Raw genomic sequence first — 72,089 nt, 5'->3', positions numbered from 1 at the left:
ACAAAAAGTTATTTTTTAAAAAAATATTGTACAGCAATGCAGTTTATGAGAATTTGCTCGTTTTCCCCTAATTGTCAAATCTGGATTTGGGGGTAATCAGATCTGTATTTATGTTTGTTGAATTTCAAAACTCTTAGTGCATAATTTCAGAGCAACTGCCTCAAGTGTTATTTTTAAGCTGCTTATTTGTGGCAGAAGAACTAACTTGTCTTTCTTTTGGCACTGCTGCATTAGAAAATATACTCTTAATTACCAAGTGAAGAAATGAGCAGAGCATTCGGATTGGCTCACAAATATCTTTAAATGAGCAAATTCATCAAGGTTTTTCCATCATAACTCTAAGGAGGAAGTTCTACAGTCATCACCAGTCTAAACTGTCAGCTCCATCTTCCTCCTGCATAAAAACAAACATTTTCCCCACAATAAAGTCTTTTAATAAAAGCAATAAAACAACTCAAGGGAGCATTGTTATCATGCGCTAATCAGCCCCTTAGGGAATTAAAGGCACTTAGCTGCATCTAGTGCCTCAACACCTGAGGGGCTGTGATAATTTTATGATAACCAACAAGGCATGACAGCCTGGGAGGTTAATTAGATAATATTCAAACTTGGTAATGTGGAGTTTGAAGATGTCTTTTGAAGTTGTGTAGGCAAAGCTCCCCTTATAAAACAGTGGTGGGATATCACGACACAATGGATAATTAACACTGCCTACAAGCAATTCAAGGTTTGGAATAACTAAAGGGAGGGGGGAAATAAGAAAGTTAAAGTAACAAACCCTGAGGCGCTTCTTTAACAATGCGTAATTTTGATGAGTTAGCCCCATGAAATCCTTGGGGGAAAATTGACTTAGATAATATAATTTCATTTAGCAGCTACCTATAAATGCAGAAACCCTTGAATCAGGCTTATTGTACCCTTTTAAATAGTTTTCACTAGACTGTAAACAGATAATAAATTATCTCCATTGCAGCCATTAATTTAAGGAACACTGTCATGATACTAACATAAGCAATGACGATTTCAAATGTTTAAAATAGGTCAATATTTTAAGATAATCATGATGGAATGGTACCTAAAAGAGTAATTTAAGTGCCATGCATTTTCCACATTGAACTAATACTTTAAAAATCTATTTCAAATTAACATCTGGACTGCTGCTGAACATTCCAAAACATAACTGGTGTCATTTCATATTTCAGTGAATTGCTTACTTCTTGCTTCATCACCTAGTGATTCAGCTACCACATATAAACCACAGTTGAGCTTACTCATGAGTGATGCCTGTGCTAGTTTTGAAAACTCAATAGCTCCCAAACTTGCAATACATTTCAATGGTACACTTCAATGGTGCAGCCTGCTGCATGAGTTTGAAATATCAATTCCTGTGGCTTTTTAGTACAGGAGATGCCACACTTCCAGGACAAAGATAGCGTGAGCATCCTCTTCTTACCTGCTAACAGCACCATTGGCTGCTGTGGCTCTAGCTGGGCAGCCCTGAAGTTTCAAGACTCTTGTTTGCATGCCACCTCCCTCCCTCCCACCCATCCTAGGAATAGGGTTAGAAATTATGTAGTAAATATGCTTCAAGCAGAGAGCCGGACATGTTCTCTGTCCTCTTCACCTAATTAAGGTGACTTCTTTTCTTCTGACTTGGCATGGCCACTGTAGTACACAATTGTACGGTAGACAGAAAGGCAACAGGTTTTAGCAGCACAGTGATGTGTTTGGGAAAGGTTTGATTTATTTGGTTATTGTGCAGCTGTTACAAGAGCCCTGGACGTGGAGCTGGGGAGGAAATCCTACAGTGACTTTGGCTGGCTCTTTACAACTCTCTTTTTCCTACACTGTGTTCCTTGAATAGGAGGAGGATTCTAGCCCTCCTGTTCTGGAACATATAAGCATTGGACAGCTTATAAAAAGTATAGGATATTCATCATCCTGATGGATCGTACAATCAAGAAGATTTCTTTGTATGGAGGTAGAGATTTTGTTTATTTAGACATTTATACCCTGCAATTCTCCCACGTCTAATGGCTCCAGGTAGCTTACAAACTGTTCAAAAATGCTGCCCCAGAGGACTGTTGGTGGACAGGGGAAAGAAAAACTGAACTCCCACAGTTCTACCTGTGTCTCATGGACAATTGGTTTGGACCATTCAATACCAACTGTTATTGGTGTCACCTCAGCAACAGCCTTCTCCCACACGGCTGTCAGTTTGTGGGAGGAGGCAGTGGGTAAGATGATCGCTATCATTGCCACTGCCAGTCTGTCCTGTGTAGCTCCTGTAGTGCTGACTTGCAGCACCACAAGAGCAGCTCACCATAGCATGCTCTTGGGCCATTTTACCTGCCCAGTCTGCCCCTGGGCTGTGGGCTGCATGATGTTATCTAGGAAAGACTGGTAGACTGGCAGCCCATTCCTGAAGGGGGGGCGAAGCTCCTTAGTAGCCGGTGTGACCCCGTCCCAGTGTAGGTACCACTTTATCATGAAATATGGTGGCATCTATGCCAGCGCAACAAGAGTCACTGGAAAAGACAGTCATGCTAGGAAAAGTTGAGGGCAGCAGGAAAAGAGGAAGACCCAACAAGAGATGGATTGACTCAATAAAGGAAGCCACAGCCTTCAATTTGAAAGATCTGAGCAAGGCTGTTAAAGATAGGACATTTTGGAGGAATTTCATTCATAGGGTCACCATGAGTCGGCACTTAACACACACACATGCCAGTGCGGGGGCAAACATGCCAGCATCCAGGAGCCACTGGCTTCTGCTGCCAGCGCAGCCATGCCAGCAGGGCTTTCCCAGAAGGGAAAGCCCACGCCGCTTTGGGGGGGGGGGCATTCCCAGGGCGGAGCTGCTTATGGGCAGCTTCCTAACCCTGTTTGCCCCAGGAATGCCCCCTTGAGCTTTGGCAGGGTACGCCACTTTTTTTGGTGGCACAGCCTCGCTTTGTTCAATGGGGCATTTCCCCCTTTTTATTATTTTTATTTTTTAAATCTCTATTGTCTCCATAGCGGCTGGGAAGCCTCTAAGGAGGCGGTGCGTCTCTGCCGCCCCCAGCTGCCGCAGATCTACCATCCCTCCTTCAGGATTGCACTCTCAGTCTTTTTTGGAACCTATAATTAGCCCTTTTCTGACATCCTCTGAGGGAAGAATAAACATATGTGGAGGAGTAGGACTGTGGTGGCAACATTTTCTCCCAACCTATGTGCATATAGCTCTCTCTGTATGGTCGCATGAAGAGAGTTATACTCACCAACATGTGTGCATGAGTAGGGTGTATTCAGATGTTTCAAGGAATGAGCATTAGATAAAGGCAGAGCTTGATGTGAATCTGTTCTCCCCCTCTAGGTTCCTTCATTCCTTCCACACAGACAATCTGAAATGGGCAAACAGAAAAATAGAGTTGGATATTCTAGATCTGTCAAAGATAGGACATTTTGGAGGACTTTCATTCATAGGGTCGCCATGAGTCTGAAGCGACTTGACGGCACTTAACACACACATTCTTGATCTACATTTATCCTTTGTCTAAGCTTCTCTCAGCAGAAGTGGTGGCAAGAGAGGAGGGGAGGGAGATCACATCAAGGTTTGAAAGCCTAATCCAAATTGCAGGGTCAAACTGTAAAATGCAATATAGTTGAAGGTTGTTCATTGTAAATACTTTTTTTCTATTGCTGACAATAAAATGGGGAATAGTTGCTCTGCAGAGATATGGCCAAAGAATAGTGAGGGTAAAGAAATTTTACCATGCTGCCTCCCTGACGTGCAGGCAAAAAAGATCTGCAGGTCATCCTATACATTTGCTGTCCAGGGGCCTTCATTGCTAATTTCCATTTATGATTCAAATGACCTATTCATTTATTTGAAACATGTATTAGCTACCTTTCTCACTTGCAGAACTCAAGGCAGTTTACAATATAAATAAAACATTATAAAAACTCAATAAGACAACTATTTTAAAGCCCATAGAAGTTACAGTTTAAAAACTCCAATTAGGATTGCCAATAATAAAAGCTATATCAATCAAAATGCAATCCTAAATCAAACTGTCTTCAGCTGCCTCCTGAAGATCGACAATGAGGGGCCCAGGTGGGGAAGTTGTTTCATAATTGTGGGGCTGCCATGGAAAAGGCCTGTTCTTGTACATCCAGCAACCAGGCCTCTTTATTGGTGAGAAAGTCAGGAGGGCCTCTCCCCACAATCTTAATTCCCAGCAGAAACATATAGGGAAGACTGTCTTTCAGATACCCCAGTCCCAAGCCATATAAAGCTTTAAAGGTCAAAACCAGCATCTTGAATTGGGCTCTGGAACAGATTGGTAGCCAGAAAAATTGCTGTAGTACTGGGGACATATAGGGCTGTGCATATCAGTTAACCCAAACTGAAAATAAACCAGAAATTAGCTGTTTCGGCAATATTCGGGTTTAGTTTCAGCCAAATACCAAAACCCGTGAATCTACTTGAAGCTGAATGGCTGAATAGGTTTCAGCTATTCGCCTTTGCTCAAATGCACGGCTCTGTGACTTTTCCCATTTTTCTATCTTTGGCTGGTTTTGTTAGGGGTCGTGTAATCAGAGCCAACTTGGTCAGACCAAACTGTCCATCACCCTTCAGTGGATTAATCTGGATAGCGGAAGGGTCATGTTTTTAGACGGGGCTCACCCAATCCCGTCTGGAGAGACATACCCTCAAACTAAAAAGCAACAGCTTCAACAGCTGCTGATTTGGCTTCAACAGCTGCTGATTTGAGGAGAAGAAGACTCCTCACCTGCATGGATGAGCAATCATCTTCAGAAGAGCTGCCTTGGTCGTGACTTTGGCTGGCTGTGATATCATCCCCCCCCCCCCGAAAACCTGGTCTGAAACTGAAGGTCGCCCAGAGTAGTGCCTTCATTTTCCTGTACTGTGACCATCTCTTGAAATCAGATTTTTGATGACTATAATAAAGTACTGTTCACAGGATGTCATTCGCCACCAAGAGAAATGTTTTCTGTGCCTTATTTTTTCTTGCATTTAAGCCATTTTCCTCAGTGTGGAAGCTAATTTGCATGGCCATAATGCTATGTGCCCCAGATACAAACAGAGCCAATCAGCTCTTTCTACCAGACCTTCTACCAGAACCTGAAAACCAAATACCTGGAGGATGGAGGTGACCCCTTTGTGGGCCCATGAAATTGAACCCCCTGACCTAAACTTCACCAGACTTTGGTGTCTCTCTAAGGAGAGTCCCTTGCAGCTACACTGTAAATTCCATAGACTATAATGGACCCAATTTTTTCAAGAAACCCAGAGATAAAGCCAAATATCCATTTATCAGTATGGGTATTCAGTTTATTCTGGGTTTACTGAAAAAAATCAGCCCCAATAAACCCAAAACCGAAATTCATCAAAAATCTGATTTCAATTTTTTTTTTTTTGCACACCCCTAGGGACATATGCTCCTGATAGCTGGCCCCAACCAGCAGTTTAGCTGCAGCATTCTGCACTAGTAGCAGTTGCCAAACACTCTTCAAGGATAGACCCAAGTAGAGTGCATTGCAATAGTCCAGATGTAACTAAGGCAGGGGTCACTGTGGCTAGATCTGACTGACCCAAGAATGGACGCAGTTGACACACCAACCAGAGCCACAAACGCTCTCTGAGTCCCAGCAGCTACTTGATTTTCTATGGTGACCACTGTGTCAAGAAGCATTCCCAATTGGCAAACCTTGCTTTTCAAAAGCAGTATAGCTACTTGCTAACAGCATCTCCATAGGCGTTCAATATTTTTTACCTATTTGTTCTAAGAGACTTGATTAAACCTATTAAAATAGGTTATATCACTTTGACAGGTGTAAGTCATTATCCCACCCAAAAGAAAACTTTATGTTCTACTTCTGAAAAGGATTACATGCTGAAGCTAAGGATAGTTAATTCTGACTATGTTTCTTAATCCTCCTCAGCAAAGATTTTAAAGTTAAGGTAGCCCAAGACAGCACTCCCCTCCTCACATAAAAAAAGGGTTCTGGCAAATATTTGAGTGAATTTTTAAATGATAGTATGATTTTTTTTTTTTTTTTGCTGTATTTGAGTGCCAGCTAAAGCCAGCTTATTAGTTTCTGGTTTTATAATAGTAAATTAATATGTATTTGTAAATGTTTCAAATACCGTAGAAAACGTTGGGCCACCTAAGCTCTCAGTGCAACTTGGAAAAAACGTTCTACTTGTATCCAAAATATTTCTGCATGTCAATCAACACAATCTACATGAAATGCTAAACAAAAACGGGTGTCATTTAATTTTACCAGGAAGGAAACCAAGCTGTTTAATACTGTTTCTGCCCTTACTGGATGGATAATCCTGTTTATGCTAAAAAAACACTCCATCCTAAATACCTGCCATGCATACGGCTGACATAAAACTGATAAGACCTTTCAAAATGTCACTACAAAGAGCTGTAGGAATTTCTGCAAAAATTAAAAAACTTGAGAGTTCCAGATGCTTTTAAGAGAACTCCCAAATAAATAATGCAGCCACCCTTTATATAAAGTTTTGAAGGCTCCATTAAATAACAGCATAGGCATGGGCTTCATCTTCCAGTGAGCCACTAGATGGCACCTGATCTTTGGTAACTATATCCGTTTGGAGGGTTACATTCTTGAGTTTATTATAGCAGCTGGTTGTCTCAGACTGATCAAAACTGACGTCACTTCATACTTGCTGTTTCCTCTGTCAGATACCTCTGCTTATCATTAGTGAGGCTTATTTCTTGTCATTTAATTCAATTTATAAGTCATGGTCATTATGTCCTATTGCCTGAGGACCTTGTTTTATCAGGAATATCAAAAGTACACAAATGTTTTTCTTCCCATTTCTAAGGACTGTCTCCCTCTGTTTTATTTTCCAAAGCATAACTTTTTGAGAAATGTAATCTTGGTCAGAACACCTAACTTTTCTATGGATCTTACCCAATGGTTGCAATCCCAAAAAACCTCACCACTAGCGCTGTATGCCCAGTGTTGATATTTTTAGGGGGAAAGCCATAGTCCCAAGAGCCACAGGACACTTTTGAGACATGCAGTGTGGACCCAAGTATATCACTCAGAACTTAGTACAATATTTCTTACTCCCCAGTAAATGTGATTCACACTGAGTGCAATGTTCTTTGTCCATCATCTTTAATTATGAATAACGTTAATGTGATACACAATGTGGAAAAGAATAATACATTAAAAGGGTAGCTATTACATTCAAAGAATTTTGGGGCTTTCCATTACCCTGCTTCTCAGATGTCATCTTAAGGATGTGCATCATCAGTTGCCAGCTGGGGCAAGCTTTCATCCTAGCAATATGACCTGCACACACAAAAACAGTGGCCGTGATATTTCTAAGAGTGGGAGAACATTTACATTTGAATCCACTTAATCCAGATTGGTTTGATATCTGTAGCAGCCCAACCTTGGCCTGACTCTGGGACTGACTGGCAGGGGCTTACCTGGATGGCTAGCACATCAAAGAAAGCAGCACAATGAGGACCAAGGAAGCAGCAGCAGCAGAGTTGGAGTGAGGGGCAGGCGCTAGGCCACCGAACAGCTGGCTGGTGGGAGCGGGAGTGTCACTTCTGGCTCCCAGACTAGCAGACAAGTGGCACATCATCGCCTAACAATGGGCCAGCCTGTAGCGAATGGCTGAGGCATGAGGACATCCCTGGGGGCATGGTTACGGGACTGATGGTGGGCTCCGACCGGACACAAGAAGCCACATGGAAGAAAATGGACTGGGTCCCAGAAAGAGGGCCAGGGATAAAAGGAAATGCCACAAGAAGGGTGGCATGGAAGGAAAGGCAAGAGAAGTCTGCTGCAGGTGGAGAGGGGAGTGGCAGAAGAGGTAGAAAAGAGACTGTTAGACAGTGGGAGGAGAGAGACAGCTGCCAGGGCAGCATGCCTGAACAACAAGGCCAGTGGTCAGGAGGGCAGCAGTATGGAGGCATCCTTGGGACTAGGGTTGTCAACCTCCAGGAGGTGACTGGAGATCTCCTGCTATTACAACAGATCTCCAGGAGACAGAGATCAGTTCACCTTGAGAAAATGGCGCCTTTGGAAGGTGGACTCTATGTAGGGTTGCCAGGTCCTTCTTCGCCACCAGCAGGAGGCTTTTTGGGCAAAGCCTGGGGAGGGCGGGGTTTGGGGAGGGGAGGCACTTCAATGCCATAGAGTCCAATTGCCAAAGCGGCCAATTTTTCCAGGTGAACTGATCTCTATTGGCAGGAGATCAGTTGTAATAGCAGGAAATCTCCAGCTAGTACCTGGAGGTTGGCAACCCTAACTCTATGGCATTGAAGTCCCTCCCCTCCCCAAACCCTGCCCTCCTCAGCCTCGACCCCCAAAATCTCCAGGTATTTCCCAACCTGGAGCTGGCAACCCTACCTAGGACAGAGAGATGATGGGAAATCCGGCAGGTCTAGGTTGCAGTTAACCATGGGACCTGTGTACAGTGGTTGTTATCAATAAAGGGAAAATGAAGTGTTAACTGCTACCCTATTTGTGAGAGGACGGAAGGGATGTCTGGCATGTTCCCTTCCCCCGAGCAAGGCAACAATATCACTGTGCAAACTCTCTCGCACGCACACACACACACACACACACACACAAACTAAGTATATCCTGTGAAAAGGTTTCTGTATAGTTAGAAGGATTTGGACGTAAAATCTTAAGTATTAAATTAGACTCACTGGTTAGTTATTGGAATGAGAATGAATACTATTCACTCTACCATCTTTTTTCATGCATTGAATAGTGTCACAAATTATAAGACTCTGCCTTTCAGGTAATAATGACAAAAAAGAAATGTTTTCAGTAAGTCATTTTAATAGGTTTAATTAAGTCTCTCAGCTCAAATAAGTAAACAATATTGAATTCCTATGGAGATGCTGTTAGCAAGTGAATTAGAAATCTAGTCATAGGACAATTAGCACAGCAACAATAGCAGGGAATGAAAACGTTGCTTGTGGCGATAGTTTGACAATAGTAGGAAAGAATAAATGGAAAGGGTTGCAATCTTCATTGGAGTGTGTGTAATACTGAAGAAGAGAAGATGAGCCTGCTTGTGTTATATGAAAAATCATAGAACTATTCATCGAATGCTCTGGTTATCCATTGTCATTCCTAGAGAATGGCAAAATCTCATGATTCTAATATAATTTAAAATCCGATTTCCTTGATAAATGAGGAGCTTCTCCCGTGAACATCTATGCTCCATTGTGCAATACTAATTATACCATTGCCAAACATAAGTCACACAAGTGTTATGTATTAGTCCCTCTTGTGAGGCTGTATATTATAGCAGTTGTATTCTAGTTTCATGCACTTGGATCAACTCATGTGGCTATGGATACAGAAGTCTTTAGAGACAATGGAGTTAACAGAAGAGGAAACAGCAGGTTTCCCTCTCTTTCTCACATGAGCATTTCACATGGACTGTAGCATCCCACATTAAATGAGAGAGACAGGAAACTAGGTAGGTGCTAGAAAAACAATTGGTTTATGTCCCTTAGTTATCCATAACTATCCACTGATAAGTTGGGTTATGCAACAGACATATTAATGAAGAAGTCTGAAAATTTTGCTGTGAGATAAGGTAGCTGTAGAAACTTTGCTGAGCCTAAGGGCCCAATTCAGAATAATGGCTTAATATTGCCTACTTCTACCTTTCTCCATCCTTTCTTCGGTTTTCTCATGGATCAGAGGACCTGGCACCAGGGAGAAGACAAACATAGGTTGTTCATGTCCTTTCACCAGCTGAGAAGTTTTGAGCCACTGTTCCAATAGCATTGGGATGGGCATATTCTACCTGATCCTTGAAGATGGCTGCATGTATTATCACCAGCATGACTTGTCAATGGAAAATATGCACATTTACAGGAATCACTGGGGAACAGCCATCCAAGTGAGACCAACTGTACCCCTCAAGATAATGGGCCTATAAATTTACTCCTTTTTTCTTCTCTGAATCAACTTCCTGATGGGAAGAGAAATAGTGCCATGTTGTTGGTATGGTGTGCCAAACCTTCTTGCAGACCAGTGCTTTGTAGATCCAGAAGACTCTAGTTCTAGGACAACTTGAAGAACATGTGGTTTGTTGTTCCTGCTATAAGGACAATGCACATGTATCTAATTCAGAATTGTTTGATGTATCTAATTCAAGATTCCCCCCCCAAAAAAAAATCATTCACTGTTCTAGAAGAAGAAGAAGAAGAAGAGTTGGTTTTTATATGCTGACTTTCTCTACCACTTAAGAGAGACTCAAACTGGCTTCCCTTCCCTTCTCCTCCCCACAACAGACACCCTGTGAGGTAGGTGGGGCTGAGAGAGCTCTAACAGAGCTGTAACTTGCCCAACAATTTTTATCTGTTGCTGTTGGCTCAGCATCATTTGTTTACTTGAAAGGCCTTCACACAGATTAGGATGTACCTCATGCTTCATGTACTTTAGATTTTCATCCATGTTCTGCCGCAACTAGCCAAATGATGTGCAGCTGCATTGATGTGAGGGAGCAGGGCAAGTCTGTTTGCTTCTGCAATGGGGATGTGAAGTATTTCCTGTTCCCCTGACACCTTATGAACCATTTTGCATCCCTTCACAAACAGGGGGCAAAAATCACCCCCAAAGTGAACATCTTTGGGAAGAGTGTTGAAAATATTTGTCATATTTTCCTTCCATTTTAGCTCGACATTATCTTCTGAATGCTGCTTCAATTTTCTGATGTTTCAGAATGGGTTGTCACCACTGCCAAAGCTAACTGTACTGTGTGTCTGTTGGGCAGCCATGTTCACCTGCAGCATGCCATAAATCCACTGAAGTGCATGTGTATCTCTTAGTGACAGCCCTTGACTATACATTGACTGTTGTAGTTTTATATATATTAGATCAGGTGTGTTTTTTTTGTAAAGGTTACTTATAGAAGAAGTAAACAATAACTCAAGAAAGCAGACTGCTTTTCCTGTACTGTCTTATATGTAAAAGCATTGGATGAAATTAAAGACATTTTGAACAGCTATAATAAAGCAATTAATTTCTGCAACTCTTTGAGGTGGGATATTACTGAAGCAAATAGTTCTTGGCATGATTCAGACCAGGACTGCTGACTTAAGGAATAATGGAGGGTTAGGGAGGATACCAATTATGAGGACTATCAATATTCATGCTGCAGGGTGAAAGCTAGTAATGGGTAAAGGGCAGGAAGAAAGGCCTCTCCATGGGTCTAATATTGCACAACTGTCTAGCCATTGAATGGAACTGCTGCTTCTTCTGAAGCATTTAATTTAGCCCATTGTCAGAATACCCAACTAGCTAGATAATTGGCTGTTTTCAGTGTGACACTAACTATATTCCTATAGCAAAACTTCATTGCAAAGAGAGACCCGAAATTGAGATATGATTCGATTGTGTGTAAGGATTTTTGGAAATCTTTTGTGTGGGTGACTTAGCTGCACTCTCTCTTTTCTAAAGTTGTCTCCAACCTGAACCATATTAACAATGGATTTGATCCCCTTCCCCATATTTATTACAACGTGTTGCAATAACAAATGCTCCAGAATATTTTTTTGTAATTAACTTGGTTTCCCTTTCTAAATTTCTTGTAGATTAGCATGAATTTTACATCTCTCAGTCTTTGAGTTTTCAAGATGGCTAATTTTTTATGCTGCACAACCACATACAATTTCTATTTACATATTAAGCAAAAGGGGTATGACATTAAGCTTGTGTTAAGCTCCAGCCCAAAGTTAGACACTTGTAAGATCCATCAGTATTTTGGGAAAGACCTCATAATAACCAGTCTCTGTTACATAAAACTATCTGTATATCTGTATTGTGAAATCAAAATGCATTTGTGGAATTTGCCCTATGAAATAGGAAAGTGGTGAAGCTAAGGCAAGGTAGAATTTTCAGTAATGATGCTTCCCGTAGATATGAAATATTGTTTTTTTAAAATATGTATCTGTATGCCAGTTTTCTTTAAAATACTCAGAGTGCTCAGCTTTTCACAATGCATCAAAGAAATATAAAATTAAAGTAACCAAAGTAATATAATGTTAAACAGCAGCAACAGAAAGTAATAAAAACAGCAGTGTTAATCAGTCCTAATACATCAAGTTTAATACAATTATAGCACCAGCCCAAAAAAACAGATCAATTACTTGACTGGGATGGGGCTTGTTTGAATCCAAGAGGACCCAAAGCAAGGAGGATTGCGACACAAACTTGTTTTATTTCTTAGCTGCTTTCCAGTTCCCTGTCCTTCTTCCTTCTCCTTTGTGTCCAATTTGCCTTTTTACTTTCTCCTCTGTGAATTGAGAGAAAGTAGTCCATATAGTCAAACTACAGAAAATTTCAACTTCCAAACGTTGAAAAAAAAAAGTTAGTGCTATTACAATACAGCAAAAGTTCTCTCTCTGTAGAACTGTGTGGCATTTTCAACCATGGAAATACTCCTGGAATGGTTCCCATGAAAGCACTCATATGGTAAACTTGGCATCAAGAGCAAGGTGGATTTCAGAGCCACTTGAATCTAGAGATCTGCTAGGGGATCTTTTTTGAAAACCCATTTGGATGACCAGTTCCAGAATAATATTTGCCACATGCATCATTTAAATAAATGTTCTTTTTTTCTGGAGAGATGTGTTAGAACAGAATCAGCTCTGTTACTTGCTGTAGGATGCATTGGCATGCAAAGGCATGTAGCTGCCATGGCCCTCTGTTTTATACAGTCTATTCTTCTCCACAAGGAAGGATGAGACAAATGGTAATCTAAAACAATATAAAGTGATGCTCTTCCCAGTGTTCAGAACCTTGGTAAGAAAAGATTGCACACTGCCTCCTGATTAGCACCTAGCCGGTAGTCACTACCATGGAATATTCCTTTTGACACAGAAAGTGTGGCAACTTCTTCTTTTCTCCCTCAGACAGAATATTCTGAATGAATTGGAGGCACAAGCTTACTATAAATAGTGGAGTGAACTTCCTTTGGAAATCAACCCTAGAAGATTCTCCATGGCCTTCTTCTGGCAAGGTCCTTGAGACAAAGAGAACTAAGGGGCAAAATTCTAGAGGCCTTGGTCACCCCTGGGGTCCCATGGAACTGGGCAAATTGTCTGATTGGATTCCATAGAGTTTGGATTGGATTTGGGTGCAATGAGGGTGATCAGAAATAAACCTTTGTGGGGTGGGAGGCTTGTGATGGCTTTCAGTAGATGTCTTGTAATGTCTCCAATACTTACCACATCAGTGCACCCAGAACTACGTTCACTCATTATATTAAAAAGTTTGAGTTAAAATGGCTTTCATTTAAAAGAGGAAATGAAGAGGATTTGTCCACTAGTCGGTGCCTTTGCCTCAGACTTCACCTCAAGTTGTTGTTGGAGGTTCTTCTCACTTCTTGCCCATGACTTATTTATATCTTCACTTTTCTCCCCACTCTGGGGATAATTGGTTCTTAATTGATACTGCCTTTATATAAACCTTTATGATAGCTAGCAACAAGGAGCACCAAAAGAGGAAGATCATTAATATGGCTCTATGTTGTGGATCTCCTTGAGGGGCAGAGGTGGAAATAAGTAAAGTCATTAGTCGTTTATTTGTGACACTGTATTTATGAAAAGCTCTGTGGAGAATGTGTCAACAGTCAGTGTGTATCAGAGCAATTAACACAGTGCTTTTGTACATTTGACTGTTAGCATGGGAGTAAACAGAAGCAGATGTGAAGTGCTGGTGCTGTTAGTATTCACAGACTGTTCTGACATATGCAAATACAACTAATGCTTACTGAGCTTGCAAGCCCCATTGCACCCTGACCTTCCTTACCAAGCCTAGGGACAGGAGTGTTACACTAGTGCCAGTAGCTCTTTAATGATTAACTACCAGATACAACCTTGATGTTCTTCAGCCCTCACAGAGCACAGGGGAAAGACTGTGGAGAAGAGTATGCTGATTGTCATGCACTTAACATGGTTTGATTTAGAAGTCATCTTTTCATCTTTTGTCCCCCAAAACACAAGAAGGGAACAGACTGAAAGCACTGGTGGCTGAGTTGTATAATCAGTGGGGTTCCCTTGAGTTTCAAAAGTAGTTTATAGCTCAATGAGGAAGAGAATGCTGTTTGAGAATTCCACATCCTGCTGTATACATAGAAGGAACTGCACAATTGTTATGGACTTTTCTTTGAATCCTGACTGCAATTGTAGGTAATGCATTTACATTGTTTGTGAGATCTACAACTGAATTCATAGCACCGTGGTTCAGTGGTAGAGTTCATACTTTGCATGCAGAGGGTCCCAGAATCTCCAGTTAAAGGATCTGAAATAGCCAATGCTAAGAAAGAACCTTCTGTGCCCAATACCCTGGGAAACCACTGTCAGTCATAGGAGACAATGCTAAGCTAGATGGACCAACGATCTGGCTTGCTAAAGACTTCTTTATAACTATTTCTGGTATATCTGAGAATCAGTGATGAATGCCGTCAAAACATGAAAGGGAACCTAGTGCTTTGGGCACACCTTCCGATAATAATGTAGTTACAGTTGAGCCATATCGAAATCTATGAGAGTTTGCTCTGAGAATGGGATATTGTTGAATCTGAGAGATGCACCTTTGATTTACAATGTGTCATTGATTTTAGATTTATTTATTTTTTATTCTGTTATATTTTGGTTCTCTAAGGAAGATGAGATGCCGGGCATTCTACATATTGAGCTCTATTTTTTTCTTTTAAGTGGCTGGTTTCAGGGCCCACAATTTGGATGGACCCTTGGCATAGGAGGCAAAAAGTTAAGCCTCCTCCCATGCCGTTTCCCAGACCTGAAATGTCTCCATAAAACTGCTATTTGACCTATTGGGTCAAGCATAAAGTCACCCATCATATGATTCACCAGTGAAACAACAGGCCCGTAGCTACAGTGGTGCAAAAATGGGCTGGGCACCATCAACAGGGTTGCCAACCTCCAGGTGGTGGCTGGAGATCTCCCACTATTACGACTGATCTCCAGGCGACAGAGATCTGCCCCCTGGAGAAAATGGCCACTTTGGCAATTTAACTCTATGGCATTGAAGTCCCTCCCCTCTCCAAACCCCACCCTTCTCAGGCTCCACCCTCAAAATCTCATTATTTCCCAACTTGGAGCTGGGAACTGTAACCATCAATCCCTGATATTGCCCACAGTTAAGAGATCCTCTTTCAGGAACTTTCAGAGCAATGGTATTGTTTTATACCATGTGATCCACCTTGAGTTTCAAGTAGAAAATTGGTCAATAAATAATAAAGTATAAATTTAAATAATTAACAAAATAAATAATGGTGGGCTGATCACCACTGTACTCATCTGCCCTCCTCCCAATACAATTTTTCTGGCTATGAGTCTGTGAAACAATCTAGTAAGAAGAGATGTAATGAGATGTTAATGTTAGTCAATTTTTGTCATGGTTGCGCTTTTGTTCCACGTGATATATTTCATCATACAAATGCATTCTTCCCTTGAGAATATAGAAGGCATAATAGGTCTTAATTGACCAGATCCACCAGACACATCCTGTTTTTCAACTGCAGTAGTCTCTGCCAGGCTGGATAATGGGCTGTTTTCATTTGATGCCGTGTTATTAAGCATGCTGAATTACAACTCACTGACTGCCTCATCTCTGTTCCAAAACTTCCAACTAAGAACATAAGAAGAGCCCAGCTGGATTAGACCAGTGGTCCATCTAGTCCAGCATGGTGTCTCGCACAGTGGCCAACCAGTTCCTCTGGAGGTCCAACAGCAGGAGATGGAGGCCGAGACCTGCGCCTGATGTTGCCTCCTGTCCTGGCACTGGTATTCAGAGGTTTATTGCCTCTGAATGTGGAGGTTTCCTTAGTCACCACGGCTAGTAGCCACTGTTAGACCTATCCTCCATGAATCTGTATAATCCCCTTTTAAACATGTCTATGCCTGTAGTAATCACTACATCCACTCTAGTGTCTTTACCTACATTTAAATGCTGGCCTCCTCCCCTTAGGTGGAGGGGTAACATATTCGTTGACATGTTAAACTTTCTAACATACAGATTCAGCCTTGTTTCTTAATTTTTGTGCAATGTGGTTTTACACGCTGAAAAGAAAACCACCAGCAATGACCTTTGATCCCTCTCAAAAATAAACCTCAAACTCCATGTTTTATATCAAAGTGGGAATATTTTCTTCATATTTCTTCTGTTACTAGAATACTTGTGTGTTCCTACTTATATCACATTCTGTTTTACCACACTGGCACAGCTTGTGATCCAATATAGCCCACTATTAGCCCATCTATTGTTAGGACTTGTAAGCCTTCCCCTACATCCATTCTTAAGCAGCCAGTAAAATAGAGCAATTTGTCAATTTGCTAAGGGGTCTCCGTGAATTATTTCTGGGCTGCATATACTGAATCAAAAGTTTTGCAAGCCTCTTTTTAGCAATGAACTGTGCTTAAGAGGGAAAACATTTCTGTTGTTCACATAGTTTAAGTAGATCAAAATCAATCAAGACTGAGGCTTATTATCCAAAATATGTTCACTGTCATAAATTTTGTCACACAAAATTCAGGCGAAAGGGAGATTTTGGTAATAAAAAAAAATCATAGTCCCTCTGTTCATGTGGGTGTTCAGGGGTTGATAGTGTAAGATTCGACAGTCATTCAGGAATATGCAGAAAGTCTCTTTTAATCAACACAGAGTAACTTTATTCAGGAGACAGAAAGAACAGGACATAGCCTAACCAAGTCCTTCATAGCAGTCCTCTTCTACAGTTTATCCTGCCATGAGTAAAACCTGGGCTAGGAGTACTCCAGATTCTTATATCCTGGAGCTAATATAAAACATGAAATAGATTACTAAACATTACTGGAGTTCACTGATTTCACTTGTTCAAAGCGTCTTTTTTTCCTCTATGATGCAGCTTTAGAACCATTTTTAAAAGGCTTCTTCCTGGGACAGCCCAACCAATGAGGGATCACATGGGGAGCTTGTTGAAGTCACATTGTTGCTACATTGCCAATCTCATAAGGTTACATGAAAACTTTATGAAGCCATATGAGAGTGAGGACAACATTCCCTGCCATAAAGTTGAATGGGCAAATATTTTACCCCATTTCCCCTCCACCAACAATTGCCCAAAGGGCATTCATTTTGCAGAAGGAGAAGTTTTTCTCTACATGTTACACACATACAAATGAACACTTAGTTTGATTCTGCTCAACCTCAGCTATATAATATACTGTTATATTGTTATGGCAGGTATGACCTTTGTTTGGTTAATAGACCAGAATGGATAGCTGAGCTTTATCAATGAAAGTTCATAGCTAGGAGAGCTAGTCCAACAGACTGTTTCACACAGTGGCCAACCAATTGCCCTGACAGCCAAATAAACAGGACATAGAGTCATTTCAATATTGAGGAGTCCCATGGTGCAGTATGGTAAGCTGCAGTCCGCAGTGAAAAGCTATGCTCACAACCTGAGTTTGGTCCCGAACTCATCCTTCCAAGGTCAGTAAAACAAGTACCCAGCTTGCTGGGGGTAAAGTGTAGATGACGGGGGAAGGCACTGGCAAACCACCCTGTAAACAAAGTCTGCCTAGTAAACGTCGGGATGGGACGTCACCCCATGGGTCAGGAATGACCTGGTGCTTGCACAGGGGACTACCTTTACCTTTACCATTATGATGTCCATTCAGACACAAAAACTAGCACAATCTGAGAGCACAGCCTTTGACTGTGTGTTGGTTTTTACAGCCAGGATGGTTAGAGAGTTTAATACACATTATATGGATGTTTGCTATTTTTTAGTTTATGGTTTTTTAGTTTATTAATGTAAAATGTAACATATATTCTCAGAATACAGTCATGAGTCTGTGTAAATTTCCATCTTGATAGACAGATATGTAAAGCAGATGAATTCACAATTAAGTGTAATCTTAAAATGCTCCATTAATGAAATCATACCATGGAGAGATTTGGTCTCCAGGCTCCTTTTACTCTGTAACAATAATTTTAATGAAGGGAATATCTCGAACTGGTTTCATTTATATGTGCAACTCTACGGTGAAATTAATTTGGTGTAAAAAAGGCACTCTTGGTAGCCTGGTGAAAAAGTCTCATCAGAAACACTCAGTTGAGAGATTCCCGGAAAAACAAATATTCAATAACAAACTGAGCCTGTGAGCTAGATTACCTCCCAGAAGTGGAGGGAAACACCTGCTCATAGAGACAGAAAAGTATGTAAACTAATAATTGAGGAGATATCAAATCAGTTCAAAATGCAGCTATCAAGAGTTTTTCCTGGTAACTAAAAACAACACAGAGGCCACAGAATTATCAACAGACAAATAATTTTGTTAATTACTTGCTCAAACCTTGCACAGATCAGTGCTTCTGGAGTGAAGCCCATCGTTTTGAGATTCCCCCCACCCCTAGGAAATACCTCCTGTAATGTGTTTTATTTCCCAGATACTCTAAGCTTCATGAATCTTTTCTATCAGAGACTTGTTTATTTATTTGGTCCATGTTCCAAAGAGCTTGTTTTCTGCCCTACCCTGGTACCCTATACCCAGGAAAACTGACAGAGAAGGTAGGTGCATTGACTGCACATGAGCGGACGATGCTCTTGTTCTGAGGGGGTATGTTCCAAAGGTTAATTGGGCCCCAGAGTGCTTGGGACCATTAGTTTCCTGATACCATGCCTGTCTGTAAAATGGGCCAGGGAATTCCAGCACGACTTGTGGCAGATGTAACATTTAGTTTTCTTCTGTAGTTGGCCCTGGGCTTAGGAGCTCAGTTTTCAAATCCCTACTGAGCATGAAACTCAGCACATACCCTTGAGCCAGTCACACACTCTCAGTTTAACCTACCTCACAAGATAGTCGTGAGGATGAAACTGAAGAAGGGAGAGAACCATGTGGTCTTCTCTGGGCTCCTTGGAGGAGGGGCGAAGCCAAAATATATTTAAAAAATGAATCAAGTATTGGAAGCTATATTGTTATTTAAAAGGTTTTTCGCAACCTGAGCAAGTGGATTAATACATGGTTCTTCCTACATACTTCTCAGCCATTTAAAATTACCGACATTACCCCATAGGTCAGGAATGACCCGGTGCTCGCACAGGGGACTACCTTTACCATTAATATAATACCTTAAATCTCTAACATATCACAAACTGTTAACTATATGTTTCTTTCCAGTATTACCTTTTAACATTAAAAACCATTTTTATCAGATTTCTCAACTTCATAACTCTAAACTCTTCAGCCCTAGCCGAACACTCTACCATATTATATCATATATATCATATCATATATATCTGCAGATATCTAAATCTGTGGATTAGGTCCATACTGACAGAAAGGAGATTGCTCTTCAAACTTGGGGACCCAACAGATTTGCAGATTCCTAAGTGCTGTGCAATGTCAGCACAAAGGATGGGCCTGATCCTGCCTGTGTGGGATGAATCCAGTTGGGGTTTGGCTACTCTTCCATTTATCCTAAACTTCACCACCTCTTTTTGTAGTTGCACTGGAAAGATTGTGCAGGCAAAGTGTCTGAATTCACCCAACAATGTCCTTAGTCATCCTACATCTGCGCAACGTATCACCCCACTGCCACATCTTTTCTACTGATGGCTGAACTGGCCCTCTTCTGCTGAAAGGGGACTGGGGACTGATTCATGCATCATGTGGCTCACACTTGTATTGTTTTTTATATATGTGTATCCTGCTGTGATGTCCCTTCTCTACTCACCACTGTCTACAACCTCTCTCTCACTCAGGTTTAGAGTTATAAGTAGGTCAGGCCATCACATTCTCTATCTTTCTTGTCTCTTTTAAAATACGGAGAGAGCCTTGACAGTTTCCACTCTCAGGTCCTCTCTCTCACTCCCAGAAACATCAGCAGAAAGGGTAGGTGAGCTCCCTTTAACAACAGGCCCCCCTTCACACAAAGTTATTGGGGTTGGGGGCTCAAACACTTCCATTGGATGCTGCCACCATTTATTAATATCCTGTAATACATATATAATCCAAGATAATAACTTGTGCCTGTGTGTTTCTTTCCCTGAGACACACAGCCCATAGAATTAAACCAAAACAAGAAATAAACTTTTATTTATGGTTGGAACGTAACACTGAAGAAAGTAAGGAAGAAGTTACAACATTTTGCTTCTATTTTGAACTGAGGTCCTGTTCCAGCAACTGGGATCCTTTGCTTACAAGTTGACTATTTTCAGCCCACTATAAGCAGCTCTTCTCCACATTCACTCTTTTTCCCTTTCAACTCCCCAGCTGCCAATTCTTAACTGCTGTGCTAACTGCTGTTTTTCAAACTCTCTCTCTTTCTAACATTCCATTAGCTCTCTTTTGTCGCTCTTAGGGAGAGGCAGAACCTAACCTGTCTGTCACACCCACCTTTATGCCCTTACAAGGGCCTTGAAGGTGGCTAGTAAAGTATAAAACCATTAAGATCAACCCACCTCCCAAGCATCCATCATTAAAACAATTTTTAAAAGAGTTTAAAACAGATTTAAAATACATCCAAAACAATTTAAAAAAATTAAAATATAATGTGCAGCTTGGCTCTTAAACTAACTTCTCAGCTTGTTTTTTTTTTAATGTTTTTACAGTGTTGGTGATCTTTTATTTCTTTTAGGGAATATCTTCTGATATGAATCCTGATCTTTAGACTACTTCTCAACAGCTGTGAACTTATATCTGCACTGCTTTCAATAACAGTGGGAAATATAAATAAAAAGGTCAGCGCGAGTCAAAAGTAGTATGTCAAGGGCATTTGCTATAGAGCTCCTGCAAAGTTCCCAAGCAATTTGACATTGGGCACAAATAGCAACAAGAGCTTCTCCTATTTCAAATTCATAATGCCATTTACAGGGAAGAGTGGCTGGGAAGAGCCTTGCCTTTAAATCTAGGCCACAAGAAAAGAAGACTCAGTGCTGTAAGGATAATTGGAGCAACCCAAAACAGCACTATAACACTATAAAGCAAATAAGTGAATTTTATAAAGTGCTGTATATATTTATTCACTTTGCACTTTATAAAATTCACTTATTTGTTTAAATCTAGGCCAGCAACAGAGTGGCAGTAATGATTGCAGCTGCCCTGGCTTCAGCTAGAAGTAGGGATGCCAGCCTCCAGGTGGGACCTGGTGATCTCCTGGAATTACAGCTCATCTCCAGACTACAGAGATCAGTTCCCCTTGAGAAAACGGATGCTTTGGAGGGTGGATTCTATGGAATTGAACCCTACTGAGGTCCCTGTCCTCCCCAGGCTCCATCCCCACATGTCCAGGAGTTTCCCAACCTGGATCTGGCAATCCTACCTCCCATCCCCCTCCAGTGGCCAGGGGGAACCTGGCAACCCTAGCGGGGAAAATTGCTGGTAGCATGGATCCACTGTGAGAGAGCTGTTGTTGGAGATAATGCCTTCTCCATTCATACAGCACTACATATTAGAAAGACAATGACATGAAAACTTAATAAAAAAATCAAATTCTCCAGTAACAGAAGAGAATAAGAGAATAATTACCTAGGAAGAGAATAATTATTAATTTGAGATGCAGACCTTTTGGAAGCTTCAGTTGGTACTTCAGGCAGCCGACCACTTAGGTGTATATAGATGAAACCTGTCTTGAAACAGCTTTACTGGTTTCCAGTTTGCTTCCAGAAGCTTACCTGTAAAGCCTTTCATGATGCAGGACACATATAGCCGAACGACCGCCTCTCCCTTTGTGAGCCAACATACCAACTGCACAACAGGCTTCAATCCCCCAGGTAAGAACATGCTGTCTAAAGAATTCATAGAAATCATAGAAAAAAACCAGCAAGGAGCTCAAAGTATGAGTGCAATAATTGTATTAAGTTAATAAAAATGACAAAACATTTCACAGTGAAAAACACCACCAAAGTGCACAAACACAATACATACAACGATAAAGACTCATACAATCTAACACAATAATTATATACAAAGGTTCTGTGTAAATCATTCTTCTTTCATGCACTTGGCATTGCTAAAGTTCATGAGCGATACAAATGACATGGAGAGTTGTTGCCTAATAGGCTAATGATAGAAGCAATGGCTTGTGAGGAAATCTTCAACGCCAGAAAGGGAATTGGAACACCTTCCGGATTGTTTTAGCATGTTTTCACCCACAGGGGGCTTCTTCAGCCTGACAAGATATAATTATAATAAGCAAAGTTGCTTCTACTGAACACAATTATAAATTGTATTAATATAGCAGTATTGGGAACCAAAAGAAGTTAAAACATACATACATCTCTATAGCACAGTCTGCTTTAGTCTGACCCGAAGGGCTTCGTGTCTTAACCTCGCCTCTCAGGACTGGTTATGGTCGTAGTTCAAAGCTCGTAGTGGCAAAAAACGTCACTGAGTAGATTTAAAGTCTCACGTGTGCGCCAAATGCCAATGGCCAATATGGATGTAAATGCAGAGTAATGGTCATTCTTAAAGAAAAATTGCTGTTGATTTATATAAAACAAGATAAATCCAGTTCTGTGTTCAGTCTGTTGGGACTGAGGGAATTGAATAATTGTATGAAGGATGCTTCTTTTTGTAAAAGAATTTTCTGCACATTATTGATGTTGTATTGTTGACCACAGTACATCCATAGAACAAAAAATCTAAGATCTTCAACATTATGTTTTTTTCTCCACAAAATGGCTCACTAATGGCGCATCTAAAGTGCAGGATCGAATGCGGGAGTGGTGTTCTTCCATTCTCAATTTCACTTGGCGAATCATACTCCTTATATAAAGTTTAGAACAACTGCAAGTAATTGCATAAATGACTCGGCTAGTAGAGTAGTTGGAGAAATGTTGTAATTTGAAACAAAAATTTGACGAGGTTGATTTGAATTCTTTGATAGGTAAGCTCAACGGACATACACTGCAAGAACCACATTTAAAGTGGCCAAGAACAGAGGGAGATGGAGAGGGTGGCAGAAAATCAGTGTGGACCAAATGATCTCTCAAAGAAGTGGATCTTCTCAAACCAAAAATGGGTGTTTGAGCACAGCCTGGTATATGAGAAATAATGTGCCAATGCTTCCTGATATCATTTTTGATAGATTCTGTATGCCTGCTGTACAATAAAGAACAAAAATATTGTTCTGTTTCTTCTTCTGTTGTTTATGTTGTTCAGTCAGTCTAAAGAATTCAAGCATTTTCAACAGTAGCCCCAATTCTAAGGAATGTGAAGTTGCAAGAAATCCACAAGGCTCCTTCATTACTGGTGCTTTAGAAGACAAAACGCTAGAGCCTTCTCTAATCCAATGTGATTCACTAGATCTGGTTTTCATCTGGGCACAAGGACTGTATTTTTTAATATCTTTTGTATTTAACATTGTTGTATTTTTAGTTTTTCTTATTATTTTTAGTGATGGGATTGTATGTTGCTTTCAACATTTGGGTAAGTTGATGGTGAGTGTCCTAATTTAAAAATAAATAAATAAATGCTACTACATCATGAAGAAGTTAATTGATTAGCTTCCATTGGTGGGTGGTTTTTAATGTCCTTTGTTGCCCCAAATTGTCCTAGGGCTTCTTTTGATATTTATTAGGCATTATACACTTGATACAATGACATATATGCTCACAGACAACTGTGTGTCCTACCATATTTACTATGCCTCCCAAGGGTGGGGGGGAAGGATCCCATCAAGACTGCTATTTTGCAAGACTGTGCATGTTGGCAATGGAGGGGGAAAGAAGAAATAAACCAAAGGAACTGAACACAGCAGCAGATGCTCCAATTCTGAAATCAGTTTCAGAAATTCTCCCACAAAACAGAATGAAAGAAGGAGTAAAACACAGTGCAAAGCAAAATCTGAAATAATCCATGGGTGAAACTGAGGAAATCTGTTCATCCCTACCTATCTCCCTTTCAAGTTTATGGCATGCTTATTGCTCAGAGGCAAGGCTCTTTCTCAGTCACATCCACATAGCACCTTTTATCTTCTTTATAGATCCTACCTGCCTGTCTACCGTTCTTACTATCTTTGCCTACCATCCTAGTTCATGTCCTGTTCCATTACCCTTGCTGATATAGCTGAACATCTAGCGGTTATACAGGATCCTACATAGCTACTGGAGAAGTGAGTTAATGCAACTACAAAAAAACACTTTCTTCCAACTAAGTCTAGCCCAGGTGTTGGCAAACCCATTAGTCAAAAGAGCCAAATATCAACAGTACAACGATTGAGATTTCTTTTGAGAACCAAATTTCTTAAACTTAAACTATATAGGTAGGTACACTGTTTATTAACTTAATAAACTTTAATTAAAGTTTTAAGTCTTAATTAAACTATAGGTACACTGAATAAAACTTGATATCATACTTAATAGTAATCTTATTTATTGATAAAAATTAAATTATTGTCAAAGGCTTTCATGGTCAGAGTTCATTGGTTCTTGTAGGTTATCCGGGCTGTGTGACCAAGACCATGGTCACACAGCCCGGATAACCTACAAGAACCAAAAAATTAAATTGTAAGTCCCTGCCATTTCCCCCTCCCCATCTGGAGTCCTCGTCTGGAGGCCTGGTCTACCGCCATAAAAGCATATTGGTAGACCTGGCCTCCGGCTGAGTCCCATTGGGAGGCCAGGTCTACCCATTGGCTTTCTTGGCAGTAGACCTGGCCTCCGGAGGCCCATAGAAACCAATTGGTAGCCCTGGCTTCTGAAGGGGGACTTTTTCCCCTCTTCGGAGTCCAGGTCTACCGTCAAGAAAGCCAGTGGGTAGACATGGCCTCCCAATGGGACTCAGCCAGAGGCCAGGTCTACCAAAGGAAGCCCGCCCCACCCAACAGCTGATAGGCGGGGGGGCAGGAACCTCTGAGCAATCACGTGGCTAGAGGGGAGGAGAGGCTTTAGCCTCCCAACCATTGAGGGCAAGGGAAAGGGGGACCTGGCCATTCTCCACGGCGGTGGGGGGGGGAGAGACAACGCACCCGCTCACCTGCTCTCTTGCGCTCACTCGCTCTCGCTCTCTCTCAGGCGCGCCGGCTCTGCAGCCCGGCTGCCGACGCGAGCGGGCGCGAGAGCAGGGGCTCCGAACCAAGTTTGGAGAGCCGCACTCAACGGGCCAAAGAGTCGCATGTGGCTCGGGAGCCGCAGTTTGCAGACCTCTGGTCTAGCCTTACCTGTAAAGCCTTTTCTGATGCAGGACACATATAGCAAGATGCCCCCCTACCTTGACAGCCAATCTGGCTACCATGGAGATTAGACTACTGCAGTGCACTCTACATAAGTTTCCCCTCAAAGTCTAGGAGACTCCAGCTAGTTCAGAATGCTGCAGTTCAGTTATTACCAGGCGCTAGAAAGAGCATGCATATTACTCCCATTTTGCAATAACACCACTGGCCACCCATCAGTTCAGGGTATTGGCCTTCACATAAAAAGCACTTCATTCTTAATAATGGTTCAGTCCCTTCAAATAATATGAGATAGTATTTTAAGGGCTTCGTTAATTTCTGAGTGTTTAGAATGCATTGTCAACACAAGGTGAAATGTATATTTTGTAGAAAATGGACATGCTGAAGATTCTGTATGAAACCTCACCACCCAAACCCTAATTTGTTGGGGAGAATGGAGACTGGAGGCCAAATATGCACACAAAGCATTCACACTCACTTTCACATCCACACCTACTTCTCCATTTATGTAGCATGCATGGATTTCATCTCTTCATTGAAATAAACATAGGATCTTCTCGAGTCTCACAATGCATCAGAGTTCTTTGAACTCTGGTCTAGGTGTGCCCTCTTGAAGTGTCAGGGTTTGGCATAGCTCACACTTGATCTAAACCAATGATACTCAGTGGTTTCGGAGCCACATGTGGCTCTTTGAAATGCCACCTTGTGCTCTTTTGAGCGCTGGTCCCCAATATGGTACCTGCTTCAAGTTTCAGTAAAATGGTCAAGGCTTGCCCAGTGGGACTTGTGATTGGCAGGTGGATCTGAGACTTCAGAACTGTTCTCAGATGAAGGGTGATAGCTTAATCAAATAAATAAAAACTACTGAAAACATATTGTTATGAGAAAAATTGGCCATAGAGCCCATGGACTTAAAATGGTGTCATCTGCTTAGAACTGCACAGTAAACATATGGGATTGGATTGAGTGCAAAATTGCCACTTGCACAAAAACTCTTACACAAGCAGAAACACAAGGAAAAGACCATGGTAGCTGCTTGCTCTAAGTCAGACTTATTGTATCCCTACTTACATTTCTGCTTATACAAAATTTTGTGGGACCAATTTATGGGCACTATAATATGAAGGGAGGAAAGTCCTTTTATGTTTCCACTTGTGAATCACTGGATTCAAGCCATTGGGTTGAATCCAAAGAGCCACATGTGTCAGACTATTCCCAAAATGGATCTTGCTTGCTGGTCCTTGTTTTCTGCAGTCACCCACAAAATGGGTCAGAGGGCACTGTGGGATGAAAAATCCACAGAATCCTCATGTGCATGAGTGGAAGTGCCTTCCACCTGTGTAAGGGGTCCAGTACCTTAAATGTGATTTTGTATAGCTGACATATTCTTTTTAGTGTCACTGTCTCATTTGACAATCCCCTTACCAGACCCTAAACTTAAGCTAAGTGCAACATTTGGGTGCCAAGCAATACTTCAGAAGTATATATAATTGGCTCGAAAATATATATTTATACAGAAGCCATTTGCGGCAATCACATTCCTTCCCCATGGCCATCCCCCCTCCCCAAAAACAACATGGTTACTGTTTAATATTTATAGACTCCATTAGACTGACAACAAGACTGAGCCATCTTTGCATATTCTATCAGGAACGGAGATCCACAAAATGAGGATTGGAAGGATAAAGATTCCACATCCCACATCAAAGTTCTGTTAGCCATAAATCTTCTTGAGGCTGAGGCTATAGAAAAAGCATAGTAAATATAAGCCTTTTTTTTTTTTTTTGGCTTCCTTGGTTATGCAACCGCAGCAAATCATCTGACAACACAAACACGGGGCCTTTTAAAGGTTTCAAGTGCCCTGATTACAACCGTATTAAATCTGTGTCCTTTTGCATAGAAACTCTGGGCTTGACAGGGACTAAAATGAGTCTAAACCTCCTCTGCTTTTTTCCCCAGTCAGTGTTTCGCAATCCCTGCTGTGTGGCATCCGCTACTAAGCTGACGTGCCCAAACAGGGGCTGAACAAAGACAAGCCCATTGAACGGTATTTATTTTCTAAATCTGCATAAAATGACTATTGCAGGGAGGCAGTACTGAACTCCCTAACTTCAAAGTTGTTGTTTTCCTCTTTTTTAAAAAAAATAATAATAACCAACTTGAAGTGTAGAATGCTTTATTTATCTGTAAATGCAGGAAATACAGTTTAATTTCATGATGTAAAAATTGTTCAAGTCTCAGTATAAGAAAGGCAAATCCCACCCCCCCCACCCCCCACCAAAACCTCAACGAAGACAAGATAACAAATATAAGTACTTTTTCCTAGGGAAATTAAGGTTCCTGGGGGAACAAATCACCCCCATCTGCTGTTTTTGAAAACAGTGTTTTTGTGGCAATCTCACCTACTTAGTCATGCTAAAACAGTGCAAGAACAAAGACTAACTCCAGTCCGTGCATACATTTCCCCAAAATTTACATAAAATTAGAATTTCCAGAACACATAATGCAGTAGCTACCACACTGTATTTTTGCTTGAACCTGCTGAGGCTGTTACTTGCCGCAATTCATACAGAATGTTTCCTTAATGCTAAATATTGTTCTAAAAAATTCTTCTGATTGATTTTTCAAATGTGCCTATCCATTCTCACACCATGGCACTCAATAACATTAGGATATCATTTTTCAAATAAAAAAATCATTTCTGTATTGAGATTTTGTCTCCTCTCCTGGAAAAAAGATTTAGGCAACTTAAAAGAAGATGTCCAGTTTTGTGACATGGGTAACTGAGCCATCTGCTCCACTGACCAAGAGGGTTTTTCTCCAACCTGTCCATTGAGAGAGATGGCAGGTGCTTAATCACATTACCCTGTTCTTTCTTCATGTCCTCTGGTTTAGGGGCATTTCCGACATGAACAGCATAATACTGTTGTGAATGTTAGTTAGTGTCAGAATTGGAAAAAGTCTCAAAATGAAATCTACAGTGTGTGTTATTGGGAGGGGTCTGGCCTAATGAGTGCAGTTGGCAAGTCACATCTTCATTGCTCTTGTTTTTAAGACAGACAGGCAAGATGTCAGGTCTGCAGCAGAAAACAGTTCTGGGAAGAGCTACTTTTCTTACAGCCCATTCCTGAGGTTGGGGGCCAAAGGTTGTGTGGAGGAGGCGTGACCCCGCACCAGCGTAAGTGCCCACTTATCATAGAATAAGGGGCACTTGCACTGGCGGGGGCATTCCCGTTGGCACCTGGGTGCCATGGAGCTCCATGTGCCTCCTCCGCTGGTCCAGCCTCTCCGGGAACTAATTCCCGGAAGAGAACAGTGGCACTGGCATAGGGGGTGGTGGTCCTGAGATGTTCCCAGGGGTGGAGCTGACTTTAGTCAGCTTCATAACCCCTTCCAGCCTGAGAAGGGGTTATGCTCATTGATAGTTGTGTGTGTGTGTGTGTGTGTGTTAAGATGAGTCTAATCTCTTGGCTTTTCTCTGCTTTCCCTTACAGCCAGACATGTTCCTGTCACCAGTAATAAAATCTACTTGTCTTCTTGTTGCTTTTCTGAGCCTCCCTGATTCCTGGTGGTGAAGACTGCCTTCCTGAAAGCAGAACCACAGGGCCCCCTGAGCCCACAGGCCAGCACATACTAGAAAGCCAAGAAGTGGCTAAGCCAGTATATCCATTAATAAAAATGTCAAAGGGCTACAAGGAGACATTCTCACAAAGAATGCCCTTGTGCCTTTCCCAATTGTGCAGTGGTGGTGGCAGCCCTAGGAACAATGTCTGCCTCTCAGCAGGCAGTTCACTCAAAAGAGCCTGCAGGAATCCCCCCTGCCTTGAATACTATTCTACTGCAGATGCAGAAGGATCCATTCATAATGGGCTGTATAACTGGTGACTACCAAGCCCAACATATCTCACCAGCATGTAGAGTGGCTTGCCAGAGGCTCAGTAAGTCTCCTTCTTTGCTACCTGGTGTTCTTGGAACAACAAAAACAAGATTTGGGGCATAAAGCACCTGGAAGATCACCATTTATTGACTTCCTGGATAAGTCACATGGTTATGAGCACAGCCAATCAAGAATCATGTCATAATTGGGATGTTATCAGAACACTAAATAGCCATATGACAATATAAATAAGAAATACCAATTAAGATTGAGGAAAATGGTTTCTGGATCAGGCACATGAATGATCCGAGTCAATCAGGAATCCTGCATTGAGCAGAAAGAGGTCATGTCGACAGTTCATAACTGACAGATTTGGACACATTAGAACTTCACTGAGGCAAATCAAGTCTATTTAAAGAAATGGCAGTATTTTCCCTGACACATTTGAATTATTTGCTTTAAAAACTGCCCCAAAGTGGTCGCTTTCCAGTTCTGCCAAACATGTTCACTCAAACCAGTAAGTATGCTCAGCTTTATTTTGAAGGACATTTGTAAACTTTCAGTTTGATGAAGAGGTCTCAAATTATAATTGAGGCAAGGGATTTGGGAATATTATTTCCTTTCAGATTTGCTGGCTTTCCCTACTTCATTAATAGCAGCTCTTGAAAAGGTGTGCTAGGAATAAATAGGGTATGCAATGAGAGGAGCCCGTAAATGATTATTGCATTCATGTGGAAACCCCTGTAACTCATTAAATAAAGGCTTTCCTTGCAACTGGGTTAATGACATTCAGTGAAAAGTTTTATGTCTACTCCTTTCATGTATATTACTATTTAATTTGTACATCTGTGTTTATTTATTGAGCATTAATTATATAAAATTGAACCTTGCAGAATATTGACAGGATATTACATGTTATGCATACCGGGGGGGAGGAGATGTAGGAGCCTGATTCTTACTGAAGCGTCCCTCTGCACAAATTTGTACCTTTAATATACTGTTCCTTAGCAAGGAAGTTGAGCTGGGAAAATGCAAACAACGTTGTAATGTATTCAACAGTCACAACACCTTTTCTGGATGTAGCCATCATCTGTGGCTTCAGATTGGGCACCTGACCTCTGGTTGGTCCCTTGTGGAATTCTCCAGTCACCAGGTGTATGGTGTCGGGGTCAGTGCTGCCACCAGGTTGATCCTTGCCTCCTTTCCACCCCAGCTCCCTTATATCAGGGTGCCCTCCAGACTCGGGGAGGCTGTCACTTTGCCCTCTTGGAGTGCCTGGGAGATGACTGTTGCTGTCCCATGGTTTCGTTGCAAGCAGACCTCCTCTGAGGTTCTAGAGCTTGAGTTTACCTCTGGGGCTTTTGGCCTACCATCCTGAGCCTTTTGTCCATTGGCCTTGCCTTCAAGCAGCTTTCTGTCCTCTTCTTGGGAGGGATCCCCTGTCTTCATGGGCTGCTCTTGACTCCAGCAGCTCATTCCTGCCCTGCTGGGATTCACCAGCTGCCTTGGTAGTGGATCTCCCTCTCAGTCCAGCCTCCCTTCCTCCCAGCTTTTGGGCATCATAAATGCGAATCATGTTCCGTTTGCTCATTGAGTCTTCCCATTAAAAATCTCAGTGCAACAAATACTGGCTTTTCCTTTGAACTCAGACAATTTTTGAACTGCTTTTCCAAAGGAGTCATTTACACGATCCTTTGCAGCTGCCGACTTATGTACATCGGGTCCACAGTGCGCACTATCCGCACCCGCATTTGTGAACACCGTTCCCGCATCAGAGCAAGGGTTAAAGACGTGCCCCTTGTATCACATTTTCTTGAAAAGAGACACGGAGACAGCGACTTCAATTTTTTTGTACTTTGGCAATTCAAACCCCATCCTTACAATCAAACTAATATGAAACGCATACTGTTGCAACACGAATGTAACTTCATACACATGTTCAAAACAATGAGCCCATCAGGTCTAAATACTGAATTAGACCTGTCATGTTTTCTTTAATTACAACTCTTCCCCTTTAAAAAGCAAACTAAGTTTCAGCCGCGATTGCATATAACCAAAGGTAGCCATTTCATTCCTTTCTAAGATGTCATGATTGAACCATGAACCTACGGGTCTCCTTAACGCTGCATTGACTGTCTTACACTTTTACCATTGGTAAGCTTAAAACTTTGGGTCTTACTATTTCTAGTTGGCATTTGTTGTTGATATTTTAATTTTTGTATGTTTATATATAAGAACAGAAGAAAGGCCCTGCTGGATCAGACCAAGGCCCATCAAGTCCAGCAGTCTGTTCACACAGTGGCCAACCAAGTGTCTCTAGGAAGCCACTAACAAGACGAGTGCAGCAGCACCATCCTGCCTGTGTTCCACCGCACCCAAAATAATAGGCATGCTCTTCTGATACTAGAGAGACTAGGTACGCAGCATGACTAGTATCCATTCTAACTAACAGCCATTAATACCCCTCTCCTCCATGAATATGTTCACTCCCCTCTTAAAGCTCTCCAAGCTGGCAGCCATCAACACATCCTGGGGCAGGGAGTTCCACAATTTAACTATGTGTTGTATGAAAAAATACTTCCTTTTATCTGTTTTGAATCTCTCACCCTCCAGCTTTAGCAGATGACTCCGTGTTCTAGTATTATGGGAGAGGGAAAAAAACTTCTCCCTGTCCACTCTCCAAACCATGCATAATTTTATAGACCTCTATCTCCCCTCAGCCGCCTTCTTTCCAAGCTAAACAGCCCCAAGCGTCTTAACCGCTCCCCATAGGACAGTTGCTCTAGTCCCCTAATCATTTTGGTTGCTCTTTTCTGTACCTTCTCAAGTGCTGTAATATCCTTTTTTAGGTGTGGTGACCAGAACTGTACACAGTGTGTACAGTGTGGTCTCACCATAGATTTGTACAAGGGAAGTATGATATCAGCAGTTATATTCTCTATTCCTCGTCTAATTATGGCCAGCATGGAATTTGCCTTTTTTACAGCAGCCGCACACTGGGTTGACATCTTCATTGAGCTATCCACAACCACCCCAAGATCCCTTTCTTGGTCTGTTGCTGCCAGCAGAAATCCCATCAGTGTATATGTGAAGTTGGGATTTTTTGTCCCAATATGCATCACTTTACACTTACATTGAATCTCATTTGCCATTTTAATGCCCATTCTTCCAGTATGCAGAGATCCTTCTGGAGCTCTTCACAGTCCGATTTTGTTTTAACCACCCTAAATAATTTGGTGTTATCTGCAAACCTGGCTACTTTACTGTTTAACCCCAACTCCAGGTAATTCATGAACAGGTTGAAAAGCACAGGTCCCAACACAGATCCCTGAGGCACCCCACTGCTCACATCCCGCCATTGTGAGAACTGACCATTGATTCCTACTCTCTGCTTCCTATTTTTTCAGCCAGCTCTCAATCCATAAGAGGACTTATCCTCTTATCCTGTGCCTATGAAGTTTGCTTAGCAGTCTTTGGTGGGGGACTTTGTCAAAAGCTTTTTGGAAATCCAAATACACAATATCCGCAGGCTCATTCCTGTCCACATGCTTACTGACACTTTCAAAAAACTCTAATAGGTTAGTGAGACAGGACCTACCCTTACAGAAGCCATGTTGGGTTTTGCCTAGCAGACCTTGCCCTTCTGTATACTTGACAATTCTATCTTTAATAATGCTTTCCACTAATTTACCCGGAACAGACGTTAAGCTAACTGGCCTGTAATTTCCTGGGTCCCCCCTGGAACCTTTTTTATAAATGGGTGTTACATTGGCCATTCTCCAGTCCTCTGGTACAGAGGCTGATCGAAGGGACATATTACATGTCTTTGTTAGAAGTTCAGCAATTTCCCATTTGAGTTCTTGAAGAACTCTAGGATGAATACCGTCTGGTCCCTGTGACTTGTTAGTTTGCAGTTTGTCTAGACGTCCTAGGACTTCTTGCCTTGTTACCACTATTTGCCTCAGTTCCTCACTTTCCCTCTCCAAAATCTCTGTTCAGGAGAAGGAATCTGCCCTGTATCTTCAACAGTGAAGACAGATGTGAAAAATTCATTTAGTTTTTCAGCTATCTCTTTATCCTCCCTTACAGTTCCTTTACTCCCATTGTCATCCAATGGTCCAACCGCTTCCCTAGCTGGTTTCCTACTCCTAATATACTTAAAGAATTTCTTATTGTTTGTTTTGATGTGTTTAGCAATATGCCCCTCAAAATCTTTTTTTGCATCTCTAATTATCTGCTTGCATTTCCTTTGTGCAAGTTTGTGTTTGCTTCTGTTTGCCTCGTTTGGGCAAACCTTCCAGTCTCTGAAGGAAGACTCTTTTTCTCCAATTCCATCCTTCACCTTACCTGTTAGCCATGGTGGTGACCTCTTGGACTTATTACTACCTTTCCTGACCTGCAGTATACAAGCTAGCTGAGCCTCTAGTAATGTGGACTTGAGTAACCCCCAAGCCTTTTCAAGAGATTTAACCCTCCTAACTGTTCCTTTCAACTTCCTCTTTACCAGTGTTTTCATTTTAGAGAAGTTCCCTCTTTTAAAGTCAAAGGTAATTGTGTGAGATTTCCCAGTCACTTTCCCACTTGCAAATAAATTAAATTTGGTGCCATTGTGATCACTATTGCCTACTGGCTCAACTACATCCACATCCCACACTAAATCACTGGCACCACCACAGAGTATGAAATCCAGGATCGCCTCCACTCTGGTTGGGTCTATGACCAACTGTTCGAGGGCACAGTCATTTAGGATGTCTAAAAATTTTATCTCTTTGGCTTGACTGGAGCATACATTTATCCAATCAATATGAGGGAAGTTGAAGTCTCCCATTATTACTACTTCATTACCTTTACATGCTTCCCTAATTTCATTCTCCATCTCAAGATCACCCTGAGCCATTTGGTCAGGGGGCCGATAGAACATCCCCAGTACTAAATCTCCTTTGGGGCCTGGAATCGTCACCCATAAGGATTCTGTGGACAAGTCTGCCCTTTTTATGGTCTCTAGCTTATTAGACACTATGCCTTCCTTGATATACATAGCAAAAACCCCTCCAATACGCCCTTCCCTGTCATTTCTATACAGTTTGTAACCAGGGATGACTGTATCCCACTGGTTCTCTCCCCTTCACCAGGTTTCTGTAATTCTCACTATATCTATGTTTTCTCTTAAAACTATGCACTCTAATTCCCCCATTTTTGCTTGGACGCTTCTAGCATTAGCATAGAAACACCTCCACACTGTTTCTCTTTTTCGACTTGCCTGACATGTGCCTTTGGGCATCTTTAAGTGGCTATCCATCATTTTTTTCCATTCCCTTTCATGTCCAAATAATTCCCATGGGGGCAATCTGAAGCAATTTTCCCTTTGTCCATGTGAACTGAGTTTGCCCGAACCGGATGCTTCTCAGCTCCTGTCGGCTTTCCGTTTAAAAGCTGCTCTGCCACCTTTTTTATATTACGCGCCAGCAGTCTGGTTCCATCCTGGTTCAAGTGGAGCCCATCCCTTTTGTATAGGCCCGGCTTGTCCCAAAATGTTGTCCAGTTCCTTACAAATCTAAAGCCCTCTTCCCTGCACCACCATCTCCTCCACGCATTTAGGTAGTCACATTAAGTAACCTTTTCCGCACTCCTATTTCCAGGCTGATGAAGCCCTCTAGCGAAACATGATTAATAATCTAGAGACCACGTTCCGATTCATCTTGACCTCTGTGCCAAGGCTACAATTTGAATTTTCACACAGCTATCAATTTTTTTGAATGACGCGCTATTTCTGTTTTGCGGAGCTTGTCTACTGCGCATGACCATCTTTGCCAGCAGTTACCATTTGCCTTCATTTTTTCTTCTGTGCATGACCAACTCTACTCCGACAATCGCTTAACTGCGCATGATTTCCAGCACCCGTCTTCAATAATATTAAACAGAACAAGCCATCGTGCCTATTGATATGAACAACGAACTTTGCATCCAGTCGTCATTCCTTGTGTTGAATTTCCATCTATTTAGCTGTTTTGAGACAAATTGTTTTTGTATGCCTATAGCACAGTTTGTTCTTTGTTTACGGTAGTGTGTAGATGCTACAATTTTTGCCTTAGAATAACATTGTTCTTTGCTAAAACTAAAGCTTGTGCTGTTTATTTGTATTAACCTCCAGGTACTAGCTGGAGATCTCTTGTTATTACAACTGATCTCCAGCTGATAGAGATCAGTTCACCTGGAGAAAATGGTCGCTTTGGCAATTGGACTTTATAGCATTGAAGTCCCTCCCCTCCCCAAACCCTGCACTCCTCAGGCTCCACCCCCCAAAACCTCCCACTGATGGTGAAGAGGGACCTGGCCACCCTAGCCCTACCAGGTCATCCAGGCAGCCTTATAGGTATACAATGATCAGCTCTAGGCAATTCAGTTTAGAAAATATGTTGACTAATTTGGAGGGATTCAAGGAAAAAATAGTAGTGACCAATGGAAATCCATGACTGGCTGTCTTATGTGAGGAGAGGTGTTCTCATTTGGCTTGGGAAAGAGTTTAACTGTTTCTTCTAGAATCATTTTTCCACTCTCACCCCAGAGCTGTTTTTCACATTGTGGAAGAAAACAAAGGTACCAATATGGTGCCTGTACATTTCATTCAAATGGCAAACAAAAGAAAGGGGAGATTTAAGTGGGAAACTGTGCAACAGTAAAGGGTTAACACATTCTCTCCATGCACAAAGATCCCAGCTCAAATCAGTCTCCTCCTAGGTTACTATCAGCATTTAAAAAATAATCATGTTTTATTTGCCCTAAAAGGAAAAATAGAACTTCTTAAGAACAATAGTATGGAAAAATTGGATAAACGGGTATTTTTAGCTGTCAGTCAATAAAACTGAAGAGGGCCATGTCAAAGGTTTTCCTAGAACCAGTATGGTGTGGTGGTTAGAGTGTCAGACAAGGATCTGGGAGATCCAGTTGCAAATCTCTGCTCTGCCATGGAAGCTTGCTAGGTGACCTTGGGCCACTCACACACTCTCAGCCTAACCTACATCACAGGGTTGTTGTGAGGATAAAATGGAGATGACGAGAATGCTTTGAGTCCCCATTGGGGAGAAAGGTAGAACAGAAATGCAGTAAATCAATAAAATAATTAAAATATTGTTCATTCAATCCACAGCTAAAAGGACAATAACCACTGAGCTTAAACAACAGGAAAATATGCCCCTGGTAAACATTAGGGGAAACTTCGTAAGCAATGGAATAAACCTGTTGGACAGCCATCGGCTGAGGATCCTTCCAGTATAATATTTCAGTGGAAGGGAAATAGCTTAGAGAGGGAGATCTATTGCATCCCTTCCATTTTTATGCTCTAACATTATTTGGTAAGTGCAAGATACGATACCCACATGTGAAGAATCTCATGCAAAGTGATCCTAGACTGCTTTTCTTCATGTCAAAGTACCTTGTATGTCTGTCCATATTTTGTACATATTTTTGAAACTATCCTTATTTTGGAAATACTGCAAGAACGAACAATAACAGTGCAGTCTTAAGTAAATGTGGACCCTTGTAAGCCTGTTGGCTTGAATGGGCTTAGAAGGGTACAGCTCTGCTTAGGACTGCATGAGTCTTTTTCTGTGTGCCCACCTCCCCACAAATGACTATCTATTGATTCTCATGAATGATGGATAGTTGCTGCCCTCTTCATATCTGGCTCACACCTTTGGATGGTTAAAATGAATTGAAACTAATGTGGCTGAGAGTGTGAAGGAAATGCATAGAAAACTAGTAACATTGCCCTGAGCATCATGGAATGCCATCTTTCTTGTATATAGTTTTTTTAGGGATCTAATGTTTTAGGCATACCTCCATTTTAGATATTGATGATATTCTACGATTGTAAAACGAAATAGTAATTAATACCCCAAACAAGTATGGGACTGATTTCTTGGCTTAGTTTAGCATTTGGCATATGGTCTTTTCTTTTGCAATCAAGAGATGAAAAATTAATCTCTTGACCCATTCAAAATTGGCAACACTGGTGATATGAAAAGAAACATGAGTGAACATCTGGACATGTAATTTATAAAACAAATATCCATTATGGTAGCTGGGAGACATGAATGTTTCTCAGAGATGTCTTGAATGGAAATAGGCAAAATTTGGATACAGTGGAGCACAGAAATGGTTGTCTTTCGCTGGTAAAGATAACACTTGGTAAACATGACTGACTGGATTATGTCTGATGACATATTGCCCCAAAAACATGGCAATGGAAAGATGTGGAGAGGTCGGTTTCATGTTTCAATTTTTTTTATGTGTAAACCTTTCTCACTGTACACACCTGCTCTGGTTCTCCTGTTGTTCTCCACACAGGGAGATAATGTGATAGTTTTGTTAATGATTTGTGAGAGAACCTTGATGCAACTATAGTTCTTCTACTTGGAAGGGGGTACATCTCACAATTCTAAAATGACATCATAATGTTTATCTGTCTGCGAACACCATGGCAGCATGCAATACAAAACAAGCAGTAAGAATGCAGAGCCATTCCTGTTCTGCTGTTTGAATCTGAATGCATGCAAAGTCAGCATACCAGCATATGCTGCACCATGTAAGTGGCTACCTCTAAGAAATCAAACAGTTCTTGTTTCTTTGGCATTGCAGCCCATATGCCTGCACTAAGCTTTGACATACAGCCACAGGTGGACGTTTGACCATATCAGCTAGTCTAAAAGGTCATGGAGACATTTGCTCGTGTTGGATTTCTTGCACTTCAAGCCTTATGATGTTCGACAATTCCAAACGAATAAACTGTTCTGTCTAAACACTACTTTTCCATGACAACTTGCACATTATCAAATTAGTGTAACTGCGTACTGCTGTTCTCAGAGTTTATGGTGTACTTCAACATGTGATTTCAGCAAAGGTCAGAGACGCAGGACAGAAATGGCAAGGCGCTTATAAGCTATCACATGAGATGGGGGACTGTAGCCTTCTCTAAATCTGGCTTTTAGCACATACTCATATGGTAGTCACTTGTTGCAGTTGCTCCTTGGTCCCTGTGGGAAAAGACATGTACTTCCCCTTGCCATCAGCATTTTATACTGCATCTCGTTGTTAAGTTGGTGGTGCATGCCAATCACAGCAGCAGCAACACCAGACCCCCCCCCCCACATGCAAGAGAAGAGCTGTTTCTGCCTTCTCAAGAGATTTTCCAAAAATACAAAAAATAGGATTTTGTAAATTAATCCCAAAGGGAGGAAATTCAAAATGGGGTGATAAGTAGTGAACATGCTTCAAAAAGCCAAGAATGTCAGGAATAGTAGATCACGATAGGTAGCCGTGTTAGTCTGTCACTAGCAGTAGAAAAGAGTAAGGCCATTTATGCTTGATCAGTTTTGATGCTCGCTCAAAGCTCTTTTTCAAAATGCAACTTTAAAAATGCCTATTCACAGTCCCGACGCAAAAGGAGAAATTCCACCTCCCCCCACTCGCCTGCTCCTTTGTACCTGTTTGCATAGCTATTAGCATGTGCATAGCTAACCCGCCACTGTTATTTTGATGTTTCCTTCAGGGTTCTTTTTTTTGCGGCAAACACCAAAGGTCATGTTAAATGGGCTCTTTAGTAATACGAAGCAGGTATGCGCCGGCTTCACAGTCACTTCTGGAATGACTGTTAAGTGTGAAAAATGCAAAAAAATATGCGAGCAATTCAGCCTGGAACACGCTGCTAATTACCATGCAAAAATCTGGTAAGAGTCTAGTAGCACCTTAAAGACTAACAAAATTTCTGGCAGGGTATGAGCTTTCGTGAGCCACAGCTCACAGTATCTGAAGAAGTGAGCTGTGGCATACCCTGCCAGAAATTTTGTTAGTCTTTAAAGTGCTACCGGACTCTTACTCTTTTCTAGTAGAAAGTCAGTGAAAGAGAAAAATGGTTTGCTTTGGATTGGATGAGGATTGCCAAACCATTTATTCCAAACATGCCACACAATTCTTCATGGTGAATCAACAGCTTGATTGTCCTGTGATGTGTTTGATATGTTGAACCTATCTTTAAACCCCAACTTTGAATTTGCTTAGGTACAATGTCAACCAGCCTTGTTTTTTTAAAAAAAGCTAGATATCCTTTGACAATGCTACTTTCTGACCAAGTTAAATAAACTGAGTTGAAATATTTGCGATATTAGCGAATGCGAAGAAAGTATTCATATCATTGTTCAGAGGGAACCTATTGGGATATTCCCTGCTTCATATACTTGATGTAATGAAAAACACCCATCTTTCTCTTCCTATAAAACTGCACTGGATATTGATGTTAGTAACACAATTGCTGCTTAGCAATCTATTCCATTCACTTTTGTGTAAATGAGCAGGTAATTGAAAGCATACAGTGAGCACAATTGTTTGTGTTATTGTGGATCACTGTTTCACAAGAAGGAGACTTGAACATGAACCTTGTTCTTCAGTGCTGGAAACACAGTCTTTTTTCAGTCTTACTAATATGGAATTTTCATCCTCTGTTAAAAGCAAGAGGATTTTTTAGTTACCAAGTGTCAAACAAAAGATCAGCAACCTTCCTCTTTCAATACTCAAATAATAGAATGCAGAAAGACTATTTCAGACCTCAGAAATGATAACAGTATGCCACTTGATGTCACTGAAAAGTAACCTTTCTCAAAAATCTATTTGCTGTACACGCTAACTGTATTTTTGTTGGCAAATATTCAATAGGAGAATCTGAGACAAAGACACATAGGTATTTACTTAAATTTTAAAAGTGCTAACCATCCTTTAGGCTCCAGGATGAACACCAATAATTTGAAATGATAAAATATGCTTACATAATAATCAAAGATATTACTAAAATAACCGCACACTGACCACAAGAAAGGCTGGTATCTTCTGGAATGAATGAAGAGAGCACAGCTATCTGAACCGAGCTACTAAGCCAAGCCTGGGAATGGCAGAAGGGCTGGGATGGGGGCACATAGTGGGGGTGGCCAACACTGCAAGCATGATGATGTCACTTTTACCCAGAAGTGACATCATCACATTTTTAATGTTGGTGAGATTTTCCCCTTCCCCTCTGATCTTGATGCTGATACTGAGAAAATTTATCAGATTGTGAAATATCTAACACATGTAATGGCTGTAAAATTGTCACAACAAAATGGTTCTATTCTGTGCTAAGCTTAAATGGGATTAGGCTGTTTTTGTAAAACTGTTTCCCTTGTACAATGTAAACGCTTAAGACTCTTGCCAATGAGCAATAAAGGTTGATGAAAATATGACTTGAAGTGGTGGTAGGCAACGGGAGCTTGACTAGGGGGTTGATAGCCCTATATCTGAAGTATGTTGAATTTGTATTTGTTTTGTGAGACCATGACATGTTGATATATTTATACCCTTTTCATAGAAAGGTAATAAGTACCTTATAACAAACCTGATCTTAATTTTGTGGCTGTTGAAATGACATATGTATTTAACTCATGTTCTTTTTTGTAAGGTTTTACCTTCTCTTGGCTTCCCCCAGACAGTTTTAACATACTTGTTTCAATGCCTCACTTATCTATGGGTCCCAAAGCATTCTTCTGACTTTAAAAGTCCAAAAACCAGATAAAGGTCCCAGGATTGAAGAATGCCATCCGGTTTTTGACTTGCAGTTTGGACCCAGGCTTTCCTTTCCAAGGTTAATAGGATTGATATACCGAGTGGTTAAGTGCTTAAGCCACGAGCCAGGAAGTTCCTAGTTAAATTAAAGCTATGAACTTCCTGGGTGGCCTTAAGTGAGTTTCAATTGGGTTCAGTCAGCCATTTTTAACTTGGGAATAACAGTATTGGCTAAAGTACAAGATTGCTGCTATGATTACTGACAAATTTACATGAAGGATTTTGAGCTTTTAGGTAAAGCACTATAGAACTGCTAATGTCATGATCTATTCTCTGCCCTGTACATGCAAGGAGGGTAACAGCAGTACAGGAATCCTCAGGCATGTGCATTGATCCATGAACATGAAGGTATGGAGAGAAGCTGAACAGAATGGAGCAGTTGGATGCATGCCAATGAACTGAATGGAAGAAGCTTGCTTTGGGAGGGGGGGAGAGAGAGCTAGTGTTTTCCAGGAGTCTATACTAGTTGTCCAGTTCTGCCAAATTCTATACCAGATTCATACAAACATTCAATAAACTTCCCCTCTGTTCATATCAGCCAGATCTGAACAGCCACTGTGGATGGATTTGAAACTAAATATTGACACAGTATAAAGCAACATTATTAAGACTTCTCCCCCTTTTTTTGGTTTCCAAGTATTCTACACACAGCCAAACCATTCAAATTTTGTTTATTACTGTCATGTAATGCTTATTGCAATTCTCTCTCTTAAGCAATATGGTCAAAACAACATCATTCAGAAAGTCCAACTGGAATAATGCTACATGAAATTCTCCCATTTGGTTACACAGTCTTCATTTACAAAAAATATATAAACATGAATCTGAAGACAATAAGGCTCTAACTTGTATCCTCCAGTCTGTAAGAGTCCATATCAGCTTTGTGGTGTGAGTAGGAGCCCGCTTTTTATTTTATAAGAACGTTTATCGTAACCACTCTGGAATCCAGATTTGACTCTGTGCAGACATAAATAGTCCTCATATTGCTCATTACAGAGAAGCCCTCCTATTTAACTTATGAAATGTGTTCTAGCAAAAGTCCTGGTTAATAATACTAGTAGATCACTGGATGTATGGCGCATAGTCTTTGTGCTCTTGTGTATCTCTTATACATCTCAATGGTGCATGCACAAGGGAACTTCCCAGGAGGTTGTGCCCGTGGTCAATATTAATAGTAAAGGCATGTCCAGAGGGCATAATCTGGAGGGGAAAGAAGGCTCTGGTGCACTAATCCAATGCGTTAAAACTCTACAAACCAATACTGGTTCCCATTTGCTCGCTTGACAAAACAGGGACATCATGGGATGAGCTCAGGTCGAGGAATGGTGTGCAAAAGTCCCAGGCAACATGGTACCATAAGTTTGGTGCAGTGGGGGGGGGGAGTCTGTTTTTCTTCTTTCCATTTTAGTGACTATGCCAGTACAGGAACTCATGTGCAGGATATGCCTTATTACTGAGTTAGTCATAATGCCATTCCCTCTTTATTTACTTGCTATATAAAACCTTTACCAAAAAAAAAAAAAAAAAAACCTCTGGGGGGAAAATGAAGCTTTACCACAAAACAAATGAATGCAATATAATCTGAAAAGGCTGAAGCTTCACATCTCCATAACTTGATAAGGAACAGCAGCTGTATTTAATTTTAACTTGATGTGCTTCAGAACTCATATTCATATCGGTATTTAATGATCCAAACATAATGGTCCTATGCAGAATAATTACTTATTATGAAGGAGCAAACTTCATGTGCATTCCTTTAAGCTATGCTTCGGGGGGAAGGGGTGGATCTTGCATTGGTTCTAAGAGTGGACTTGCTGTCCTTTGGGACATACTGAGATTAAATGTTAAGTACTTCACAAAGACAGAGAGGTCTTTACTCCTTTTTGACAGATTCCTTACTTCTCCTGCCCTCGCAATATAGCCAATACAATGAAAATAGGTACATTGCAAAGCAAACAATTAAATCATAGTGGTACAGAGTTACACAAAACACAACAAACAAGAGGAAATAAAGTATTTTGTAACCAATTTGCTTTAAAACTAGGCATTCAGCAGCTAAACTACAAGCTTCATTTTGCTGGCCAGGAATTTCTGCATGGTCAAACCTCGGCAGGTTGTCACATCCTTCATTATTCAAGTACAGTATTTTCTCTTCAGTTATTCCTTCAGATTCAGAGCTTGTCTCTTCCCTTTCTTCAGTGGGCTCACTGATTAAAATGGTTGGCCCTGAAAACATTCCTAACTTGAGCTCTGGTTTATGGACAAATTCACTTACACTCCTTCCTCCTTCCTCACGAGAAGGCAACAGTGCTGAACTCTGAGGAAGATCTCCAAGTTCAACCTCTGAGGAAATATTTGGAATAAAGTCAGTTACTACATTTGTTGGGCTGAAGATGCATCCTAACCTGGCTGAAATATTGACTGAAGGTTCCATGTATGGAGGGGATACATTGCCTCTTTCAGCAGTATAAACTCCCATGGACTCTTCAGAAACTGGGGTTGATGCACTTTCATAAGAGCTGGCCACAGTATTTATATTAGAAGGAGAAATTTTGTGTTCAGTTTTAGTACCTACATGGGGAAATGTTTCCCAAACGCTTTCCTCTTCAGCCTGTTCATGGTGCAGGCCTGGCTGAGGATATTGTGAAGCATTAAGAGATGTTTCAGAAGATAAATCCTGCTTCATGATTGTTTTTCCTTCTGCAGCAGAAGTCCATAATATTTCACCTAATGGTGAATCATTTCCACTGTTATGTTCTGCTCTGGCAAACTTTTTGCTTGCATTGGATACTGACATCATTTCTTCTTGCGCTGTTTCATGTGTGCGTGCATTATAAATATCTGAAACTGATTCCTTTTCAAATTTGGTGTCATATAATACACCCACTGTATTGCATTGACAAAGAGGATAATGGGAACCATCATTTCTCCCTTCATGTATATCAAACACTGTTTCCTTTTCCTCTGTGGGCCTGTCACTTAGTGCAGTCTCTTGAGGTAGCTTAACAATTACTGCTTCTTCACTAGCAGACATTTTTTCTGGAGTACTTTCTGATGTCATTTTAATTATATAAGCTGCTGTACCTGCCTCGGCTTCTCCTGTACTATCATACTCAGCTACGGAAGACTCTTCAAATCTCACCGGGTCTTGGCAGGTAAACAATTCATCTGTGGGAGTTACATTCAAACATCTTGTATTATCTCTAATTCCCCACATGGCTTCGCCACCTGTTAGCTCTTTCATTTGCACTCTTTTATTGGCTTCCCTTTCCCTTTCTGCAAACTGACTTTCTAAGGCACTCCAACTTTGATTCCCCAGCCCAACCCTATTGCTGTGATCATCAGTTATAACCCTGTCAGGTTCATTTTGGCAGGGCTCTGCCTCCAAAATACTTATGTTTTCTGGGTCATAGCTCTGACAGTACTTTCCTTTTTCTACATTCCCCCCAGCATCAAACACATCCTCTTGATTTATTGATGCAGAGTGAGTGGAGATTCCTTCGTCTGTTGTTGTTTCTAAATTGGGGTTACTTGTGCAAAATTGAACTTTATTAGTGTCTTCTGAATATTGGTTGTTCATTCTGTTAAAATCTTTACTTACAATGGAACTTCCTTGTTCTTTGTTTCTTCTGACTGAGCTGTCATTATCATTTAACCATGGTGGTCCTGCTGATTCATGAATTGCCTCAGCTTGAATTTCACCAAGCTCACTGGAAGGCCTCATGACTTCTCCTTGGCTTACCTCAGTTGCTATGCCTAATTCATAACTATCTGTGGTGTACAACCATGACTGATTTTGTATTTCAGCAAGATACTTTGTATCAGCAGGGTTTGTTGTTAAAGGGTACACTTGTTTCTCTTCTGAAGGATGTTCTAAAATGTTCAATTTGATTTCTTTTCCCATATCAATATTATACTCTGTCATATATTTTTCTTCTACATCATCATCTTTGGTATGTGGACTTCCTAACGAAGTTATTGCTACATCAACATCAGCAAAGATGTTGTCATGTAATGTTCCTCTTAAATGTGGCTGGGTTTTGTTATCAAAGATCTCCTTTATAGGTTTATTTATGAAAATGTTTTCCAAAGATGATTCTGAGGTTTGGGGAAAAGTTCTTTGCACATATTGCTCATGTACTGGCTCCATGTTGTCACCCTGTCCTCCCAATATACTTTCCTTTAACTGGATTGGCTCACCTTGATTTAAGGGAATTGTTTCTGATCTTCTTTCCCAGCCTTCTTGGTGCTGATCATAATCATCCTCACTGATGAACAACCTCTCTATTGTTTTACTTCCTGGGGCACTATCAGTTTCATCTTTGGGAACATCTTCATGACTCATTACTTGTTTGCTTGCAATAACATCTGTACTATAAGCAGCCTCATTTTCCTTTGTTCCAGGCCAATACTCCTGTGTTAAAAGGGTTTCACTTGTACTGAAACATTCCAAAGACTGTGCACTATTGTTTACTGACTCCACTGCAGAATGTTTTTCAGGGGGTAACTGGCTATAATCATATCCTGTGGAATACTTCTGAGTATTTTGCAATTCTTGCTCTTGTAAAACATGTTCTGTCAAACAGCTGATAGGCAGGGGTTGCCTAACCAAGCCAGAGTTGACCCTCTCCCCCAAATCTTGTTGGTCATTTGGAAATTTAACTGGCTCGGATAGGTATGCATTGTTTTCATCCCTGGAAGAACCTCTGGTTCTTGTGAAGTGATATCTGAGCTGAAACAACAGAATCAAAAAGAATGGTCAGAAAACGTGTGTGTATAGAGAGAGTAACCATATCTGCCTGTATGTATGTCTGTCCATCCATCCATCCATCCATCCATCCATCCATATGTCTGAAAGTGAAGGTGATTACAAAAAACATTTTTTTCAGATAAAAAATCTTTCAGGAAAATATGTTCTAAATCAGTTACAAAATTTATACTACGTGTATTTTTTTTTAAATAAAGGGTTTTAAATGGCTGAGTAAGAAAGAAAATAGCATGCTCTCTTTTACATGGTCCCGCCCGTTCTCTCTTTCTCTTTATTCATGAGCTCAGTAAGCTGCGAGTCCATTTCATACAAATGAATCCTAAAGAGAATATATTCTCTACAAGGGAAGCTCAACTAATTCACAGGCATGTTTTATTTTAAAGTGAGTGCATTGACACAGTGTATCAAAGCTGGAGAATGTATGGCATTGTCCAGTAAAATAAAGACACTTTTGCACACTGACAAATACGATGAGGATTATCTCTGCTTCATTCCTCTCAGGACCCTTTTACTGGCTTCAGACCTGAATGTTTTAGAGTCCTCAAGAAAGTGCAAAACAAGTTAGCAAAGAGAAGGCCAGAAACGAAGAAGTTTCTTCCCTCTCTTCGAAGTCTCACATTATATTATTCAACTGCGTTTGCTTGTCAGGGCATTCTTGCCTTGCTTCTCAATCGTCAGATTGATGGTTCCATACCAATCAATTAGAGGATAGTTTCTTGGGCACCCCTTGTTACATTTACACTTGCGGCAGATACCCCCATTACAGTATCTCTTATTAATATGTTTTCTGCAAAGCCTCTGCAAACTATTAATAGTAAAACGTCACTCAAAGAAAAGGGAAGGAACTAATGTTTCTGCAAATTCTGTTTTAATGACCCTCTGCCAACTGGCGCTCAAATGTATCTGAGCTCTTCAGTGATGCCAACTGTCAGGATTTAATAGTGAGATGCCTGGTTTTTTCCCCCTCTCTCTCCCTCCTCATAACTGACATTTGCATGATCTCAATAATTATATGCAAATCTTACAATTTCCCCTTCTTCTCACATAAGGCTCATGTTACTTGTCAACTGCCGAGCTGTCTTGTGAGCCATTGCCTATGGGTTTCAAAGATTTGGTTGCATTTCCATTTATTATAGACCTCCATTGTTTAATTCATTACGCAGCACATAAGGTAAATTAAAATCAGAATGACACACATATACTCCTCATTTAGTATACGGATGATCACTGGGATTTTTTTTTTAAGTGAACTATTAAATGTGAGGCTATTCATTATATAAGGATACTGTTGAGTGTACTGCATTTTATCATTATATATATCTTTTTATTGCTCTCTCTTTAAAAAAAAAGAATACTGAGATGTTGATTTTCTGGCAGTTAAGGATTCTATGCCGGATGACAACTTTGAACTTTCCTAAAGTTAAGAGTTAGGGAGGCTTCGTGATTATGAGTAAAGAATCTATTCACCACATCATCCTAATGGGCTGTGTAGTGCTCTTATTCCCTTGTGTTTCAGCTTTCATGTAGTCACAAGCAATCACCGTTATTCTTCAAAATTATTTATCCTATGCATACAACTGATACCTGCTTCAGAGCAACTGCTGTGTGTCAATGGCTGCCTGTTCTTCCTTTGTGACCTAAAATGCAAGTTGAAGCCAACCTTATTTTGTAAAAATTGTGCAGATTAAACCTGTGCCATGGAAATTGCCAGTGAAAATTGCCTGTTTTGCAATTGACAGTTACTAGTCATGTCCATGATGCCTGGGGGCCACGGGAAAAAGGACTTAAATAGGATTGGAAGACCCTACCTACCAGTATTGCCCCCTCTCCTGGTCCAGAATTTGTTGAGCTGGGAAGAAAAGGGAAACTAAAAAAACAAAACAAAAAAAAAACAAAGTGTAGAGTAGTGAGGTACAATAAAATTCACCTCACCCAGTGGGCAGCAGCTTCTACAAGCAATGGCTCTTCACAGGGTTGCAGTTGCTACATAGTGAGCCTCATAAGGAGCCACTTCAGGCCAGACAGTATCCCACTATGGTCTATGTAAAGCCCTCTAAGTATAGATGTCTTACTGAACAGAAATTGTGTGTATTAAGTATATACTGATCACAGAGGCCAGAAAGAGAGGACTCTGAAATATTATTCTTCTAGTGTTTTCAAATAGTCAGTATAGCCTGTGATAAAAAAGAAGAAAGATGTTATTATTTAAGACCACTCAAATGTAATGAAATAGACCAAATCCATATACCTTAGGCTGTTGCTCAGGTTACAGATGCAAAGGAAGTATCACAGACATTATTTAGTATACTTTTAAAGACTTTAGAGGTTGGAGAGGATTTCACTGTTTTTGAGGAACAAATTCATATTGTCGAACAATATACATATAACAGGCTAACACTTACCAGCAATTCTAATTCTTTTTCATTGTCTTCGTTATCTTCTTCATTATGTTCCACATTTTTATCTTTTACATTTTCTTTGCTTTGTTTAATTTCATTGTCATCCACATCCAAACAACGAATTTTGGGGATGCTTGACTCTGAGGGAGTTAACAAAAATTCACTTGAATAATATCCATCAGGATGCTTTGTTACATTCTCTCTCTCTCTCTTTTTTTAATTAACATGTGCAGTAAAGAAGAACTAATTGAGTGGGGTTTTATACCTGAAGCCCTGGAATTATTCCATATGTCTTCATCAGCCATTGCCAATATTTCTTCTTTACTGTTAAATGAGAAAGGAAACTTGGTGATACTTTCCAAAATCATAGTTGGAAATCCTTTTAGCTATAAGCCTAATAACATCAAAGTTAATGATGCAAAATAAGTGATTAGAAATTTTGCATAAATATAACATTACATCTCAGTTTTGTCATGTGGATGAGTGTCTCGAAGTGTCACCCTAGAAAGATGCTGAAAGTTGTCAAGAGTAACCCAACCTTCTCCATATCCCAACCCAATAAGTACCTTGATTGAGTCTGCCTGTGGCAGAGAACCAAAACATCAGTGCAATCAATTAGCCATCCCATCTCTTGTGTTGTTTATTGGACATGGGATATCCCTGAAACTATTTGTCTCTTCGTCACATGATTTTGATTCACTTGGTCCCATTTTGTAGGCACCACCGCTGAAGCAAATCCATTCCCTCTATTTTCCTTTTGGTATTCATGTCCTGAGATTGGGGACTTAACTGATGAAACATATATTCTATTCCTTTTTATTATAGAGTCACCCAGGTCTCAAATCCTTGTTTTCATGTCTTCGGATGGTCTGCTATGCTACATCTTGAGAACATTCGTTTGAAGTGATGTTGTGTTTGTCCTTCCTTTTAAAAGATGCAAAAAGAAACACTAGATTATACAAAGAAGGTCTGAGATGTTGGCTGCTAAGAAGCAAAAGATAGGTCTCTGGATGAGTCAGATCATGTGTTTGCAAGCTGGTGAGTCGTGCAGCTTACAAACTGCCTGTAACTTTTTTTCAGGCAGTAACAAAAGTTTTGTGAAACTTGAAAGCTATGCCATTTGAAAGCTAAGCCATTTGAGGAAATCCTTGTCAGTTGAAGTATGAATTCAAATTGTCTTAGGCCCTGTAATGTACACCCTTCCTCATTCTGGGCACCCTTGGCATGATATATCAGTAAATAACGGGATGGCATTTTTTTTGTTAGTACCAAGTGCTTACTTTGCTTGAGATTGTTGGGTTTAAACTAAATGGGGATTCCATGTATTATTCCTACTGTAAGATTCACTACTAACATCATCACATGGTAATGGGAACATACATGGCAGTCCTTTTCAAGGTGCCTGTTGGCAGCTTTTTATGGCATACCCATGTTTGTTCCTTCTATCAGCTTTATGACCGCTGTAATTTGGAGTCCATTAGGATGCCCTCCAGGACCACATCCAGTCCATGGCTTGCGTCTTTATCCTCAGCTGAAGAATCCATTCCTGGGCCTAAGTCTGGCCCAGGAGGGGTCCTGACCCAGTCAAGCCCTTCAGGAGTGCTTGGATTTGAAAACATCTCTGTTTAGTGAAGGAACATGGACTAGGTGACCTTCAGTTCTATTCTGTCCCTAAAGTTTGCCAACTCTATTCTTCTCCCAACTATAGGTACAGTCCAGTGGGAATGGGTCCTGTGAATGCCCCATATCAGTGAACCAGAACTACATTCATTTCAACTGTTCATGAGCAAGAAACTTATATGATGCCCTACATAATCGAATGCATTCTATTTCCTCCTTTGTGTTTGTCCTCTTTCAGGGAAATATTTATATGTCACCATTATGAAAGATTCTGATGTTATAATAAATTATAAATCTTTCCCATTCTATTTTATTCAAACGTCTTGCAGGCAAACTGATATAATGCTCCAAAAATATTCAGCAGCAGGTTGCTAAATTTATACTTGGCTACAACAATCTACATATGACCTGTCACCACCTTTTTATTTATAATCTATTTTCCACTTCTTTCCTCAACCCACTAATATCTTATTTGCAGTGGAACAGTCACTTTCGACAAAGATCTTTACTATTTAGACAGTGTCCATGTTGTCTAATAGTATTTCTGCTTATGGAAAAACAAGTATATTTTTCTACTAGTACTCTACCTTCAAGCTGGAGAACTGCCATTTTACATTCTTGCTGAACTTTACAATTAGGATTGATTCTTTGGCACTCAGGAGGGAAGCTTCGCAGTGTACATGCTCAGTGGGGTTTTGTCGAAGCAACTTCCATGGCTTCTGGGACTTTGTACTGGGCATTGCCCCAGGTCTTGTCCAGCCTCATCCACTTTTACCTAGCCTGATCTACCTAGAATTTGTTTACATACTAACTCCTGCTGGATTAAATCCACAGTTTTCAGTAGGCCTCATTCAACATCTCACAAGCATAGAGCTTCACAAGATACATCAACTGCCTGAAGATCTCACTTGCATGTTTTCTCCAGGTGACATGGGATATTGCAGGATTGATTAAAAGAGAAGGCTTACCGCAAAATTGTAAGAATGCATGATGCTTACTGGTGAAAGCATGACAACTAACATTCCTAGTCCAGAATAAATAAATGATAGGAGATTTGGTACGGCCATTAAGAATTGGTGGAATCATAATATTGTATCCATGCTTCATGAATTTCATTGATATTTCTAATGTTATGTTATGGGCAGAGCAATCCTAACGAGGCACGGTGAAGAGTATAGGATCCAGAATGACCCCCTGCACCAACATTAGTGCCGCTTGCACCGGCTACACTGGCACTAACAGTGGCACAGGGCCACTAACAGTGGCTCCAGGGAGCGGCGTGGCAGCATGAGTCATGGGTGCCGGAGCAGCCTCATCGGCAGCGTTTTCCTGGCATGGCTCACTCTGGCATCAAAGGAGATGTTCCCTAAGCTCTTTCAGCCTAGGAGCACCCCTTTTTGCAGACACCAAGTTACGCCGGCAAAAAGGCAGGCGTAGCCCCATGGAACTCAATGGAACAAGCCACATAGGAAGCAGCATGGCAGCGCCTTCCCCGGGCACTTCTTAATCACCACCCCCCGTTGGGATTGTGCAGAAAGTAAAGAAGGAAACTATGAGGAGGCAGGAAGGTTGGATGAAGTATTTAAATGTTCATATTTATATATTTGCATGGTGCTTCCACAGCTCTACATTAATGCATTCGTTTGAGCCTGGCCCTGCAGTTCTGGAAAGACCACAGAAAAAAATAAGCAGAGAAGTCTTCCCAAATCATGAAGAGACTATACTGTGTCATCCCTTTATTCGTTAGTGGTCCTGTAAACATAGCAGTTTAACGCTAAGCAAGAGCTCATAGCTTTAATCACAGGATGCAAGTATCAGGTCGCCAGTACCCTCTTCCCTGAAGGTCAGGATCCTGTTTTCAGTATCTCCTCTTTAGTCTCCACACCATTAATTTCAGACACGTCTAACAGCTTCCATAGTAAGTGATCTCTATTTAAACCATAATTAAATCAGAGCAGAACTTAAATGCTGATCATTTGCTATAGATGCAATATATAATTGATAAACTGTAGACATAATTTTTTAAGGTAATGGTATCTCTTATTTTCAGCTTCTGTTGGTGAAAAACTAGTGCATACTTTTAAATTACCCTGACTTTTTCATTGGGCAGAATGTGTTTTTTATTTTAAAAACTGTTTACAATGGAAATTGATCCAGTAGAAGATAATGGGGTGGATTCTGTCCCTATCCTACCACTCCACTGAGCAAAGATTTTTTATTTGTTTGTTTATTAAAAGAGTGAAACTCCAGCTTTCCTTCTGGCTCAAATTTGAAGGCTTCCTCAAACCTATGGAGACTTCCTTCAAATGAAGTGGCTCTTCCATTGTAGGAAGAACCTCGTAGGTTAAAGGAAGTCTACTTGGATGATGGCTAGATCCATCCCATAACTTTGTCTGTTTTATGTTTTAGATTTTCTTAGCAACAGGACCACATATCTTTCTAAGATGTGGTAAGATATATTGGATACCTTGACTAACAACTTGCTTTCCATTGGACCAGATTAATGGAACTACACAGAACGTGCAGTCTCAGCAAAATAGGTAGGTACTACACTTTCACATCACAGTATCACGTGCAGCTGTTGTATGTGGTGTGGAAGCAGACAGAGATGGAACAGTAATAGAATCACCTGAGGTCTATTATAGACTGTAAGGTCATCCCTGGGAATGTTTTTGTTTTCATGAGACAGATTCCTTCTTTTATAAGCTTTACCACATGCATTTGGTGTGTTGGATTGGTGGCTTGCCACCTCAGCAATCCATCTCAAGAATTTGGTGATGATTTCACATAATCTTTTTGACCCGTGGCAATCTGAATGTTACATTATATGCCCAGGGAACGAGTCTTTCAGTTTTAGCTGGCCATATTGTTCTGGGTCAAATCTGTTTGAAAGGCTTCACTTTGGAGACCATAAAACTGTCTGAGTTTATGGTTCTCCTTTCAAAATATTGTGAGAGTGTAAAGTGTCATCATCACAGCTGACTTATGGCTACCTCAGCAAGGGGCTTTCAAAGCAAGAGACTAACAGAGGTGGTTTGCTTGTGCCTTCCTCTGCAACCCTGGTATTCCTTGGTGGTCTCCCATCCAAGTACTAACCAGGGCTGACCCTGCTTAACTTCTGGGATCTGATGAGATCAGGTTAGCCTGGGCCATCCAGGTCAAAGTATTAGTTTCTACAAATTCCTTTAGGAAGCTTACAATGACTTATATGATATGGAAAACGTAGATTTTGAGTAAAAGGAAACGTATTACAGTGGGAAATGTTTTTTATTAAATCTTTCATACCACACAATGCAGATTAGCTTTTAACTGTTAAACACAGATCTGCAACACTTGGAATAGAATTCTACAAATTTTGTCCGCACGCCTCTCTTTGCAATGTTGTTTTCTATCAGTGTTATCCTGTCATCGCTCTCCTCTAAACACAATGTTTTTTGGTGGGGAGCATCACATCATTCGTGACGTGGTGGATGATTGCACTGGACACTCCCCTCATGTCCCCCTAATTTTGGGGGGTTTTTTTGCACATGTGCTCTAGAAATGGTGGGAAAGCTTGCACAAGATGGATTCCCCACACCAAAGCACAATCCATGATTCGAGACATCTGCACTCCCACCCAAAAAACAAGTAGAGTCGCAGCACGTTCGTCTAGTTTGCTTTGCACTCAAGCACCAGAGAGATCCCATCAACACTGGCTTCAGCTGCAGGGGGTGTGTGTTTAAACTTTGTCATTTGCAAAAAGGTAGCTTCCTCATCTCATTTCAATTTGAGAAAGTATAGCCTTCCCTCTCACCAACCTTTCCATGTGTGTTAATGCCCAGATCCTCCTTTTGTTTCAAAACCCAATTTCTTTGAGCAGCTACGTTTTGAAGCTACAGGGAAAATGACAGAGTGATTGAAACACGTGACTGAGAAGAGCAGGACCGACCCCCCTCTCTTTCTCCCACCCTTCACCTTCTTTTTTAAATTTTTGAACGCTCCGATTAGCAATTTAACACTGAATTGAATGGGCGATAGATCAATCCATTGTTGAATCGCTGATATGAGCATTCAAAAATAAAAAAGTCGGAGGAGGATGGGATCCTGCTCTTCTTAGCGGAGTGTTTCAATCACTCTGCCATTTTGCCTGTAGCTTCAAAACTTAGCTGCTCAAAAAAATGGGTTTTGAAACAAAAGGGGAGATCTGGGCATTAACACACAGAGAAAGGTTGGCGAGGAGAGGGAAGGTTATACTTTCTCAAACTGAAATAAGAGGAGGAAGCTACAAACGCGAGAATCCGCCCCCCTTTGTGTCTTCAGATATCAGCTTGTCTAGCTACTGCAGTGTCAACACAGGATACTAACCAGACAGTTCCTCATTGAGGTCTTCCAAGCATAATACTCAGCTGTACCAGTACTGATCTTATCAATTGCTTTCAGAAAGTAACAGGGTGATTGGTCCTTCACCCTGTCCATGAATTAATGACAGGGCAAACAACAGTGAGTTTAAGTACTGAATAGAATGAGAACCATGACTATGACAGGGCATTGCTACTATGTTCTTGCATAGCTCCTTTTAATTTCTACAAGGCAAGAGAAGTTTCCAGTGGATCATGTCTTCAGATTGTATAAGATCTACTCTGTTTGGGATGAAGTCCAAATAGATACTTAGCATGGTAGGAGGTGGTAGATTTCTTGGAGCATTGTGCAATAACAGTCCACAGTTGCTCATTTCTGAATTGTTAGAAATCTGTTGTGTAGGGCATCCTTACTGTAACCATATAAATATTAGTCCCATTGCTACTGCTTGGAGATACACGCGTCCAAATTGCTCAACTGGCATTCTGCCATCCAGACAGTGAAACCTGAGCTTAAATTCAAAACCAGTTGTCTGAAGTCAAACTCTAACATGAAATTCATTGGATTAAGTGGCAACCTATATCCATTATTCTCTCCCCTTCACTATCATAGCATACGTTCCAAATTTGTAAAGCCTTTACCTTTATCTGTGATATGAAAGGCAGCAACAGTAAATGAAAGCTAATTCTCACAATATGTTCAGTTCACATAAGCAGCCTGCTCCTGGGCGCATGCTGATCCTCCACACTCAGAGGCAATAAACCTCTGAATACCAGTGATAAAAAGCAACATCATGGAGAAGCCTTGACTTCTATGCCCTGTTTGTTGGTCCTCCAGAACAAGTTGTTGGCTGCTGTGTGAAATAGGATCATAGAATCATAGAGTTGGAAGGGACCACCAGGGCCATCTACTCCAACCCCCTGCACAATGCATGAAATTCCAAACTACCTCCCCACACACACACCCAGTGACCCCTACTCCATGGCCAGAAGATGCCCTCCCTCTCATGATCTGCTTAAGGTCATAAAATCAGCATTGCTGACAGATTGCCATCTAACCTCTCCTTATAAATCTCCAGGGAAGGAGAGCTTACCACCTCCCAAGGAAGCCTGTTCCACTGAGGAACCGCTCTGTTAGAAAATTCTTCCTAATGTCTAGACGGAAACTGTTTTTATTTTATTTCAACCCGTTGGTTCTGGTCTGACCTTCTGGGGCAACAGAAAACAACTCGGCACCATCCTCTATATGACAGCCCTTCAAGTACTTGAAGATGGTTATCATATCACCTCTCAGTCTTCTCCTCTTCAGGCTAAACGTACCCAGCTCCTTCAACCTTTCCTCATAGGACTTGGTTTCCAGACCCCTCACCATCTTTGTTGCCCTTCTCTGGGCACGTTCCGGCTTGTCTACATCTTTCTTAAATTGCGGTGCCCAGAACTGAACACAATACTCTAGGTGAGGTCTAACCAGAGCAGAGTAAAGTGATACCATCGCTTTGAGTGATCTGGACACTATACTTCTGTTGATATACAGCCCAAGATCACATTTGTCTTTTTAGCTACCGCATCACACTTCTGACTCATGTTCAGTGTTTGGTCTACTAAGACCCCAAAATCCTTTTTGCACACTTGCTGAGACAAGTCTCCCCCATCCTATAATTATGCACTTGATTTTTCCTACCTAAATGCAGAACTTTACGTTTATCTTTGTTGAAGTGCATTTTATTAGTTTTAGCCCAATTCTCCAGCCTCCAGGATGCTGGACTAGATGGACCACTGGTCTGATCCAGCAAGACTCATCTTATGTTCTTATGTCATGAATAAGTTAGATGTCATCAGAACAGAATGTAACGACTTGAACACATTAAGTTGCCATATACAGTTTCCATATACAATTGTCAAACAATTGGTCTATCAAGGTATCACTATAGACTATTTGAAATGGCAGTGGCTGACCAGGATCTCAGACAGAGGTTGATCTGCTACCTAATCTATTTAACTGGAGAGGTGGAGATTGAACCTGGGAGCGCTACCACTGAGCCACAGCATTGTATTATTATTATTATCATAATCAAAAACAAAAACAACAACAAAGATTTTAGGCAACTTTATCCGACAAGTCAGGCTCAACGTGGCTTACAAAAATGTTGTACAATTAAAACAACACAGTATATAAGTTGTGTTAAAACACCAATTAAAATCAACATTCATTTATAACATCCCGGCAGCAGAGGAAGAAGAGGGGAAAGAATGAGAAGGGAGGGCAGCAGGACAGAAACTGTTGCTGTCCTCAACCATATTGCCCGGTGGAACAACTCTATTTTGCAGGCCCTGCAGAATTGAAGTCCTGCAGGGTCTAGATCTCACTTGCGAGAGTGTACCACCAGGTTGGGCCTGAGCCAAAAAAACCCTGGCCCTGGTTGAGGGCAGCCAGGTGTTTTTTGGGCCAGGGGTCCCTGCAGATTTTCTCCAGCAGAGGGAAGAGCTCTTTGGGGGACATAACGGAGGAATTCCAAAATGACTTTAAAAAATGAATTTAAAAAAATCTGAATATTAGACTGTTCACATTAGAAGACTATTTGCATGAGAAAATAAGTGGCAGGCTGTATCTTGTAATTTGGGAATGAGCCTTGAGAATTATTAAAGGGCAGTGGGTAGAGCTTCATCAGAGATAAATAAAAGGAAACATACATTACAAGTCTACACCCATTTTGTACCAAGTTAACTGTCATGGCTTCTCCCAAAGAATCATGGGAACTGAGGTTTGATCACTATGCAAAGACTTCTCTATTAGAAAGCCTTAGTACATTCCCTGGCAGTCCCTGGTAAGAGAGAATAGCTGTCAAAGGCATTTCTTTCCCCAGCATTGCATTTACAGACACACACACACACACAAATCAATCCATCCATTTTCATGTTCCTCAAGCTGCACTGCATAAAAAATCAAATTGTAACATGGTTCTAGCCTGACACATCACCAGCATATGATCCATGTTTGGTTTTCTCAGCTAAGAACACACACACACACACACACAGAGAGAGAGAGAATATGATAACAAGACTAGGATATGATAACCAGACTAGGGAGGAAGTAACTTGCATATACTGTAATGGAAAATGAGAATGTGTGGAAAAGAGATGAATAAGTTGAGACACCATAAATGAATTATGCAATATAATGATAAATAATACTGACAGAGCCAATTGATCATAACCCTGTATTCTGGGCTGGAACCTGTATGTTCCATACTAATGGACATTCCTGAACCACAGGTCCTTTACTCTCTTCCCTGCTGCCCTGCTCTGGTGTTATAATGCACATATGACTGTGCCCTTTTCTCATGCGTTATATTTATGGCTTAATGTACATACTCATTTGTAAATTCCAACCACACTTGTCACATCCATGGATGAATCCTTAGAAGCATCTACATGTTCTGTTATGGTTTTTCCACATGTCCCTTAAGCCTTGAAAATTCTCTACACAACTCTTTCCTGCCCTGAAACTAAGGCAATGGAAAGCCTGAAAAAAATCCCAGGGCATATATATGAAAATATGAAGATGCTTTCTATTAAGTAATACCACCTTGCCCAGTCCTATCTGCTATGACTATTAGCGGCTGTCAAACAAAGACACCCCAGCCCTTCTACCTGAGTTAGTTTTAACAAAAGATACTAAAGATTAAAATGGGTAGTTTCTGCATGCTTAGCAAGTATACTGCTAGGATTTAATGTGAGTTATGATTTCTCTTTCAACAGAATTCAAGGCACTGATTAAACTCTTGGCTCAGGAGTTTTTAGCAAAACAGAACCACACACATACAGAAAGGGAAGATAACCTTACATGAAGATGAAACTAGTGAGGATTGCTCAGGAGCCAGCCCTTGAATATCTAAATACACAAGAACATTTGCAGTACTTAATCTGACATACCTTCAAGTGATCCAAATTGGCTGCAGGTACTATACCTCCTGTCCCATACCTCCATCAGCCATGTACCTACCATTTCCCCCACCTATTGTGACCAGAAGAAATCTAATTTTGCCACACAGCAGGCAAGCAAAAACAATGGATGAAAGGAGTCACCTACCTAGTTTTTTATATAGGCTATGGGGTTCTGATTGAAAAGTCCTCCTCTGGGGTTTACCACACAGAGAAGAGTAACTTTCTTCAGACTCTTACAGGTCACTGTGTCTCAAATTAGGGGTCAGCTTTGGAAAGGCATATCCTAAATGCTGCTCTATGACCCCTCCTTTACTGTCTCTCTGTATGTGGAGGGGGGGTCATTCCAAATTCATCCAGTATTCATTCCTCTTGAGGCCAATAATGCTGCTTAATCATTAAAATACACTCAGGAAATTGTTGAGGTTTCAAACTTACATCAGTCTAGGAAATTTAGCCAGAAAAGTTGTTTTATATATCAAATACCAAATTAACAAAGGCGGACATTGTCACAAAGAAACAAAAAGATAACCATAATTCTACTAATGTCTAAGATTTAGAGTATTACGTGTGTAAAGTGCCGTCAAGTTGCAGCTGACTTACAGAAGCCCCAGCAAGGGGCTTTCAAGGCAAGTGAAAAATAGAGGTGGTTTGCCATTGCCTTCCTCTGCAGAGTCTTCCTTGGTGGTCTCCCTTCCAAGTACCAACCCTGCATAGCTTCCAACATCTGATGAGATAGGGCTATGCCATGCCACCTTCCCTTCCCAAGACTTAGAATATTACTAATTCATAAATATATGCACATCTGGACTGAAGTAATAGGGGTCACCATTTCTTTAGATGCGTGATTTGAACCTATGAAGCTGTCTTATGCAGAATCAGAACATTGGTCCATTTAAGCACAGTTACACCATTCTCAACCCATTGGCTTCAACCCAAGCTCCTTTAACTAGAGATATTAGAGAAAAACCTCCTATATATATAAAACATGAGTTCTACCATTGAATCATGGCCTCCTAATGCCCGTTGGGACCTTCCTCAAGAAAATTCTATATTTGTTCAAATTTTGGGAGGCGCAGTTTTACTTTGGTAGGCTTACAGTGCAATCCTAAACAAAACTGCACTTTTCTAAGCCTGCTGTGTGACCTTGCGCCAGTCACAGTTCTCTCAGAACTCTCTCAGCCCACACAGAGGCAGGCAATGGCAAACCCACCTCTGAATGTCTCTTGCCTTGAAAACCCTATGGGATTGCCATAAGTCAGCTGTGACTTGATGCATGTGTGCACACACAAGCTCACTGGCTTTCATGGACTTAGAAGGCTGTAATTCTTATTAGGATTGCACTGTTAACCAATCAGAAATCCACATTTAACAGCACTTGCTAATTTGGGTCCCCACCCATCAAGAATTTAGCTTTGATGCTGGCTGCACCAAATCTTAATGTTAATTAGGAAAAGCAAATACCGTATATACTCGCGTATAAGCCGAGTTTTTCAGCCCAAAAAAAGGGCTGAAAAAGCCGGCCTCGGCTTATACGCGGGTCAATATGGTAGAGGAGGAAGGGGAGAGGAGGGAGGGGGAACTTACCACAGCCGCCATTGCCGCCGGGTCCGCACGGCTTCCCCCGGCCAGGAGCGCCCTGTGAGGGCCTCCTGCGGCCGCGGGAAGGCTGCGCCGCCGCTGCTGCCAGGCACGCCCGGCTCCCTCCGCCCAGGACGGGCCTGGGGGAGCCTCCTGCGGCCGCCAGAAGGCCGCGCCGCCGCTGCTGCCGGGCGCGCCCGGCTCCCTCCGCCCAGGACGGGCCTGGGGGAGCCTCCTGTGGCCGCCGCCGCCAGGCGCGCCAGGCTCCCTCCGCCCAGGACCGGCCTGGGGGAGCCTCCTGCGGGGGGCCCGCCACCGCCTTCGCCGGGCCTGGAGTGAAGGTAAGTTTGGGGGGGAGGGGTTATAAGCCGACCCTCGGCTTATACGCGGGTGCCTAATTTTTCCCCATTTTGGGGGAGAAATTAGGCACCTCGGCTTATACGCGGGTCGGCTTATACATGGGTATATACGGTAGGAAAGAAAAGGAAGTGACTGTTAAAAGGAAGTGACTGTTCGACAGCAATACACTGCTACTTTATTAAAGCTTTCTTGGGGCTTCAAGGGACCATGGGTGCCTTGAAGCAGAAAGATAACAGTACTAGGATGAGCTTCTTTTTATATTTGTTTACATTATTTGTTATTGGTTTCCATTTTCCACTTTTCACTGTTGGTTTCATAAATTCATTGATGTTATTGGTATCCATACACAGGATGAACCATTTAGACATATATGCTTAAGGTATCAGGGTTATTTAGTGATGTAAGAATAACACAGAAAATGTGTACATTTTACTGAAAAGATCTGCAGCAAAAAATAGAAAATATCACAAAAATAAAGATTCATAGGTTCTACTGATGCAAAAGAGTAACAACATCAAAATGGGACTTTTGGATTGATATAACAAGGCTAGGAAGAATATAGAGAACAGATGATGATCCTACCCAGCCATCCAAACCATTTTCAAGGGAGCCTGAAGGAAATGGGAACTTCAGAAGACTCTCTAGGCTGAATAAAACTCTTCTGAAAAATTATTAATTTCCCTTTATATCTAGTTCTACCCTTGGAGCTCAGACCATGACCCATATGATTCTTAGCAGTTATACACTTATAGGGCTACACCCTTTTAATTCCATAGAAGTCAATGAGCTTAGAAAGATATAACTCTGCTTAGGACTGCACTGTGAGGCCAGGGAGTTATTCACTAAGGTCAACTAAAGTTAGTCATGACTAAGTCATATTGAAAGCAAAGGAATTTCAGTTAGTTGTGAAGGAAACTCGATCCATTATGACAAGGTTTCAGTGGACTTCATCAAGACTTTAGTTAGATGGCAGCCCAGAAAGCTACAACAGATCTTTTGCAACATATTACAGAGCCTATTTAATTTCCCTCCAAACTGAATTCTGTTCTTTCATTGGGTAACCAGATGCAATAAAAGAGAGTGATCCTATGACAACTAGGGATGTTACATTATTGCTCATCACTGCCGGTTCAACTCCAGAATCTCCATTTCAATTTCACTTCCCCCCATGTAAATTAAATATTTGCTTCCATGCCATGTTCTGTTCCCTCATGCCAAGAATATGTCTCAATATTATTTTACATAAATTACATATAATTGATGCGTATATAATGAAATTAAATAGCATTGTGATGGTGTAAAAAATGCACTGAAAACACTCGCAATGAGAATGGGTGAGATGAAAATGTACACACAAAAGCAGAAAGAAAAGGCAAAGGGTCCATTTGTACACCCTTTGTGAATACTTCACTGGAATAGGAGGAGTTTCAGAAGAGCCCAGGAGGCATCACCTTTGTGTCAGCAGGAACTACCCATTTGGAAACAGCTGACCAACATTTTGTGGAAACCCCTCCAAAAAATTTTTTGTGATTGGCCTCAGTCTATGGCAGCCATTTTATTCTAATGGAAGCCATTTTATTATGGATCACACTACCTGTTCTTAATATTCCAAGTGTGCAAACTGGTTCAATGAGGTTGGGGTCCCTTGTTTTATAATTTCTGTCATCAGCACAGAAATTACTGCATGTTAGGTAATTTTTATCAGAGACAAACTACAAAGGGCATTATGATGGAAATAGGAACTTCCCACATGGTTCTCTGCGTAGTTTAAGAAACCCTTTCTTCCAGCTCCATCCTTTGGAGCATGAATAGCGTGTGTGTGCTGTGGAGCAGTGATGCTCAGAGACGTACATATGGAAAAGTTGCAGGGCCCTTCCCATTAGACATAATGTTAGGCCTGTTGCTGTGCACAGTAATGATAGATTTCTGAGCTATTCTAATACAAATAAAGAAAAAACTGTGTGGCGCAATGAATTTAGCATTGTCAAGAAGTACACCACAAGACAGCTATTACTTAAAGGCCAAATCCAGCCAATGCACCTGACATTTCAAGGGGAATGTGGGCACTAACTATTTTCATGCCCATGTCAGAAGTGGCTTGGAGTAGTCTTTCACACAGCACTGAGTATCATTCGTTTCTTGATTTTCTTTGCTACTGCTCTAGGTATGCCCCAATTAGCTGTTATAGTCACAGACTGAGGTGGTAGAAATAAGCAATCATGCTGTGAATTGTGCGGTCTGACTTTCAAGCATGGTAATAGATGTCTTCAGCATAATCCTCACAAGCTCAGGCTTTATTTTTATTTTTTAAACGAACAGCACCCCAGCCCTTGTGTTTCTCAGAAACAGCTCGAAATTAAATAACACTGTTTGCATAAATTCCAAACCATGTCCATAGGGGGCTTGAAGAGTTTTTAAGTGGTCAGAGGGTCTTTATGTTTTGAATATAGTTATGGAATAAGAGTACACACTATGGTAGTTACTGTTTATAAGATCTAAATTTACTCACTAGCGGGAGCAAACCTAAACAGGTCTACTCAGAGGTAAGTCCCCATGTGGCTTACTCCCAGTAAAGTGTTTTTAGGATTGCAGTCTATGTATTCCTGATTAAGCAAACCAAAGATCCATTTTATTTGCCAATGTAATATAGTAAATATTTCCTGAGCCTTTTAAGAAATTAAATTAAATTAAACACATTGCTAATATAACACAGATGAATAAACATTAAAACATTTAATGTTTTAAATGTTAAAATATTCAAATCAACACAATTATTGCAACTTTCATATATAATGTTTTATAATAATATTTTGTTGTATACACATAAACACATAAAGCTGCCTTATACCGAATCAGACCCTTGGTCCATCAAAGTCAGTATTGTCTACTCAGGCCAGCAGCAGCTCTCCAGGGTCTCAGGCAGAGGTCTTTCACATCACCTACTTGCCTAATCCCTTTAACTGGAGATGTCGGGGATTGAACCTGGGACCTTCTGCATGCCAAGCAAATGCTCTACCCATGAGCCACAGCCCCTCATCATCATTATTAAATAGAAAACATCTTCCTAGTCTCTGTATAAAATCTATGTTATAATAATTATTATTATTTATTTACGGTTATTTGCCAGATAAAACAGAGACAGACCTTGCAAAGAGTTAATTTACAAACCAAGACTAATCTCAATATAAAATACCAAGTTATACATTTTCCGAATTAGATCCGGGGAATACTCTGAGGCAAAGTTCCTTAAGTACAACCGCACAATATTCAGCCACCCGAGAGGTAACTGGGGAATTATCACCCAAAAAACCCTTCTTGTCAATCTGTGTTATATTAGCAATGTGTAAATTATAGATGCCACATATAACAGTGCAACCCTAAGCAGAGTTTACCTTTCTATCCCAGTTAGGGTTGCCAGCTCTCTATAGAGAAAATGTCCTGTCCCTTTAACAGAGACTTTTTGTGGTGTTATTTACCAGGTGATGCAATTTACTTCTATGCCATGAAAAGTTTCAGCTGCCCATTTCAACACACTGATAAAGGGATGGGACATTTTTCTCCAGGCCTGTTGGTAATCCTAAAGCCCATGGCTTATAAGGGTATAACTCTGTTAGAATTGCACTGCTTATTACCTGGGGAAAGATGTGACTAAATAAATGCTTGTATGGTTATGCATAGTGCTGATTCCTCCCAGCAGATTTTGTCAAATATTTTATGATCTTAAAATTTCAATTACTCTTGACTAAGTTTACCAACCTCCAGCTGGGGCTTGGGGTTCTCCAGTGATTTCTAGAGCACAGGAAATAGCAGCTTCAGAAGGTGGGCTCTAAATCATTACATCCCTGCTGAGCTCCCTGCCATCCTCAAATTCCATCTTCCTCAGGTACAACTTTGACATTGGTGTGATATTTCTAGGAACATTGTAAGCTCTTTTTATCCAGTGGCAATGAGAAACCTTAAACACACCATTTGGTTATGGGGGAATATGCCCTGCTGAAACATATGATCTGCCCAAACTCCATCACCTGGGTTACCAGTGGCTGGTAAAAGTATGCAAACATTCAAGATTTTGCAGCTGCCACGGGTGTGTGTGGGGGGGAGAATCTCAGAAGCAGCAGACAGCGTCACTGCTGGTATTGCACAAAGAATAGTAGAGACGATCTGATTACACAAGGAGTGTTGCTGTCTCAGTTGTCAAATGCAAAGCCCACCCTCACAGTAGCAAGAAACAGCTGTTCTGCTGGTAAAGACCACCATCCACATCATCACTTCCTAAGAATAGCAGAAGGCTTTAGCCCAAATCCACAGGCTGACTGAAGTGTGCTCCTGCCATTCAGGGCTTGCATCAGCAAACTTCAACTATGCAAAGTACATCTTTTTTCGCCCATGCTTGCCGTTTTATCGAGAGACATCATTCATTGTTGGAGAACAATAATGTATTAGTGAAAACAATGAACTTCCCCAGAGAGCAGCGAGGCAGCTCTGTGCTTTATCAGCATCATGAATTCCTCTGATTCCATGAGAAGTCTGCTAAAAAAGAATCTGCATTTTTTTTTCAGTTAAAAAAAATATATACTTTCTCCTGTGGTGCATCACCTCATCAGTGTGTATACTTGGTCCAAAATCTGACAGCTTAGCTGCAATCTGCTAGAATCGGCAGCTGATGTCATTTCTAGATGCCATCAGAACAGACATGGCATCGTGGGGCTTCAACATGGGATGGCATACCATGAACTCACAGTCATAGTGACATCATCATCATTTGCAAAGATGAACTTGATGGTACCGTGCTAATAATTTGGACAGCAAATGGGCCACCCACAGTCAAAGTAGTAGTATCTGCATAGCTGAGTGATTCCCAGATATGCAAGAAAATATTGGTTTGTCAATTTAAAAAATAAAAGAACTCATGCAGTGGCTTAACAATCACTATCTTGCTCTTGTGGAGCAATAGAAAATAGAGTGTCTTTGAGTGGAGGAGGAGGACAGGAGAAACAAGGGGAAATGTCTTGTCAGAACCCTGAATATTATAATATCCTGGAGGAGAGATTAGGTTCAAGAGATGCACATGTGTGGATTGGGTGTTATAGACTTCCTCTGCCTACTATTGGTTTGACTACAGTGATGTCACAGAGAGACTGGGCCGTCTAAAATATCTGACTGATTAAAGTCACTATGGAAATTTCAGAATGTCAACATTGTCCATTGATTGCCTTTTGTCACATCTATTCTTGCTAATGCATTAATGGCATTAAAAGTTTCTGAATGACACCTTGTTGGTGCAAGACAGTTCAGAAGACTTTTATTAGGACTGCAAACAACAATATTATTCTAGTTCAGTTTTGGTTCATTATGTTAAATAATCATTTTATTCATTATAATTATCCCTGTTCAAGTGCTTCGTTTCATGGCTGGTTCATTTTGATTTGGCTTAACTGGAAAGGCTGTAAACTGCCGCCCCCAGTTTGAACTGAGTTCGCATATGTTGTACCCCTCCCACTGAGGGATCTTCCCTGACAAATTTCAAGCAGAACAGAGAAAACTTCCCCATATTATATGCAATTAAAGACACATTTCTGGCTGTAACATGGCTCAGTGGTAAAACATTTGCTTTGCATGCAGAAATTCCCAGTTTCAGTCCCTGGCATGTCTACTAAGAATCAAACAGTAGGTGATATGAAAGACCTCTGCCCAAGACCTTGGAGACCTGCTGCCAGTCACAGCAGAGAATACTAACCTTGATAGACCAACAGTCTTATTCAGTATAAGGCAGCTTCATGTCTTCAAAATAATCTGATTCAACTGGCATAGAATAGTGGAAGCTTTCATGGTTCAGAAGACTCTTTTGATGAATAATTCTAGCAAGCATGCGATCATAGATGCTCTCAGGTTAGAAGACATTCAAATAGAAGAATGATGCTCTCGTCATTCTTTACAATATGTGGAATTACATTATTATGACATGTGGAAAACATTAGGCTGACCAAAGTTATTTTTATTTTTAAGCAGTAAATAGTTTTTACTACAGGAATTCCCTTCTGCTTTGTATATATCTAACAATGCTAAAAGTGTTCAGTGTTTCCTAGGGAAGTTGTTCTAAACAGGTTACCAGTCACCTCTAAATTCTTGGATCAGACCAGTAGTCTATCTCGTGCAGCATATTGTTTCACACAGTGGCCAAACAGTTGCCTTGGAGGGTCATCCTAAACCTGGCCGTTGGCGGGTGTGGAACTTAACTTTAGAGATTCTAAATCAAGACAGGTTGCGTGTAGCTTCAGAGACATAAAGTACAAAGAGGGGAAAAGAGCAGTTCCCTCCCCAATAGAATAGCATTAATGCATTCATACCAGAGTCTCCAGTGACAAACACACAAGCACCATTTCCAAGTACAAAACCCTAAAATACATAATAATACCTTCAGTTTTGTCTCACAATGCAGCTGAAAGTTATCTATTTCATGGTCTGCTCTAATAATTTTACAATAATGAAACATAGTAATTTCCTGAATATATTTACAGAGTTTCTCTGTTGCACGGATCCTTAGCAGCAAGCACAGAGCCCAATCCAGAGACATACAGAAATATTACGTGCTCTCCAAGTGGTAAAAGGGATGTCTATGGAAACAGAACTTGCTGGCAGGCCATTCGAACAGGTAGCATGGTTGGCCCATCATTTCTCACTCCTGTCTCAGGGCCAAGTGAGATGAGATCACGGAGGACCTGTTCACAGATTTTCCCAGTATTTGAAAAACTGGAAATAGTTGTGCAGAGATTCAGACTGGAGTCATGTTGTGATGGGAGGGTACAACTCTTCTTGATCCCAATCTTTCACCAATCAAAGCCATCCCCATTCCATTATTATTATTAAAGGATTAGATACAAGTTCCTTCTCTTGGTTTGGCTCATTTGCTATCCAGGGCTACTAGTAGCATGGGGAAGACAGGTCAGGTCACTGTTTCTAAGTGAAACCTGCCTTCCCTGAGAACAGTCTCCACTGGGGCCCTGGACAGCTGCTATTTCCCTTCTTTTTAATGCTGGGAAGAATTGTTGGTGGATTTTCCAGCATTGCATCTAGTTTGGCTTTCAGAGTAACATTCAGGCAAATGAATTGCTTCCCTGGGCTTTATTGTGACAAATAATAATTTATTTTAAAGACTTCTGTGACATTTTGAAAATTACATAATATTTTGGATCTATCAATAAATATTATTTGAACTCCATAACCACATCAATTTAAGATTATAGCAAACTCCTACAATGAAATAATATCTGACTGAGATCAAACACATCCCACTTTTTAAACAGTCCTTAATTAGCTGATTCACCTGATTGGCTGTCATGCCATTTTGATAACATTCAGCTTGGTCATGTTCTACCCTAGACTAATTAAGTTTCCTCAAAGTGAACTTCTCTGAATATACACTGTAATTATAATGTGTACCTTTTATTTAAACCAGTTGTATAAGCTGGCAAGTCCTACTAATGGCAATAGCACAGGTGAGAGCATGGTAAGGGGAATCGAATAACTGCAAGCAGCATTGAAAGTTATTTAAACATATCTGCTTCTCCGATGGAGTAGTAACAAGCTTCTCTTTTAAAGGACTGAATGAAAGGAGCTTTAAAATCATGAAATAACTAAGCAAAGAAAATATGCAGCCTCACCTGTTCAGCGTTGACTTTAAGCAGCCTTTGATATGTTTATCTGTGTCTTCCTGGAGTTTGGTATCCTCCACCGGTGCAGTTTCATTTTTATGACACATCAAAATATAATTACGGTGGTTGTAGTTTGCCCAAAATATCCCTACAGATGTCTCATAACGTATACAAAATTCAACTTTAGCGCCATCCCTTTGATAAGGAGGAACCAATGAAATCTTGAACAAGAACTGGTCGGTCTCACCATCACAAGAATTAGGCACATATTCTGCTAAAATGTCGTAATAAGTCAGCCAGTTGTCCAAAGACATCCTAACGTAGACCAGCTTTACAAAGGAGATGTTTAGAACACGAATAATGCCCTTCATACATGTTATCCCTGGTAGAAACTCTACGGACTCTAGCCATACTTTCTGAGCACGCACTTTTTGCAAAAGCTCTTCTTGTGTGGTGGGTAGTGTAAACAGTGGCATTAAATAGAATTCCTCCACAGGCACAACTTCATCTTCTAAGTCATCATTTGGTAATGTAGTTGGGACTTCCCAGGTATCAAACTCCTTAACAGATACAAGGTCAAAACCAAATGCATCAGCAAATGAAACTTTTCTTGCAATAGTAGATGGAGCTTCTGGCTCCGTTTCTTCAGAAGAATCTGAATTCCGTCTTCTGGGGCTGGGTGAGAAACGAGCCTCAAGTGTACTTTTAACATCTTCATCTTCTGAGAGAGAATCATTTGAAGTAGGAACTTCTAATAAGTTTTCCTTACTAATACGACCAGGTTCTTCAAAAGACTCCATTGGGTTCTCTGATATAAACCGAAAGAGACCCGTCTGACTAGTGGCAGATGATATTTGAGACCCTGTGACTTAAAACAAGGATTAATATTACAGTTGACATGGCAAAAAGGACTCTGGTCTATTAATAGGAGCAATGGCTTGTGAAATATGTCAGTCTACTTTCCAAAGGACTCCAATCTGATAGCATTATCAGATGTGAAAACTTCCAGTTTGGAGGTAATGTAAAACTCTGAACCTTGGTAATCATTACAGGAAGAATGGTGCTGTAGACATTCACTATATAACAAACCTGCATTCGGTAAATAGAAAACACATCACAAATGTAGAACCATAGATTCTTACACAGGGATATTTTCTCATTAGTGATTTATATACTGCATGACATTTCTGTGTCAAAGTGCAATGAACACAAAATAGGGTGAGACCATGACTTAGTGGTCTGTTTTGCATGCAGAAAGTCCCATTTTCAATCTCCACTGCTGGTGATTTGAAAGACCTCTGCCTGAGACTCTGGTGAGCTGCTGCCAGTCAGAGTACACAATCCTGACATTGATATGCTAGTGGTCCGACAGCACAATGCAGTTTGATGTGTTCATGTGGCTATTCAGTCCGCCGTCGATAAAGATTTGTCTTTGTATTTAGAGCAGAGAGTCAATATCCATGGTTTAACCATATGAAATAACATAACTTTAATCATGATACAATTCTCAGTCAAACACCAGTGGTTGGTGCAAAAAGGATGAAAATATCTTGGACCATGATGAATGCAAGGCTAAAGGTGGAGGGGGAGGGGGAGGGGGAGGGGGAGAGAGAGAGAGAGAGAGAGAGAGAGAGAGAGAGAGATGCAGGATTTTAATATATAAGATAAAATACAATGAACATATGCCCCAATCATGGCAGATTCTGTACCCATGTGCCATTCTGTAGCTTGTCAGTTACAATCAATCCCATTATAAATGTACACTACAATATATCCGGTTGTTCCAAGCATTGCACAAGTCATGTTCAGGCCAGCTCCTGAAACATCCTTTCTCCACCTGTTTCTATGGCAGACAACGGATTGTGCGCCAGTGTAACAGGATAGCTTTCAGTTATGCAATGGACTCAAACCTTTCCATGTACAGATTGCCCTGGAGTTGGCCTCACAACTCTAGCTGTGAGAGACTGCCTGCCCCTAGCTGTGAGAGACTACCTGCTCAACAGCCCTTGTGCCCACGCCTGTACACATCTTTGACAGCACAGTCATTCATAGAACACCAGTGTGTTGAATCCACTGGAAGATTCCACATGTACTAGAGCCCTGCACAAGCAGAAATGTACTAACAAGCCCACATTGGCAGCTTGGGCTCAGTTAAACTTCTTGTATCCAAACTTGTATTTCTGCTTGCACAAGACATTGTGCAAGGAATTACTCGCTATTGAACACATGAAACTGCCTTATACTAAATCAGATCCTTGGTCCATCAAAGTCAGGATTGTCCACTCAGACTGGTAGTGGCTCTCCAGGGTCTCAGGCAGAGGTCTTTCACAGGAACTTCTTGCCTAGTCCCTTTAACTGGAGATGCCAGGGATAGAACCTGTAACCTTCTGCATGCCAAGCAGATGCTCTACCACTGAGCCACAGCTCCTCCCCATATTGCATTATATTTAGTGCTGTTGCTTGCACAAGTGGACCTGTGTTCAGTCATGTGATCTTGCGTTTCTATTCATGCTGGATCCAAGCCAATGAGTTTATTTCATACCTACAGGTGCTGACAGTGCAGTCCTACACAGAGTTACATCCTTCTAAGCCCAATTTAGTGGAATGCCTCTGTTCAGGGTTGCACTGTGAATGACAGACAGCATATTGAGACATTCTTTGTCTATTACATTCAATGGGTCCACTCTTCACTATCTCAGTGGTATAAATCCAAGCAGAGTTTTCAAAGAGCTACAAAGTCAAAGAATCCTCTGAAATGACAGCCCCACATTTAGCTCTAAATGGGATTCCTGGTTATTACTTTCTCAGACATTTGGGGCTTTGGCTAATGTTATTCTTTTGTTAATCATTTTATTTAAAAAATAGTCAATATGCAATGCTGGTAAAACAGTGCCCAACGGTGTACATTGGGTTGGACCCTACGAGCATTCTGTAGGCCCAAGAGAGCGGAGGGAAGATCTTGACTGCTTCTCTTCCTTGATGCAGCCCCCCCCCCCCGCCCAGCTAACCTTTTGTCCATGAAGCTCCTCTGATCCCTGGCATTGCCTTTTTGGAGCTCAAAAGAGGTTGGTGGGAGAAGATGGGCAAAGGTCTTCCAGTGAAAATTCTGATGCTTGATGTAGCACATAACAAATGAATTCCATGTTTTCCACAAAGTTGCTTCTGTTCTTGATCTCTTCTATAAGCTGATAATTAGTGCCTTAATACAATTGTCCAGACTGTTTTATACAATTCCATCTGTGAAGGTGCGTTTATTGGAGATGGTTTCAATTTGTTTGTTTTGTTCTTGTTGTTGTTGTTTGATGTCGTGAACAAGCATGTCAACAGCTTAAGACCCTCTAGCAACAGAATCTTTTAAGCCACTCTGAGACTGGCTTTGCTGGGGTAGAGCGGGTTAGAAGAATGGTTAAATAAATAAATAAATAAGTAAGTACAATTTTGGGGTTGTGCCTAATAGCATATTCTGCCATCTCTCAACACTTGTTTCCAAAACCTTTCTGTTGCAGATAATGAACAAAATAAGTAGAGAAAAATCAACATGAAGAGGCTGGCGTCACTAGTAGTTATCATGAGGAGGACTATAAATATGTTTTGACCAGCATTAGTTGTGGTGCCATTGAAATAGCATTTTATGAAAATTTTCCCTCAACGAACAGTGGTCAAGACCATAACAACACTATTCCATATTCAGGCCAATTATTTTTATAGAATAATAGTCCCATTGTCCCTTTTCCATTTTCAGATATAACTTTAACAACCAATGATATAATTCTTCACTAAACTTCTAAACATTTCAAATTCTGTCTGTGGTATGTTTATGAAGAAGAGTCTTTATAATATTCCTTATCTGAAAATAATGAGGGCAGATTTTAATAAGAACTTCCTGAAGAGACGTAGCTTACCTAAAACTTATGCAATGTTATCCTTCAATATCATTATAATAGTCCTCCAAACAGACATCTCCTAATAAACAACAAAGTCAACAATTTATTAGTGGTTTAGAACATAACATTTAAAAGGAAGAAGACTTGGACTCAGAGAAGCTATAAACATATACCACTCTCATACACATGAAGCTGCCTTACACTGAATCAGACCATTGGATTATTGAGGTTATTATTGTCTTCTGTAACTCATGGTGGCTCTCCAGGGTCTCAGCTAAAGGTCACTCTTTGGTCTTTTAAATGAGGATGCCAGGATTGAACCTGGGATCTTCTACATGCAAAGCAGGTTTTCTACCATGGCCCTTCCACGCAGTCAGAAGCTATACACTATTAAATGTATAGGATAAACATCAGCTTTATTCCTTTGGCTGTACAATAAAAGAATATTTCATATGCTGTTCCTACTTTTAAAACAGCTTTCAATCCTATTTAACCAAGGCAATGGATTGTCTTCAAGCATTCTGTGTTCTACACCTTCAATCAAGACAATGTGGCTTCAAAAACAGGAGAAGGCATTTATTCTCTTCTTTGCTACTGAAGAAACAACAGATTGTTATATGCTCCCCACTCCCCAGTTTTTTGAGAGCAAAATGCCATGGGTAATGCTACAAGATGTTTTTTTTTTTTTTTTTTTAAATTTTTTTAATTTTTTTATTGATTTTTTCAATACAAAAAAAAAGAAAAAAGAAAAAAAAAAAAGAAAAGAGAGAAAAAAAGAAAGAAACAAACATACAATCAAACAAAATAC

General features: G+C 40.9%; 1 protein-coding gene across 1 annotated transcript; it reads right to left on the bottom strand.

The window, feature by feature from the left end:
- Positions 1 to 42,264: 42,264 nt before the first annotated feature.
- On the bottom strand, positions 42,265 to 68,216 carry PPP1R3A (protein phosphatase 1 regulatory subunit 3A). Its single transcript, XM_056847016.1, has 4 exons — positions 67,407 to 68,216; positions 48,171 to 48,229; positions 47,909 to 48,045; positions 42,265 to 45,470 (listed from the first exon to the last, which is right to left on the bottom strand). The coding sequence occupies exons 1-4, from the start codon at positions 68,195 to 68,197 to the stop codon at positions 42,612 to 42,614; spliced, it is 3,846 nt and encodes a 1,281-aa protein (XP_056702994.1). The 5' UTR covers positions 68,198 to 68,216; the 3' UTR covers positions 42,265 to 42,611.
- Positions 68,217 to 72,089: the final 3,873 nt, after the last annotated feature.

This window comes from Euleptes europaea, chromosome 3 (genome assembly GCF_029931775.1).
Source record: "Euleptes europaea isolate rEulEur1 chromosome 3, rEulEur1.hap1, whole genome shotgun sequence".
Classification (NCBI taxonomy): domain Eukaryota; kingdom Metazoa; phylum Chordata; class Lepidosauria; order Squamata; family Sphaerodactylidae; genus Euleptes; species Euleptes europaea.
Note: the sequence above shows the minus strand (reverse complement) of the source record. Positions and strands in the feature narration are given on the sequence as shown.

Bases quoted from the DNA above. Each gene is read 5' to 3' on its own strand.
- PPP1R3A (XM_056847016.1), bottom strand. From the start codon at position 68,197: ATGGAGTCTTTTGAAGAACCTGGTCGTATTAGTAAGGAAAACTTATTA. The intron at 48,230-67,406 runs GTGAGGCTGCAT...CTCATTTAACAG, and splicing joins TTAAAGTCAACGCTGAACAG to TAAAGAAGAAATATTGGCAA. The intron at 48,046-48,170 runs GTATAAAACCCC...TAACTCCCTCAG, and splicing joins GAATAATTCCAGGGCTTCAG to AGTCAAGCATCCCCAAAATT.